We start from the raw sequence: 72,089 nt of genomic DNA, 5'->3' as shown, positions 1-72,089 counted from the left end.
TTAAATGCAGAGCATGAATTCTGAGTATGGGTCACCATACTTGGCTGAATGTCACTTTCACTTCACTTAATCACACAGACACTGGAGGTAATTATTCAGTTCAATGCATTATTCAACAACCCAACCAAACACTTGTGCAGACATAACAGTTTACACTTTAAATACATCAGATTTACTTATTCACATACTACAATTCATGCATTCATCAGCTTCCAAATAGGAGTAAATGCTGGCTCCTCTGGTTTATGCTGTCTTTGTCTACAGGCAGCATGGTCTGCTGACCTCCTTGTCATCACCCACTTCCTAACAAAACAGAATTGGGTTACATAATTCTAGTGGTGGACCCACTAACTTTATGAACATCAAAGAGGACACATTGAAAATCTTCAGCTGATTTCTCAGCGGTGAAACAATAATATTTCTAGGCTGACAATACCCTTTCACATTCAGCTGTGCTCACAGCCAGTGTATCTACTAGGGGTGGCACGGTTCAACTTTTTCACGGTTCGGTTTGTTTCACGGTTTCGGTACAGTTCGGTATGTGCTATGGTTTATGGAAAAACTATACTTTCTAATTAAAAAAAAAGAAAAATAATCTATCCAACTACAAACAACAGCACAAATAAATACAATAGAGTAAAGATACAAACATAAGCAGTGATTTTCAGGTTTTTTTTTTTTTTTTTAGGCAGGTCTAGCATAAGTTTTTAGGTACAGAAATTGAATAAAGTACAGATCTCATCTGTCCGTGTGCGCTATCAGCATCCGGTTGATGACGGAATAAATGACTGCTCTCATAATCCAGCATACAGCATTCACATTGATCAAGAGTGAATGCTTTGTCCAGTGTTTTTTTTTTTTTTTCTCCTCATCGCTGTTGTTGTAATGTCTGGGAATCCAGAATGCGCATCCATCAACAGAAACATATATTAACTGAACTCAGTTTGTTTTACATGTAGCAAACCATATTATAGATGCTTTGTCAGATTTAAGTTGAACCACGGTCCCAGAGCGTGGCGAACTGTGTGTGGTGAACCGAACGGTATGGGTTTTTTTCCAGAGAACCGTGCCACCCCTAGTATCTACTGTGTGTTTTAATTTCAGAAGACCCTCCTTAATTGCCATGTTTGGGTTTTCCTTGTGGTCCCTGAAACCTTGTTTGACACTACAGTAGTTCATTGCCTGACTATCACACAGCTGACTCAATTCTTGTTCTCCATACAGCAGTGGCACTGGAGAGGGCCAGGTGTCAGGTGACAACACATTTATTTGATCAAAAAGCTCCAGCTCATGCTCTGGGTCCATCCTGGACTGCATATGTTAGATTGGATAAATATTAGGTAGGCTACACAAGATCAAGAGTCTCAAGATAAAAAAAAAACAAAACCTAAGTATACATAAGTATCCTGCTCTGTCTTGTCTGTCGGTCTCTGTGTCCTCTTTGCTTTGTGATTTTACTGTGCATGAGAAAATTTATGTGGCATCACATGAAAGCGCGAATGCGTGAGGGTTGGCAGCTATGGCCTTAGCAGACAAATCAAATGAAAAACCAAACAGTGCGAGCGAGGCTACATTAGTCACATTAGAAAATGAAGTTGTAGGTTGTGTTTGAATAATTATGTATCTCATTTATCTGAGGTAAATTAAACCAAATACTCACGTTTGCTCGATAAAGAAATTAGCACAATGAGCCAATCAGGCTGTTGAATTTGAAAGACTGATTTTGCTACGCAGGGATTAATGTATTATGACGTCTGATAATTCCGTGTAGCCTGGGTGTCTCGGTGTAGTCTTGCTAATTATTCATTATATCATTATATCATTTCAACACTCGAGGTAAAGCTAGACCAAATTCAAACGGCCGTGACAAACCACGTCTCAAAGATTGCCATGCTCGAGACACACGTAAATGCACAGGATGAGCGCGTGCAAGCCTTGGAAACCACTTTTGCAATCCTAACAGAGAGCAATGCTAAATTGCTAAATTACCTGAATCGATTGAAGGGCCCCGGCCATCTATCTTCTTTTCAGAACTACTTGCAGAAGTTTTGGGGACAGAGTACTGTAATCTCCGCCGGAATGTGATAGAGCCCACCGGTCGCTGTCAGATAAACGGAAGCTGGGGCAGAGGCCCAGACCTGTAAACATTCAGCTACATAAATTCCAAGAAAAAAAGGAAAAGATCATCCGCGAGGAAGGGAAAGCTTCAGTACTGAGGCACACATATCTCTATTTATGAAGACTGTGCGCTGGAGGTGATGGAACAACGAGTACAGAGAGGTGCTATCTGAGCTGTACAATCTCGGACTAAAACCAGCACTTTTGTTTCTGGCCAGGCTCACTATCGTAACAAGGGATGGTGAGAGGAGAAGATTTGCATTGGTCACTGAAGCCAAGGGCTACATTGCTTCTATTCGGCCTGCTGAGTTCTAAACTCAAAGTGATTTGTGGAGTAACTCATGACTGGATTAACTGACTCAAGAATCACTATTCATTAAATGCTTGGATTTCTATACTGACTTAGAAGTGCGTATTATACATAATGTTTGGTTGTTACATATGAAAATGGTTTATCTAAAGCTGTAACGTTAGATGTCTTTTATTTGGCAGTATGGACGTTTTGTTTTTTGTACACTCTTGTGTTCACTTAGTTCAGTGATTTAGTTCTAAGTTTAGAGCATTGTACACTTATTACTTTTTCAATTTTAATTTAACTTATTTATTATAATTTTTCTCTCTTTTTTTATCTTCCGTCATTAGGCCTGGTGCTTGTGGTTATTATACACATTTTATTTTAACAATGTGTTTTTTTTTCTTTTCTCAGGACTGGGTTGGACTTTGATCCATTCATTGGTCACTTGAAATTTTACTAAATGGGGGGTTGTTATTCAAAGGTTGTGGGAATGAGACATTGGAAGTCTTGTATCGTTGTAAAGTGTTGAGCCGTGTTCTGACAATGTTCGTATTTTGGGAGAATATTTTTGGTGAGGCAGAATCAAATCAAAATGTCTTGGATGAGTCATGTTTCACGCGAAATTCTCGGCAAGAGCTAGAGGGGTTGCTACTACTATTACTAAGAATATATTGTTTGAGCAAACAGATATTATTAAGGATGTCAATGGCCGTTATGTCATAATAGCGGGCTTGTTACAGAACCTTTCAGTAATCCTAATCTCTATCTATGCTCCCAACTGGGACGATGAGCAATTCTTCATCAACCTTTTTGCTAAAAGGTATTTGCTAACCCAAATAACGACAATCACCATATACTGATGGGAGGTGACTTTAACCTAGTGCAAGACACAATTATCGACAGGTCGTCTTCCAAGCAAATTAATCTATCTAATTCTGCTAAAGTAGTTTTAAATTGCTCATCTCATCTAGGAATTTCGGACCACTGGAGGTTTAAAAACCCCCAGAGTAAAGTTTTTTCTTTTTTTTTCTCTGTCACACCAAACCTTTTCCCAGATTTACTTTTTCCTGATTGATAATAAATTGTTGCATCTGTTTACCGCTAGTGGCTATCATCCCATAGTTGTTTCGGACCATGCCCCCACCTCACTTGATATTTGTTACGTGAAGCGACACAGAAAACAAGGAGAGATCCAAATGCAGGTATGCAGTTTATTTTAGGGCAAATCCAAAGGGGTCAAAACCAGAAGATCCAAAACAAACAAGAAAACAGACAAGAATACACTACCAGGGTCAGACTACTGAAAGCAGGGAACATCGACATTAAACAAGGACTCCGTAAAAAAGACAGAAACAAACCAGGTATTTATAGACATGTACAAACGATGAAAGTGGAAACAGCTGAAAACAATGAACAGTGACGATAAGGGGAAGTGAGACCTCTAGTGGACACCCAGTGATACACAGACCAGACACACTGTGACAATATTAATCTTCTTCTTAGTGTTACCTCCCCACCACTTTGGAAATGTAGTTCTCATTTATTAGTGCATCATGAGTTTGAAAATTTTGTGGTAATAATAAACTAATAATTACATTGAATTCAGTGATACCCCTGAGGTCAACAGTGGATTCGTATGGGAAGCCCTTAAAGCCTTTGTTCGAGGTCAGATTATTTCCTTTACTTCATACATGCGTAAGGCTGAAAGGACTAAGAGACAGGATATCCTAGACAAACTACTCAAAATTGATGAAACATACCCAATCTCTCCCTCACCTGCACTTTATAAAAAACGACTTATGTTACAATCAAAATATGATTGCCTGATGACTCATATTGTAGAGAGACAACTGCAGCAATCCAAGCAACGTTTTTTTTAACACGGCGATAAGGCAGGAAGACTTCTAGCCCAACAGGCCCGCGTCGCCAGAGCCTCTAGATTACTTCCAAGAGTTATGTCACCTAGTGGTAATTTTACTTCAGACCCAGTTGAAATAAAACAGAGGTTAATGTAAAAGTCTAAAAAAAACTATTCCACTGAGCAGTCTTCAGCTTCATAAATGTTCCCCAATCCCTTAGATTCTTTAATATTTCCTAGAATTGATGAAGATTTGGCTAAGGAATTAGGCAGCCCCATTTCCCCCAAGAAGTATAAGAAGCTATTAACTCAATGCAAAATAAGAAATCCCCAGGCCCTGATGGGTTTACAGTTGAATTTTACAAAGCATATTCTACTTTACTAGTCCCAATTTTAGTGAGGATGTACAATAATTCATTTCAACAAGGCCAAATCCCACCGACGCTGTATATGGCTTCTATATCCTTGCTTTTGAAGAAAGACAAGATTCCCACTTCCTGTGGTAACTATAGACCAATTTCTTTATTAAATGTAGACTACAATATATTAGCCTTTAATAAATTACTTGACATTATTTTCTCTCCCTCGTCTAATACCCCTGAAGTCATAGTTCCATTGGACGCGGAGAAAGCTTTCGATAGGGTCGAGTGGGAATACCTGTTTTTTGTGTTAGGAAAATTCGGGTTTGAACCCCAAACTCATTTCTTGGATATGGCTTTTGTACGCTTTCCCGTCTGCACTGGTATATACCAACGGTGTGTGATCACCACCCTTTTTACTTCAGAGAGGGACGGGTCAACGCTGCCCACTTTCGCCTTTGCTATTTAATATAGCTATTGAGCCCCTGGCCATCTGGCTTCGAAGTCACAATGCATTTCAAGGCATCACACGTCATGGATTGGTTCATAAACTCCCTCTATGCAGATGATTTGTTATTGTACGTCTCCGACTCTATAGCTTCTCTTACCCCCTATACTATCTGTTCTAGAACAGTTTGGCTGCCTATCAGGGTACAAGTTAAACTTTAAAAACAGCTAGTTATTTTTTGTTAACCAATTGGCTAAATCTCCTCCTAATTCTTCATTCCCTTTTAAGTTAGCCTTGGATGGGTTTAAATATTTGGGGATATTTATCACAGGTTCGCTTAAAGACTTGTTTTTTAAGAACTTTACTCCACTTTTGGAAAATGCAAGTCAGATATTGCTAGGTGGAGTTCCCTTTCCCTTTCTGAAACAGAGCGTGCTAACCTTATTAAAATGGTTATTCTGCCATTATTATTAAGTTTTTGAATCTTTTTCAGCATCTTTCAGTCTGCATTAATAAATCCTTTTTCTCTAATTTAGATCAGCAATTGAGTGGATTCCTTTGGAATAAAAAAACAGCTCCCATCAGGAAGTCAGTTCTTCAGCTTCCCAAATCTGAAGGGGATTTAGCACTGCCAAATTTTCGTACTACCATTGGCCATGTAACATTCATAAATTACTATATTGGGTTAGCCTTAAAAAGTTCTGCCTCTAATCTGCCCTAGGTGCATGTGGAGATATCTTCCTCTCATTATTTACTTTCTTATATTTGCTCCCAGCTTCCCCCTGGGGTAGACAAAATCTAGAGCAATCCAATAGTTATTAAGACCATTAAGACTTGGCATCAATTCAGAAAACAATTTGGTCTACATAGAGCATCGATTCATATGCCAATTTCAAATAATCACTTATTTTCCCCATCCCTTTCAGATAACCTCTTTGATATTTGGGCAGCTAAGGGTCTCTCTACTCTAAACGACCTGTATGAAAACGAAGGCTTCTCCTCTTTCTCTTCTTTATCTGCTAATAATCATCTTTTTTGTTTTTTTCAAGTGAGGCACTTTATTCAAAAGCTATTTCCCCATTTTCCCAATCGTCAACCCGAATCAGAAATTGATTCAATTCTCATCTTCGACCCTGGTCAAAGACGACGGATTTGAACCATTTACGGTAAAATAATATCCTTAACCCCTTCTCCGATTGACTCTCTTAAACTAACCTAGAAGCATGATTTGGGCATTGACATTTCAAATGACCAGTGGGAAAACATTCTCAGTTTAGTTTAGGGCTGTAGCTATCAAATATTTTAGTAATCGAGTATTCTACCAAAAATTCCATCGATTAATCGGATAAAATGTGTTTTTGCTTAATTAAAGTGCAATATTAATTTTGCAAGAGAAATAAGACTCCTGGGTCTCTTAAGTCAAGTCAAGTCAAGTCACCTTTATTTATATAGCGCTTTAAACAAAATACATTGCAAAATGATAGTTAAAGGCAGTTCATCATTGAATTCAGTGATGTCATCTCTGTTCAGTTAAATAGTGTCTGTGCATTTATTTCCAATCAAGTCAACGATATGGCTGTAAATGAAGTGACCCCAACTAAGCAAGTCAGAGGCGACAGCGTCAAGGAACTGAAACTCCATCGGTGACAGAATGGAGAAAAAAACCTTGGGAGAAACCAGGCTCAGTTGGGGGGCCAGTTCTCCTTTGACCAGACGAAACCAGTAGTTCAATTCCAGGCTGCAGCAAAGTCAGATTGTGCAGAAGAATCATCTGTTTCCTGTGGTCTTGTCCTGGTGCTCCTCTGAGACAAGGTCTTTACAGGGGATCTGTATCTGGGGCTGTAGTTGTCCTGGTCTCCGCTGTCTTTCAGGGCAGTAGAGGTCCTTTCTAGGTGCTGATCCACCATCTGGTCTGGATGCGTACTGGATCCGGGTGACTGCAGTGACCCTCTGATCTGGATACAGACTGGATCTGGTGGCTACGGTGACCTCGGAATAAGAGAGAAACAGACAAATATTAGCATAGATGCCATTCTTCTAATGATGTAGCAAGTACATATGGTGTTATGGGAAGTGTTCCTGGTTCCAGTTTACCTAATTAATGCAGCCTAAAAATCCTTTAACGGATTTGTATATTAAAAGCATATTGGTATGTTATGTGTAAGCCAGGTTAAAGAGATGGGTCTTTAATCTAGATTTAAACTGCAAGAGGGTGTCTGGCTCCCGAACAATGTTAGGTAGGTTATTCCAGAGTTAAGGCACCAAATAGGAAAAGGATCTGCCGCCTGCAGTTGATTTTGATATTCAGATTAACATTTCCGCATTTGACATTGAGAGCATAGGCCATAATTTAGATATATTTTTGAGATGGAAAAATGCAGTTTTACAAATGCTAGAAACGTGGCTTTCTAAGGAAAGATTGCGATCAAATAGCACACCTAGGTTCCTAACTGATGACGAAGAATTGACAGAGCAACCTTAGACAACCTTAGGTCATTACAAGCAAGAGTTTTTAGGTCCTATAATTAACACCTCTGTTTTTTCAGAATTTAGCAGTAAGAAATTACTCGTCATACAGTTTTTTATATCGACTACGCATTCCATTAGTTTTTCAAATTGGTGTGTTTCACTGTCCCGCGAAGAAATATAGAGCTGAGTATCATCAGCATAACAGTCAAAGCTAACACCATGTTTCCTGATGAGATCTCCCAAGGGTAACATATAAAGCGTGAAGAGTAGCGGCCCTAGTACTGAGCCTTGAGGTACTCCATACTGCACTTGTGACCGATATGATACATCTTCATTCACTGCTACGAACTGATGGCAGTCATATAAGTACGATTTAAACCATGCTAATGCACTTCCATTAATGTCAACAAAGTTTTCAAGTCTATGCAAATGAATGTTGTGGTCTATTGTGTCAAACGCAGCACTAAGATCCAATAAAACGAATAGAGAGATAAGGGAGAAAAGGGAGATTCGAGATTGGTCTATAATTAACCAGTTCTTTGGGGTCAAGTTATGGTGTTTTGATGAGAGGCTTAATAACAGACAGTTTGAAGGTTTTGGGGACATATCCTAATGACAATGAGGGATTTATAATAGTCAGAAGAGGATCTATGACTTCTGGAAGCACCTCTTTTATTAGATGGTAAAGGGTCTAACATACATGTTGTTGGTTTAGATGATTTAACAAGTTTATACAATTCTTCCTCTCCTATAGTAGAGAATGAGTGGAACTGTTCCTCAGGGGGTCTATAGTGCACTGTATGATGTGATACTGTAGCTGACGGCTGAATGGTTGCAATTTTATCTCTAATAGTATCGATTTTAGAAGTAAAGTAGTTTATAAAGTCATTACTGCTGTGGTGTTGGGAAATGTCAACACTTGTTGAGGATTTCTTTTTCATTAATTTAGCCACTGTATTGAATAAATACCTGGGGTTATGTTCGTTTTCTTCTAAAAGAGAAGAAAAGTAATCGGATTTTTGCAGTTTTTAATGCTTTTCTGTAGGATAGGTTACTTTCCCGCCAAGCAATACGAAATACCTCTAGTTTTGTAGAATTTACAATTTTGGCTATATGAAGTTTGCACAAAACTAAATAATGATCTGAGATATCATCACTTGGCTGCATAATTTCAACACTATCAACATCAATTCCATGTGACAGTATTAAATCTAGAGTATGATTTCGACAATGAGTAGGTCCTGAAACATGTTGTCTAACCCCAATAGAGTTCAGAATGTCTATAAATGCTGATCCCAATGCATCTTTTTCATTATACAGTAGCCAGTACAAACATAACAGGGGATTTATCATTAACATTTGTTTCTATGGATAATGTTATATGAAGCACCATTACTTCAAACGAGTTATACTTGAAGCCTGCCCTCTGAGAAATCCTGAAAACTTTGTTATAAATTGAATCAACACCTCCCCCTTTAACTTTTGGACGCGGCTCATGTTTATAACCGTAATCTTGGGGGGTGGACTTATTTAAAATAATTTAATCATCAGGTTTTAGCCAGGTTTCTGTCAAACAGAGCACATCTATATTATGATCAGTGATCATATTATTTACAAAAAGTGTTTTCCTAGAAAGGGATCTGATATTCAATAAGCCAAGTTTTATCATTAGTTTATCCATATTGCATCTGTTTTTTATTTGTTGAACCTAAATTAAATTGTTTTTTTTTTCTCATCTCTTTATTCAATTTCTTGAAACAACACATATACAATGTCACCGGGTAGCTACTATACAAGAATAATGCAACAACAAACACTCTTAGCTGTATACTATAAATAACTTTGAAGCCAAGAAATTTAAAACTTATATTAAAACACAACAGCTATCAAACTGCATGTAAGAACAGTTTTACTGGTTTCCAGATCTTGATAAAAATGTACAATTTATCTTTTAATATAAATCTCAGTTCTTCCAGATGTAACACATTTCCTAGTTCCCTTGCCCACATCTTAAACGTAGGAACAGAATCTGATTTCCACATCTGTAAGATTAGCTCTTTAGCAAGCAACATGCAAAGCAAAATGGCCTGTGTTTGATATTTACTACAAAAGGCATTCTCTGCACCTAGAAGTCCCTAAATTAAATTGTTAATCTTAACTTGGTTTGGACGTTTTTTGTATTTTCTAGTTCGGGGAACAGACACAGTCTCTATAGTGTGATATCTAGGTGAAAGAGTCTATATGTGCTGAGAATTAACTGACCTCTGTGACGGGAGGCAGCTAGCAGATGGTCGGTTTAGCCAGTCTGTCTGCTTCCTGACCTGGGCCCCAGTTAGTCAAGTATAAACACTAAGACTATTTGCCATATTTCTAGACAGAAGAGTGGCGCCACCCCAGGAGGGATGAAGACCATCTCTTTTAAACAGGTCAGGTCTGCCCCAAAAGCTCGTCCAATTGTCTATGAAACCTATGTTATTCTGTGGGCACCACTTAGACATCCAGCCATTGAGTGATGACAATCTGCTATGCATCTCGTCACCACGGTAAGCAGGGAGGGGACCAGAGCATATTACAGTGTCTGACATCGTGCTTGCAAGTTCACACACCTCTTTAAAGTTATTTTTAGTGATCTCCGACTGGCGAAGTCGAACATCATTAGCGCCGGCATGAATAACAATCTTACTGTATTTACGTTTAGCATTTACCAGCACTTTTAAATTTGCCAAGATGTCAGGCGCTCTGGCTCCCGGTAAACATTTGACTATGGTGGCTGGTGTCTCTATATTCATGTCCGTACAATAGAATCGCCAATAACTAGAGCACTTTCATCAGGTTTCTCAGTGGGTGCATCACTGAGTGGGGAGAACCTGTTTAATGTTTTGATCGGAACAGAAGAGCGGTGTTTTGACCCACGACTACGCTGCCTCACCGTCACCCAGTTGCCCTGCTGCAGGGGCTCTGCTGGAACCGGACAATGTACAGGAGTCCCTGAGCTAGACGCATCCAAAGCCGTATCTAGAGCCCTAACATTCTTACTGTCCTCAATTAAAGTTTGGATGCGTGTCTCTGATTCTGAAATCTTCTCTGTCAGCCTAACTATTTCCCTGCATTTATCACATGTGAATCCCTCATCAGCGACAGAGATAGATAAACTGTACATGTGTCAAGATCTGCAAATAATGATAGCAGGAGAAGCCATTACTCACCGTGCTTGATGAAATATTCTTACTGCGGTTGTTTGATGAACTTGTGAAAAACTGGAGCAAGAGAGAGGAGAGGAGAAAAGAAAACAGCGATATGTTCGAATGAAAACGCTAATGACAAGCTAAGGAGTGCAAACGCTTTGCAGGTGTACTGCACTCACGGATATAAAATAAAAGTGAACGATCAAAATTAATCTGATAAGATTGATCGATAATATCAGAAATATGGTGTTTGAGAGAAAGGACCACAGGTGCTTAGGAGGTTATAGTTCTCGCCTTGGAGCGTCTGTCAGAACGCAGGACAGGAGGCGGGAATCAGTTTGAACAGTTTACTGAACTTTCTTCAGCAGCACAGACATACATTCGACAGCAACGTTGCCACACTTTACAATATAGGTACAAAGTTGGATGCAGCAGTTGGCACTCAGCTTATGTTTATGGAGATGGTAGATTTAACTCATAATCATAAGCATGTTGGTTGTGTGTGTGGCTGCAAATAAACAAAACAGTAATCAATGTTACATAAAGCATAATTATCGATGTTGATTAGCTAAGCATCATGTCTAGCACAATACAACAGCTTAACCAGGCTGAATCATAACTTAGAAGTCACAATTTCTTCACTTATTAAATTGTACATAACAAATAATAAGGTATGTGTTTCAATAATCCAAGAGCAACACTTCAATCTCTAACAAACAATGTGCATGAACATTTTACAATGACGTTCATCCTATACTAACGATATGGCATGACTCATCAATTCTATGGAGTGGATGTATTACCCAAATACTTGATTATTTCTAGATATTCACATATATAATAAATCTTAAACAAATGATGAAAAATTAGAGACTCACTTTTCTCAAATGGACGCACACAGTTATTAATAATTAACCCCAACACTTCAGGAACAGTTTTCCTGTGGCGCACAGCTGTTATTGTCATGTGCAATCACTTCCAGCACATCTACTAAAAGCCACTAGATGGCGCTTTTGCGCTACCTTTGTAACAATGGTGTGACTTAAGTTATATTTTATCACTTAAAAAAACAGAGTGATAGTAAGATGTACAGTTTATATATCTCTTAAAATGAACAACTAAGATTCCTTTTTTAGGAAAAAATATTTTTACTTTTTAAATGCATAAAATGCAATGCATACATCATAATTAAACATTTAATTCTTACCCTTTGTTTCTCAGTCTGTACTTGCACTGTGAACAATGACAATAAAGTTGACAGATGAATTAAGTGCATTTAAGTGCCATTCAGTTGGGGTTAAAAATAAAACCTTTTCTGAGATGCACATTAAACATTAAACATAAAACATTAATTTAATTTATCTTTTAATTATTAAAACTTAACTTTTTGGTAAACAAATGGGATTTACTATTAAAAATAAAACATGGAAGAAATGTTGTGTGATTAAACCTTTAAAAAAACTTTTATTTTGACGGGTTGACGTACCTTTACAGTTCTGTGTATGTGATGTGACGCTAGTTTTACTCAAATGGTCAAATCCTCATGAAGTGACTGTCAGAGCAGTTTTGGAGCAATATGCAGAGCTGCTTTAACCAAAAAAATGATGTATTTCTGCTGTTCCAAAAGCACCTACTGGCAAAGAGTGAATTTGCATCTTCATTCAGCCTGTCTGCTGATTTTTTTTTTGTGCAAGAATATCATCATTTCACAAAGCTTAAGTCATAACATTGTATCTTCTTTTAAATGAATTGTACAATCTAATAATAAAAAAGATCTCATACTAAATGTGTGTAATATCTTTGTTTGGATCCTGATTAAACTTTAATGCCAGTTTAACCACAATTATATTTAATTCAATGCAGAACAGGTAACAACAACATCTGCATCACCATTTTTCATAGTTGGTAAATACTAATTCTTAAGATACTGACATGTCATGTACTCTACTGTTTCACACTTGCAGAATCATGTACATCAGAAGTTTTTTTTTTTCTAAACAATTGTTCAATATTTTATGATGATTAATTTGTCTCAGAGCTTCATAGTCCAAATAACATTTGAGCACTTACACTAAGTAGACATCCAAAACGCCGCTTTTACCGCCACACCTAACGCTGCGGCGGCGGTGTAAAGTGCATTTGCAGCCTTTGACCGCTGAGTGGCGCTTTAACCACAAGTTATCAAAGCGCATCAAAGCACATTTTAGCAAATAGACATCAGTTTTGCCTCACTGATGTGTTACATTTGACTGCTTCAGTCACGGAAAATGAAAGAAAAACACTATAGTTTAAATATTTAATATATTTAATATTTAATACTCACAGAAGAAAGTTTGGTATTTATGAAGTTATGTGCATTTCTTAGAACGAGAAAGAGAAAGAGTCTGTGCTTATATTTTCTAAACTACATGGTATTAAACCATATTTTAGATTGGACACATTTAAAAGGTGTGCAGTATTATTTATATTATATTAATTAAGCGTTATATTATAATATATATAATATATTATGCCTATATTTTAATTTGTATTTTAAATATAAATATATTTTTTCCTTTAATAAAACAACATGCATTTTTGTTATTCGTTACCTGTCCTTTATTTTGACATAATCTATTGGGAAAAAGACATTTGTCTGTAAACTGATTAAGAAATTGTTGCATGTTTAAATGTGAAGCAGTGTATAATTTCGTTCCCATTATTTAGGCCTAATTTGCCTAAAACAAGAAACGAATAAAATTAAACCGGCACGACTAAATCTTTGAAACTCTAAAGAATTAATAAAACGTCCTCACGATTAAACGCAAGTTCTCTCATTATAATCAACAACATTCACACGATGTAAAAAAAAAAGCTTTAGTAATTGACAACTTAAGTGATTTTAAAGGGAACCTTCTTTACTTGCTTTTAAAGTAGGGTTATATCATATGGCCTAAAAAAAATCTGATTTATGATTTAAACCGATTTTTAAATAAATATTCAAATGACGAAGAAATTTTACAAAACAAGTTTTAATATAGTTCTTTATCATTCATTTAGCAGTCAAATTTATAACTGCAACAAGATGATTAATTTAATACTAGCCCATCATGCATTTAACCATCCACTCAGCTTTAAGAGCTGTTCAGATTAAAACTGCAGCTCAGCAGTGAGTCAGTGTCATGGATGGAGGACCTGTTAATATATTTTCTTATTTTCTAGATTTCCATCTCGTTATGCCGCTGGTTTAGATGTTTGTTTGTTTGTTTTTTGTTTTTTTTCTTACAGAACTTATTTGTAAATAGAGCAGTCACTGTCTGTGTCTACACCGGACGCCAGAGTTGTCATCTGTGTCCCACAGCGAAAAGTGTGTCTAAACTTGATGACATCACACTACAGTGTCAAATCATCTGAACGCAGTGTCAGAACATTTCATCATAAACAGAATGAGCATCAGTTCACTGATGGGGATCATGTCCAGTGTATCCATCACTGGGTTCTGTTGTGTTGTGTAGATCTGGCATGCGTTTTTTATTGTTTTATTTTACAGCCCTGCTTGTTTTAATGTTTTTATTAAATATCTGTATTGACTGCATGGTCATATTATCGAATTATTTACTGCCATGCGACCTACAAAAGTAAAGCTTGGCGAGTCGATGAACGAGCATTGCTGCAGGTTGATTTTTGGCGGATGTGTTGTGCTTGTGTTCCCGTGGTTATCTTCATTTCGTCAGGTGAAACATCTCTCTCACTCGCAGCAGAGTCTGTGAGAAGCAACAACTTCCCCTCCGCACACACCGATACCAGAAACATGCTTTTTTCCCTATATCACATGCGAAACTAATAACATTGTAAGCATTACATCTTTCATTGCTGCTTTCTGCAGTGAAAATTTAGTTTGTGATGAAAATAACAGTACATCTTTGTCAGTTATTTTATCTAAACAGATCGATTAACTTCTTCAAGATTTCAAAATCAGATAGCATGCTGATAATGTAGCACTGTAAGATTACATTAGTTTGAACGCATTATGAAAGCGATTGAGTGTGAATCTGTTTAAATCATGCTTTAACCCGAAAATAATCAGTAAAAGAAACAGACTAACTCTTAACATCCCGCTCGACTCTTGCAGTCAACCTTCTGATCAAGCTAAATATGTTGGCTGTTGGCATGAATTTTACTCGTGATAAGAAGCTCATATTCAAGTGTTTGTGCAAAAATTATTAATGTGCATTAATGACAGGGAGGCGCCGTCTCATCACTTTATTTTTTCATGATAATGAATGTATAATTTTTTAATTAACATAATATCGTGGTGTCTCACATAGGTACATTAAAAATATATCTACAGAAAGCTTGAAATGTTTTTAAACGAAAAGGAATTGTGTAATATGTGAATGTTGCATTTCTCTCGTCGGAGAGAGCCAGCACTGTGAATATAACCAAAACAACAGTCATATATAAACCGGTTCAGCAAGTGAAAGCCTCATAAGACACTGTCCATATGAAAGACCAATTCACACCTTTATCTCGACCCCACAAGCCATGAATAACTATCCAAAACCCAACCCCCTCCAGCTGAACACAATTCGGTCTGTGTTTTGGCTCTGAGGAACGGTGTGTTACTGGCCTGAAACATGCCTGCACTACACTTCATATTTTCTCGCAGCCCATATTATTATTTTCAAAAGACCATAATGATAATAACAAATCATCAATTAATATTTAATCATTATTTTACGAAAATCATTGTTATTTGTGATGGTGGATGTTTGCGGGAGGCTTTAAGACCAAGCGGAGTCCTCTGTTCCCGCCTCACAGCTTCACTGTCTGCGGTTTGACTTTACTGAATCAGATTGAGGCGAACTTGATCATGAGCCCAACATTTAGCAAGGCAGGAGAAGTCTAACGGAAGGAAGACGTATATCATTGAGCTAATGCTGTTAAAGAGAGAGAGAAGTGTTATGAAAATTATTTATTTTAATTATTCACATGCTGTATGGTTGAAATAATATTTTAGTTCACAACTTTAAGTTCCGTTGTTTAAAAAAATGCTTTTATTGGCTAATGTTTCATAAACCTTCAGTTGTTATGCTCTAAAACCCATGCTATTATTAATTTCACAGTATTTTTACCACCTAAATGACTAATCTTTAAAGTCACAATTCTATAATGGTCAAAATTACTCAGGCCAATGGTATTTTTTAATGACATTATTTTATTATTATTATTATTTGAATATTTGTAGCTTACATAAATAGGTAAAGCAAAACAAATATTCGGATTGTCCCTTATTTTTTCCCTTGTTTTCCTAAAGAATAAACACATATTTTTTACAAGAATAAACATAATAACATATTATCAATTAATAAAAACAATTTAAGCAATTAAAACCTTTTTTTTAAACTTGAATTTAAATACCATTAAACTAACTTTAAATTCTCAAGAAGTTTATAAGTTAAAAAAAAGTTCTAAATGAACTTGTGTTAACAATATAATTAGAACTAACAATATAATTCGATTTTTTTAAATGAACAATTCCTGTATAAAATGGGACAGCAACCTTTATATCAGTGGTTCTCAACCTTTTTTTTCCAGCGGGCCACTGTCGGGCCAGTGCGAGCCAGGGTTTAAAGCGGGCCAGGCGGGCCTCATTAGCCGCATTTCCACTGTCGGGCCAGTGCGAGCCAGGGTTTAAAGCGGGCGGGGCGGGCCTCATAGTCTCGGGCCAGTAGCACCGAGGCCAGAATAGCGCAGGGTTTCCACCGTGGAGCTTGAAGCACCGCTGCACATCACTTAAACACGCCCTTTACACGCCTATCAGAACTACATCATGCAACCTCATTATTTCACCAACAAAGAGAAGTTATCAGAAAAAGTCACTGGAACATGCGCAATCACAAAACGAAGATGATAAAAGCGTCCGTTTGTTTGCATGCTTTGTTATATATTCACATTCAAAAGCATCGATGTAGAATATGTGATACATTGATCATAGGCTATTGATTTAATTTATCAGGATTCAAAATTAATCACACATAAATACACTTATTTCTATTTTATTTATTTATTTTGAACGCTTATGAAAATAGCCTGCTTATTCAGTCGAGTCTGTTTCTGTTTATTAGCCACAGTAGCCTTCACATTTAGAATGAATGATAATATCTCTATTTTTATAAAAGCTCCCGAACAAAAACATTGGGCTATTATATTTTTTTATGACGTGAGCTAAACTCTCGAGATGAGGCTTGTGACCGATAATATACGTTACTAAATAAATACACGAGAATAAGACGCTGACGTCTGATTTCCTCAAACTGTCATATTTACCATGTTTACTATGGTAACATGTTTACCGTGCATATCTTTTTCATCGCTTATACATATTTCTGCCTTGTATGGAGATTATAATCCACATTGGATCAAGTTATTTCAAAGACTCGCTGCTGACTGAAAGTGAGTTTTGAGCTTGATTTATTTAAAAAAAAAAGTGTTTAATGCTGGTGTTAAAGCCGTTATCTTTCTGTTATGATCCGCACTGCAGACTCACTATTTTTATAAAAGCTCCCGAACAAAAATCATTATTATATTTTGATGATATGCAACGTTGAGCTAAACTCTTGAAACGAAACGACAGATAAAATGTTACTTAATAAATACACAATTGTGATAGAGAATAAGAAGCTGACGTCTGATTTCTCCAAGTGGTCATATTTACCATGTTTACCATGATAACATTAATGTTTAGCGTGCATAGTCTTTTACATCGCTTATAAATATTTCCTTGTTTAGTGATTATAATCCACATCGGATCAAGTTATTTAAAACACTTGCTGCTAAGAGTGAGTTTTGAGCTCAACTTATTTTAAAAAATCTTTAATGCTGGTGTTAAAGCTGTTATCTTTCTGAAATGATCCGCAGAGCAGACTCTAGACGCGAAGAAACTCCTCCTTTGTTCGTAACCCCTCCTCTAGCCCCAGCTGGCCCGCTTTGGCCCAAGGATTTTGTCGGGCCAAAAAACCCTGGCCATTGGCCCCGAGGAAGCCCCTGCGAGGCACGATCAAGCCCCAGAAGTGACAGTGGAAACGCGACTGGCCCTGGCACACACTAGCACGCCTGGCTTAAGCTCGCCAGTGGAAACACGGCTACTATGGTCTAAGAGCAAGTCTACGCATATAATTTACTTATTACGTCAGCAATACAAACAAACATGATTTATAATATTATAGCCTGACTATTATGATATATAATCTATTACATTCATTGAAATAAACAATTCTACTCCCCATAAATAAAACACCTGATGCTGTCGGGAGCTGAACAATTTTGTGAGATTCAGCTACACAAAAAACTTGCGATTGTAACACCTGTGTTATACTTTCCGCATGAGCAATCCGGACGCGTACACAGCCAGTGCGGATGCAGTCTTCTTCAATTTATTCTTCTGAATGCGCAGGCTGATGGCCAGCTCTGCAATTGCCCAGAATTATTGCACATCGCTGTCTTTATATTCTTTTATTGACGGATTGCACATGTTCGAGTAGCAATGAGCTTCTTCACTCTGCCTGCACATGTGCAATTGTGCTTTTGAAGCCTACTGACCACGTGCACCTGTCCGCATGGTCGTCTGCTAGAGTCTCTGCACACACTCTCCAATGACGATTTTTACAATACGCCTACCTAGTGGTCTATAGTGGACTCGCGGATGCAGAAAGTTTGACAGAGGCTTTAAGATGCAGGCTTGCATGACCTGACGCGCAACATTTCAGAAAATGTGCGTTCACAAATGTAGCCTATTTTGACCCAAATATGGAAAGCACTTTTGAATTTAATAATATGAGGTTCTCTCTTGAGATATTTTGCCACATTTCTTCAATTAAGAATTGTTACATAGTGTATGGTGTTTCCATTTATCTGAACTTCTTCAAGTGAGTTGCGGGGCAAAAAACAAAACAAAAAAAAACAAAAAACGAAAATCCAGCACTTCTCCTTCAATACTGATACTGCGACTATTGACAGTTTGTACATGTTCATTCGCTGGCATTTTTTGAATTTCTTTTTTTTCTCCCTTAAAAAACAAATGTGTCCATTCTGATGCGCAATTTTACCTTACAGGCAATTTACCTAATGGCTGTTGATGACTATTTGAATTGAATTCTGCCAAAGTGCGCGCTTATATGTGTTCGTTAAATGCTTATGCCAGTTCTCATGTCTGAAAATAATATATGAAGAGTAAAACAATCACATAAAAACATTAGGATATAGCTTATATTTCATTAGTAGCATTTTCTTTTTAAATTGATGTAACCAATAAAATTTTACAAACTGATAAAGTTTTTTTTTTTTTTTTTTTTAGCATGTGGTGCAGACCGCATTAGAATTTGTGACGGGCCGCGGGTTGAGAACCACTGCTTTATATCAAACATTTTTAAATCTTCCACAGCTGAGCTTTGCAGGAGGCTGATCTGCGCCAGATCGCATGAAGTGAATGTAATGAACAAACTCATTTTCAAATTGAAAAAAAAAAACAAAAAAAACATGGATAACCTAGATTAGTCCCAGGCTCTGTTCTGAAGTAGGCTAAAATAATTATAATTACTGTTAACCAAGAGTAACACATTTTAACGGATTAATCGCCTATTTTCATTTGCTGAATGTTTTCTTTATTTTTTTAAACACGCTAAAAAATAAATTAAGTTTGTCAGAGGAAAAAAATATATGAGTTGTGTATAGGTTTCATTTTAACGGATCTTGCTGCATGTTTATTTTTTTTTAAACACGCTAAAAAATAAATTTTAGAGAGGAAAAAAATAGGCTATTAGAAAATATTTTACAACAAATCCCTTAAATTTAACTAATTTATCAGAACAAAACAATATTTAAAAATATATAATTCTAGTGGATAAATATAACTGCAGTATATAATAATATAGGCTTAGTAATAAATAATAATAATAATAATAACTAGAATTAAAAGTTAGTGAACTAACTTTGATGTTGGCTTGGCCATCTTGGCCATGGGGCAAAAGAGCCACAGTACTTGTGTGCCCAACATTCTTGAGTTGCCCCGCTGCAAAAAAAAAAAAAATAATAATACCATAAAAAATACACCTGCAACAGTCTTTTTCCATGGTCCCTTGCTGTTTTCTTTTTTAATAAAAAGCCTAGGCTATGATAACAGCTACGACAGGGTTGTCTAGCTGAATGCGAAATAAGTCATGCAAAAACCATAATCTCCTAAATACCATTCAATTTAATGTTATTTTAATAGTACTGACAACATATTTTAAGTTATCACACTACTGAAAAATTAAAGAAGGGACAGTATATATAGTATACTTCGGTGAGTCAAGAGCTAAACAAAAAGTCCTGTTTCATTACAAAATACTGTAACTTTTATAAACGTTATGCTATCACCACAAAATTTTAATTAATATTTATTAAAAAATAAATATTTCATAAAACTGAAACTTAAATATATTATTTCTATAGGCTATACAAAACAGAAAAGAAAAAAGACTAAATAATAAGGCTGAATAAGCTGATCTATAGCATGTTAAATGGTGGTTGCCTGTCTATGAATGGTACACCCCTCTAAGCACACAGAAGTGGTTTGACCCAAGTCCTCAGCAGCCAATGACACTGACCTGTTCAAACTGATTTTTAAGGCATACTTCGCGTGTATTTCACGTGTATTTAACATGTATTTAAAACGTGAAATATAGCTGATTTTTCATGAGTAAACAACGCGTATTTAACGTGTATTTGACCCTCTTGGCCTTCCATACACATTAGAAGGGAGACGTGAAAAAAGGACATCGCGTACTTTATCACAGAATATTTGTTCGGCAGCACTTGTTTAGTTTAAAAGTAGACATGTCAAACTTTCTATAGATATATCTCTCATGTCTCTTCGTTGAGTATTCATGGAGTTACAGTTCATTTTAATGACGTGTTTGTAAATGAAGATCAGCGCAGACCAAGGCTGGAGACAGCACACCTTGTTTGTTATCTTTATTTTATAAGTGCACAAAGTTTTGTTGTTATTGTGTTTGTATCCAAAAAAAAAGTAGACCCTTTACAGATTCGATTGATGTATTGCTCTTATCTGTACGATTAAAACTGAAAATGTAATTTAAGTAATTGTCAGGGTTATCAGCAGAAAATGACTCAAAACGCGTATATGCGTTAATCGACTCCAGAGTTAAAAGGCTGTCGTGACTTTTTTCCTTCCAGTATTCATAAGCTGTATTGCGCTGTCAAATTATATGTCATTTTGCACACATAAACATCTCAAAAACACCTGAATTCTGCTCTTGTTGTGTTCTAATGGGTGGATTAGTGCTGTGATATTATTTTTGGAATCTCTTAAAAAATGCTGATGAAGTGCTCATTTCTCTCTCGTCTTTCTCTCTGTTCTTTGGTCAGAGACATAATTTATTAATGAGATATCTGACCTGGTAATAATAACATATGTTGATTTGGCTTGTCAGAGTGAATGAAATGTGTAGCCTATTTATTTGTCTGATCTCGCCCTAAACGCGGCTGTCATGTGACTTTTTTTTCCCTTCGCGATGTCAAATATTGCATTTTGCACACATACACGGCTCAAAAACCCCTGGATTTTTCTCTAAGTGTGTTCTAATGGGTGGATTGTGTGCATTCGCAGGAATATTTATTTTAAGAAGCTCTTAAAAATATATATATAAATGACTTTACCATGTTGTGACGATGGATAACAATTGATGTGAGGTTCAGCCTGACAGATAAAATCTCACAATCACATATAAACACTCATTTTCATGTGTATAATATATTGTTCTAATTGTTTTGTGCCGTTTCGCTGCAGTGTTTTAATGTGACAGGCTGTAAATTCTCCTCAAGTGTTCAGAGAAATACATCGCGAGCTAGCGGGCAGTTGCGCTGCCGCGAATATATCATGTTATTACTTTAAACAGCTCAGAAACATCTGAATTTAGCTCTTGGTGTGTTCTAACGTGTGGATTGCGTGCAATCGCCGATATAATTTAATTATAAAAGGTCTTAAATAAGAATAAATTCGCTCGTTGTGAGCTCCGTGGAGACAGCATGAGCTGAGCAGCCGTGATTCTTCTCTCGTCTGTCTGACTGCTCTCTGCCCAGACATCAAGTATTCATAAGCTGTATCACGTTGTCAAATTATATTTCATTTTGCACACATAAACAGTTCAAAAACACCTGAATTCTGCTCTTGTTGTGTTCTAATGGGTGGATTAGTGCAATTCGCTGTGATATTATTTTTGGAAGCGCTTAAAAATGCGGATGAAGCGCTCATTTCTCTCTCGTCTTTCTCGCTGTTCTTTGGCCAAAGACATAATTTATAAATGAGACCTGACCCGGTAATAATAACATATGTTGGTTTAGCTTGTCAGTTTATATAGCTAGCCTATTTATTTGTCCGATCTCGCCCCGAAACGCGGCTGTCATGTGGACTTCAAGTGTTCAGAGAAATACATCGCGGGCTCGCGGACATTTGGCTGCCGCGAATATATCATGTTATTACTTTAAACAGTTCAGAAACATCTGAATTTAGCTCTTGGTGTGTTCTAACGTGTGGATTGCGTGCAGTCGCCGTTTTAAAAGGTCTTAAATAAGAATGAATTCGCTCGTTGTGAGCTCCGTGGAGACAGACTGAGCTGAGCAGCAGTGATTCTTCTCTCGTCTTTCTGACTGCTCTCTGCCCAGAAATAAATTATTAATGAGCCCTGACCCCTGTAATAATCAGATATGTTGGTTTAGCTTGTCAGTTTGAGGGAAATTGTATTATTTACTTGGTATTTTTAACCGGTTTAAAAGTGAAACGAAACCTGACTCCTCCCTTTAATCTCGGTTATTGCAACTAGGGGCGCAATTTTTCTCAGATAATGTAAGTCTATGGGTAATGTAATTTGACATTTAAAAATTAATTAAAAAAAAACTTTAAGTCTGATCAGTCTGAAAAGATAAAGCAACCAGCACCGCTCTATCCCGCAGGTGTCTGCCAAGTTTGGGGCTTGTGGCTTTAATGCCCTAGGAGGAGTAGCGTTCAGAATTTCTGTCAGAAAAATAATAATAAGAAAAAAAAGAAGAAGTTTAAATAGCATAACAGTATGTTGGCTTGTTGCCAAGCCAACATAATAATTTAAAACTAAGCATAAGGTAAGCTTGGGCTTTCTCAATTGGGAGAAATCAAACGTTTCCATATTTGTGATGTTGCCCATTTGAAGCTTAACTATTATTCATGAGGTAAATAGGCTGTGTGCGTTTCAGTATTGATGAAAAAAAAATCATAATTAACAATATGTCAAAGTGCTCAGACTGAATGTCTGATGAACGACTGCTGTTTCCAGTGAATATGTGCGTGAGGCACCAGCGATCAAACAGCTGAAACAAATAATAGTTAATTTTTGGTCACACATAAGGCATAATTTAAAAATGCTGGTAGTTTGAAAAATCAATAATAATAACAGAGTTAATACTAATTATTGCTAAATGCTGGACCGTTCCCATTTTGCTCTACATAAGGAACAAAGATTTTTTTAAACCAAGAATGAATCGAAATGAAAATGAAATTAAAACATTTAGCTTATATATATATATATATATATATATATATATATATATATATATATATATATATATATATATATAGGCCTTATATTTATTTACTGTTTAATAAAAATAGCATGCATATGATCCTTTGTGTTAAAGTCTTCTTTTAATTTTTGTTTAGTAGACTGTAGTCTAAGACTATCCTACATTTAAAAAAATAACAAATTGTAAAAAATTTTTTTTTAAATGTTACAATGTTATATCATAATATTATTGTTGTTTTACTTCCTTCTTTTATCTCATTTTACAATTACATTCATTTCGCAATCCGTCCCTTTGCGCCACCTGGCGGTAGTTTCGCGAATGATTTTAACACGCGACCGGTGACACACTGGCTGCGTGGCGTGAGCGCCGCATCTCTGAAGCGTCCCAGAAGCGTGGCGGATTCTGTGTCTTTACACACCAGTAGCGTGCCTGACGTGGCGCTGGCGCGCTGCTGCTGTAGAGGGAGACCGTTGACAGACCAGGCTCTTGTCTTCATGACAATAATATCAACTTTTTTTTACACACCTACACCTACGCTTACTGATAAAGGACACTGTCAAAAGTATTGACGGCGAAATAGATTATGTTTGACAGGTGCAATATTTGAAAATCGATAATTATTTATTTATTTTTTAAATTACATTTATATCTGAATTTATGTCAACCTATGGGCTTTCAAATATCAAAATATCATGAATTCATATGTATTTGTGTACAAAATTACATAAAAACAAATTTTTCTATTATATTTTGCCTGGAAATGCTTCCAACACGCGTGCGTGTTGCGGTAAAAATAGGCGTCAGTTCTATTTCTAGCATGCATGTGTTTTCCGCGCGTCTCATGCAGGCGGTCTGTAAACATGGGAGCCGAATTAAAAACCGACACGCCACGCGGCTGAGACGCTTGCGCCACGCATCCAGTGTGTCACCGGCCTTACAGTTACCAGCGCGGCGGTAAGCCCCCCATGTTAAAATTACTTCAGATCTTCTTCTTGTCCTGCAGTTGTGAATCGGTGAAGGACGATGGTGTCTGTTAAAGATCTGCTTGTGAACTCACTGAAGGAACTGGAAGAAGCCGAACTGAAGGAGTTGCAGTGGCGCTTATGGAATGATCATGATTGTATATCAAAGTCTGAAATGGAGAATGCAGATCGGTTAAAAACTGTGGATAAGATGGTGGCTTGTTTTGGACAAGAAGAAGCTGTGAAGATCACTGTGGACATCCTGAGGAAAATGAAGAAGAAACAACTGTCTAAAGATCTGGAGAAAAAACACAAGAAAGGTTTATTTTACTGTGACTATAAAATGACGTACTGTTTACCAGCATGACATTTGACATAATATTTCCTCTATGCTGATGTGATTGTGTGATATATGTTTCTCAGTGAGTATTTCTCTCTCTTTCTCACAGCTCAGACCGAGGGCGATACAAACACATCTGTCCCTGTTGGAGCTGATTCAGATCAGATCAGGAGTAAATAACAATCACTGTCTTTAATGGAAACAAGAAAAAATATATTACAGGACAAGTCATATCAGCAGCAGATTTTATACAAATATATAGAATAAATCAGTGTGTCCCCAATGATAAGCAGTTTACATTTTTATACAAATGTAATGTTTAGTAAAGTTAACCAATAGGTGATATTGTCACCAAATTGATTCAGGTTACATCTACATTAATTCAGATACATTTTCTAATGGCATTTTCATTTTAAAACACTCTGTCCACATTAGCGTTTTTCATACGTTTCTTATCAGCACTGAAATGTAAGAAAACATAAAATTCACCTTACTGCACATATGTAATACCTCAGAAAAGCTCACTGAAATAATACAAATGGGACAGCCATATTAAGTTTTCATGCAATTCTTCTGGGAGGATAATTTTATTGACAGAAGTATCTCATCATTCACTGAAATGTCAAAGTATCACTCATTCACTATTATTTATTTGATCTAAAACTCAGCTGCCCCCATGTTTTGCCACAAGACAGAAACTGTGAGTAAACTTTGTCATCTTGCAGGACTGTAATATTAAGAATGTACAGAGTAACATCTTTAGCAACAGTGTGACAGTGAATAGAACATAACAGACACAATACGAGCATGAACATAGATATGTATTTGTACAATATGCATCCCACGACTAAACATGTCATTTTCAAAAGCATCCATTTTCACAGTCCACACTACAAATCAAAAACAGTTTTCAAATTTATCCACTTTGGTTTTCAAAAAGCTCTATTTTCCTTGATGGAAAGGCCAAAACAGAGAGAAAAACGTGTTTTCAAATGAAAACGTGTGGACGAGGACTTCATATCATCAAGACATGATTACGATCACACATGCAAAAGTTCATTTAAGCAGATCAAAACAGCCTTGCATCCTGTTTAATGTGCTAGATGATGTGGAAACCGTGATGTTAAGATAATCTGAATATATAAGAACATATAAGAATATATAAAAAAAACATTCAGGAACTGTAAATTGGAACCAGGTTGTTGGGGACGTACAGTCCTGTTTCCAACCGTATTTAATTTGTCTGAACTAGTTAGCTTACAATGATGATATGAAAAATATATATTTATATTATATACCTTTATACCTTTTTTATTTTTTATAGAGCTGCAAAACTTCTTGAATACTCAAAAAATCAACATGAAGAAGAAAGCACAATATATATTTGAGGGCAACAAAGAAAATGACACAGATCTCAAAGATATATTCACAGAACTGTTCATCACAGAGGGAGACATGCAAGATGTCAATCAGGAACATGAGATTCTGAAGATTGATGATGCTCTAAAGACCCACAAATTGCTGGGTGAACCAATCAAATGCACAGATATATTTAATGAATTGAGGAAAAAGAATGAGAAGAAAATTGTGCTGACTAAAGGAGTTGCTGGCATTGGAAAAACTGTCACTGTGCACAAATTCATCCTGGACTGGGCAGAAGGAGAAACCAGTCAGGATATAGACTGTGTGTTTTTGCTTCCATTCAGAGAAATCAACATGATTAAAGACCGAGAGGTCAACTTCCATGAGTTTCTGCTGAAATTATATCCTGAACTGAAGGACCTGGAGAAATCAAAGTTATATACAGAATCTAAACTTGCGTTTATATTTGACGGACTTGATGAGAGTCGCCTGCGTTTGAATTTTAACAGTAGGTCACTGAACACTGTTGAGGAAAGATCATCTGTAGATGTGCTTTTTACAAATCTGGTCAAAGGGAATCTGCTTCCATCAGCTCTGGTCTGGGTGACATCACGACCAGCAGCAGCCAATCAGATCCCTCCTCAGTATGTGGGTTTGTTCACAGAGGTGCGAGGATTCACTGAACAACAAAAGGAGGAGTACTTCAGAAAGACAATCAAAGATGAGAGTCTGGCCGGAAAAATTGTCTCACATATTAAGACGTCTCGCAGTCTCTACATCATGTGCCACATTCCTATGTTCTGCTGGATCACAGCCACGGTACTTCAGCATACTCTCATTGAAACCAATGCAGAGAGCATCAGCACAACACTCACTGAAATGTACATCCACTTCTTGCTGATACAGATGAACATGAAGAGCAAGAAGTATGATGGAAAAGATCAAGGACAACGTACAAAGCTCTTACATTCAAATAGAAAAACGATTCTGAAATTAGCCAAGCTGGCATTTGAACAGCTGAAACAAGAAAACATAGTGTTTTATGAGAAAGATCTGAAAGCATGTGGTATTAAAGTGGGTAAAGACACTGAGTTCACAGGAATGATCGCTGAGATTTTTAAGAAGGAAGATGGACTTTATCAGACAAAGGTCTTCAGCTTTGTGCATCTAAGTGTTCAAGAGTTCCTTGCTGCAGTACATGTGTTCATCTGTTACCTGAACAAGAACGAGCAAGAGCTTCAGTTTTTCTTTGAAGATTCACAAAATATAGACAGACAAAAGTCTTGTTTCCCTTTTAGAAGTCAAAATGTCAAATTTCATGACTTAACAAAGAGTGCCATTGATAGAGCAATGCAAAGTAAGAGAGGACATCTGGACCTGTTTCTGCGGTTTCTGATGGGAATTTCACTGGAATCTAGTCAAAACTTGCTCCAAGGCCTGCTCAAACACACTGAAGACACCACAGAGAGCATCAGACAAACAACTGCATACATTAAACAAGTACAAAGCAAGAATATCTCAGATGAAGCTTCAGTCAACCTATTCTACTGCTTACTAGAGCTCAAAGATCATTCATTATATGAGGAAATCATGAGACACCTCCACTCAGATGAACATCCAGGAAGAGACCTCTCATCTTCAATGTGCACATTGCTGACCACAGTACTTCTGATGTCCAAGAAAGTGCTGGATGAGTTCAACCCAAAGAAGTTCACATCATCACAACAAAATTTCAAGAGACTCATTCCAGCTGTGAGATGCTGCAGAAAAGCCATGTGAGTAATTTCACAGACTCCTGTTCAATTAAACATTTAGTTCTACATCACTAAACAATTAAATGTCAAAATACAATGTGAATACTTTTCCTGCCCCCATTATGAAGGGTAACGTTGCAGAAACAGAATATCATAAAATAATCTGACAAACATTTTGTTTTGGCAGATTTGATGGCTGTGGTCTTGATGAAACATGCTGTGAAACTATGTCTTCTGCTCTCCAATCATCAAACTGTCATCTGACAGAGCTGAACCTGAGTAGTAATCACTTGCAGGATTTAGGAGTGAAGCTGCTTTGTGATGGACTGAAAAAGAGTCCACACTGTCAACTGAACATACTGAGGTTTGACATTCACTGAATCACTATGTTAAAATATGTGGATGTGGACAAGTTCCTTCTTGTAACTCTTCCTCTCAGACACAAACCTGAAAGGCTCATTATGCAGCTTATTATGCAGGCCTTTGTTTTCTCAGGTGTAAATCATAACATAATGCACAATAGTTCATACACTCTTTCTACACAAACAGTGTTTTAGAACATTTAAATCAATATATTGTTTTCTGTGAGTGAGTAAACAAGATGATTTTCACATAATTTAGAAAGAAAAATTATAGGTCTCTAAGGTCAGGTCTAAAAGTATTTTTGAGGCCTGGAGAAGTTTTGTCATGCCCTGACATTTGTGCTTTTTTCAGTTACTTATAAACATCGAAATGGCTAAAGTCTAATCTCACTGTAATCAGCAAAAACTGGGCTATAATAATATGTGAGCAGTATGTATGTACATGATTGTGTTTTTGAGAAAAAAAAAGTTATGCTGGTTAGTGAAAAAATACAAATTGACTTGAATAAGGCAATAAAACACATACAGAGCATTGGTTCCCGGGACTTTTGAGAACTGGAGCTTGTAGCCTAGATTTTTTGTCTAAATTATGTGAAAATCATCTTATTTACTCACTCACAGAAATCAATATATTGATTTAAAATTTCTAAGACACTTTTTTGTTTGTAAAAGCTATATGCGGGTAGGCATCAACTATAATGAATATCATTGTGATTTAAACCTGAGAAGACAAAGATCTGCATAATGAGCTGCATAATGAGCCGCATAATGAGCCTTTCAGTCAGCTTGTGTCACTGAGAGGGAGGAGTTACAAGAAAGAATGTAAGGACAAAATAAATGTATAGAATTTTATGTTTGTAATTTATTTAGAATATATATTTAATTATCCCACAACATAATTTAATATTCACCTGAGAGTGCAGCTAAACAGTTTATTAGGAACAACCAAAGCTGACTTTCAAAGCTAAATTTTTTGCATCATTACTCCAGTCACACAATCCTTCAGAAATCCTTTTAACACTCTTATTTTCTAAAAAAAACAAAAAAAAAAACATGTATTGTTATTATTATCATTATTATTATTATTAATGTTGAAAAGAGCTGATAAATTGAGGGGATAAATTGAAAGAACAAAATTGTGTTACATTTGTAACATTTACATTTATTTGTTACATTTATATTATTTACATCAAGCTTTTGAATGGTATAGTAGTGTATATTGTTATTGAAACTTCATAATGTTTGACTTGATTATACATTTAGTCAGGAATTATGGCTTGGAAAAAGTCTAACTAGTAAAATGTTTAAATGTTATGTGAAAACTAGAATAATTATATAAATATATAAAAAGAGACTTACTCATGTTTATGATCTCTGCTGAATAAAGCGCTTCACTCTTTTTTTACTGAGGAAATCCAAATCTCAAATCCTGAGGTAAAGGTTTTGTTGTTATTATGTCTATGTACAAAAAAGTAGACCCTTTACAGAATCTATTGATGTATTGCTCTTATCTGTACGATCAAAACTGAAAGTGTAATTGAAGTTCTTTTCGGGGTTATCAGGAGAAAATGACTCATAACGCGTATATGCGTTAATCGACACAGAGGGTTTAAGTGCTTTGTTGTTGTATACTTATTATAAAGTGTTAGCAATACAGTCTGCAACAAACATGCACTGCAAATGATAAACTATATGAACTAATAAATTAACTTTGAAATGGCTGTTTGTTTTATTCTTTTATACAGGCTGTGTGGGTGTAATCTCACTGCTCAGTCCTGTGAAAGCTTGTCCTCAGCACTACAATCCTTAAATCTCAATATGCTGGACCTGAGTAACAATGACCTGAAGGATTCTGGAGTGAACCTATTTTCTAATGGACTGAAGACTCCAAACTCTAAACTGAGGATTCTGAGGTTTGAAATTGAAATGCCTAATTTATTATTTTAAAAGTTAATTACTAAAAAAATAACACAGTGTTAAGATTTATTCTGTGTGTAATTACTGTTATCTTGTTCAGATTGCCTTTATGTAATCTCACCACTCAGTCTTGTGGAAGTTTGTCATCAGTTTTACAATCCTTAAACTCTGTCCTGAAAGAGCTGGACCTGAGTAACAATGACTTGCAGGATTCAGGAGTAAAGCTTCTTTTAGATGGAGTGAAGAGTCCAGCTTTTCAACTGGAGATACTGAGGTAAATGGTTTTCCATCAAATAATTAACAAAATGCTACCATAATAAATGGCTGTTGAATCTTGTCAACAATGTTGCATCTGTTCTTTTGCTAGAATGCCAGAACAACAGACAATAACAACCTTATTGTTGTTAAATATATATATATATATATATACAGGGCTTGACATTAACTTTTTTGCTCACTAGCCAATGTGGCTAGTGGTTTTCCAAAGTTACTAGCTACACAGCATTTTTACTAGCCACACTTATGTTGTTGTGAAATTACCTGATAAACGTTGACTATGGCATGCTAATATTTACTTTAACTAGATTTACAAACCTTTTAAATGTAAAACCACTGTACACACCCAAATGAAGACAACATAAATGTATAACAATACAGGTCATTATCATTATCTCTGATAAGGTTGTGCGTAAAGCTTTTTTAAATAAAACCATGTATTAAACACAGGAAATTGATTGATAAAACATTGATCAAAATTAAGATACAATTATACAAAACAAAAATCTTTTAAAAAGAGTTTTCTATAAAACAAAACTTAATGAAGTCGTCAAAATCATGCTTTACCAAAGAAGCGCAGTTGCTCCCCAGTCTTCAACTTTTCTTTTGCCGCCTCCATCACTACCTGCAGACTGATCTCGTGCATCATCTTCAAGAGCCAGTTATTCAGCCAATAAAGTGTAGGCCTTTGTATTTCAAAATTGTGTCTAGTACTATATAAATTACAAAGGTTTAATTAGAATCTTTATTTCAAACAATCTGACTGACCACGACCCGAATATCATAAAAAATATTTTTTCTAATTGCAAACACTGACTGAGCGCTATAGAGTCAAGCGATCTGTGATATTTCTCAGTTCATCTCGATGGATGCGCAGTGCACCATGTACACTAAGTAGACATTCAAAAGGCCCTTTTTACAGCGGTATAAAGTGCATTTGCAGTCTTTGACCGCTGAGTGGCGCTTTAACCACAAGTTATCAAGTAACAAGTAACAAGCGCATCAAAGCACATTTTTGCTAATAGACGTCAGTTTTGCCTCACTGATGTGTTAGATTTGATGGCTTCAGTCAGGGAAAATGAAAGAAAAACACTGTAGTTAAAATATTTAATATTTAATATCCACAGATGAAAGTTTGGCACTTATGAAGTTATGTGCATTTCTTAGAACGAATTCAAGCAGGATAAATGTCAAGCCTGTGCCTGAGCCTGTGCTTATATTTTCTCTAAGCTACATGGTATTAAACCATATTTTAGATTTGACACATTTAAAAGGTGTGCAGTATTATTTATATTAATTATGCATTATATTATTCAAAAGAAATTGTGGTTTACTTTGCATCAGAGCATTAAAAGTGGTAGCCTATTTTAGGGGGTTGGCTTCATGGATTATATTATTTTCAATTGACAAAGAAATTTTTCAAAACAAGTTTTAATATAGTTATAAACTTATAACTGAGACAAAATGATTAAAAAAACTGTGATGTTATTACCTTAATGCTTATTTTATTATATATAATTTTTTATTATTATTTATTTTTTGTTAATACTAGCCCATCAGCTGTGCAAATTTAGTTTGTGAGGAAAATAACAGTAAATTTTTGTCAGTTATTTTATCTAAACAGATCGAATAATTTCTTCAAGATTTCAGAATAAAATATCCTACTGATAATGTAGTAACACTGTAAGATTACATTTGTTTGATTGCATTATTGCTAAAGTGATTGCGTGTGAATGTGCTTTATCTGTTTAAATCATGCTTTAACCCGAAAATAATCAGTAAAAGAAACAGACAAACTCATATAGCCTTTAACATCCCGCTCGACTAGTGCAGTCATTATAACCTGATCAAGCCATAGCTAAATATGTTTAACATGAATTCTTGCTGAATATGCAGTTATATTAAGGGTTGTTGGCATGAATTGTACTCGTGGTGGAGGCTCCAGTCAGAATCACACCGCTCCACTCATCCTTTTTCTCGGCGGCATGTCTCTGTCAGACTCCAGGGGAGGGTTGAGCCACTCTGAACTACGGGAGAACTGAGTGGTGCTTCGGTGGATGTTAAAAAGAAATCCAATTTTCATTCAAACAAACCGATGTAAATTACAAATTCGAGTTAATTGATAAAATCGATTTATCACCCAGCCCTACTTGCTTTCATATTATTTAATAAAAAAAAAATGCAGCTGCATTTAAATGAAGGTGTGTAAAATGTGCAAGATTTGCACTGCATGTGTGATGGTAGATGTGCAGCTTTTATTCTTATTTATTTTATCTTCATTACAAATCTTGTTTGGTTTCATTTTGGATAATTACATGTAAAAAAAAATTTTTCGTTGTAATGCAAAATGTAAATTAATATTCATATGCAAGTGTTTGTGCAAAAATTATTAATTCACATTAATGACAGGGCACATTAATATTAAACAATCTGTGAATGTCGCATTTCTCTGTCGGAGAGACTCAGCACTGTGAATTTCATCTTGCAGCAGACAAGAAAACATTTGTTTATTAATAAATAATTAAAATGTCTCATTTTTCACAATTATTAGGCTACTTCTGCATGTACTTTGTGGCAAACTTAATGCATGTGCCTGAGCGTGGAATATATTAAGATTTGATTATGTAAATTTAATATAAACCTCTGATTAGTTGAATATAACAAATGAATGACCAGAACTAGAAAAATCTTACGTGGGGACAGACCATTTTTTAGTCTATAACCAAAACAAACAGTCATATATAAACTGGTTCAGCAACTTTGAAAGCCTCATAAGACACTGTCCATATGAAAGAGCAATTCACACCTTTATCTCGACCCCCACAAGCCACACATAACTAACCCCAAAAACCCAACCCCCTCCAGCTGAACAGAATTCAGTCCGTGTTTTGACTCTGAGGAACGGTGTGTTACTGAAACATGCCTGCACTCAGCAGCACTACTCTGTGTATTCATTATATTCTCGCAGCCCATATTATTATTTTCACAAGACCATAATGATAATAACAAATCATCAATTAATAATTAATCATTATTTTATGAAAATCATTTTTATTTGTGATTGTGGCTGTTTGGGGAAAGGCTTTAGGACCAAGCGGAATCCTCTGTTCCCGCCTCACAGCGAGTGGGACTCGCGCTCAGTGATGCAGCTTCACTGTCTGCAGTTTGACTTTACTGAATCTGATTGAGGCAAATACAACCTATTGATCATGAGCCCAACATTTAGCAGGCAAGAAAACATTAATTCTAGCTGAAGGAAGACGTCTTTTATTGAGCTAATGCTGTTAACCCCTTACTCAGGCACGTGCACAGGTAGGGCTCAACCTGTGCAGAACACATGCCCTTTTTGCCCTTACACTCCGAAGTGCCCTTTTTTTGGTGGTGTTTTTTTATTATTATTATTTTTTATCAATGCTATTGGTCACCCTTTACGTCTGTCTGCCTTTTTTTTTTTTTTTTTTTTTTTTTTACAAATATTTAGCAAATGAAAGTTCTTAAAACGAGCTTGTGTAAATCTTATTCGATCCTCAAGCTGTCAGTAAGCTGATAACTCCGCCCCCTCTATATTCATCGAATCAACTGAAGTTCCACAGCAACCGCAGTAGACAACAGCTGAGCTGAACAAAGTTTTGCGAAGGGTAAATAAATATTGTTGTTTGAATAAGCACTACTAAACACTATGTCTATAAAGGCTCATATTTTATTTATTTGATGTCTGACTGACTCACTGAGACATGTGGGACGTCGCCTGAGAGAGAGGGCTAGCATTTGCCAACACTTACTGAAACTGCTTGTGCATACTGTAGCATTTCATCTTTTATAAAATGCGATTTTGGCCAAATGCATTTTACCACAGGAAAAACTGAGCGCTCCGTCTATAGCTACAAAAACTAGTTTGTAACCTGTAACGTTAGATGAAAATATAATGTGATGCCGTTTTAATGACGGACAAAAAAAAAAAAAATCAAATTTGCACACATTAGCTAGTCAAAAACTATATATTGATAAGTAATACAACAACATATAATTTGTTTTTACCATCGGAAAATCATAACAGGTGCGCCCCCGCGCTGTTTCGTACTGGAACTTATACAAAGCTACGAGTGATCCTCGTCAACATATATTCTAAGAAATTTCTTCTTTGATTTATGATTGCTGATACACTTAATTTATTAACATTTAGGCCAATCATGTTAAGGTATACTCTCAGGTCGTTCTCACATGTATAAAATGTAAAACATGGTTTTACTACAGTAATGTAGTGAATTCTTTATACAGTATTTTATCATGCAGAATGTAATTCATGATTCATTCCAAGGCTTCATTTATTTGACGCAAAATACTGTATAAACAGTAATATTGTGTAATATTTTTACAATTTTAAATAACTGTTTTCTATTTGAATATATTTTAAAATGTAGGCCTAATTTATTTTTGTGATCAAAGCTGAATTTTTAGCATCATTACTCCAGTTCAGTACTCTTCAGTGTCACGTGATCCTTCAGAAATGCTTTTCACTGCAACTGTACTTTTCACACTATTTTTATTTATTTTTTCATTGCTGGCTTATTTTATGGAAAGTGTAGTGAATAAGAGACCTTCAAGAGGCCAACATCCCTGGTCCACCACAGTGTCAAATTTTCGCTAGGTATGCGGATACATGTTGGATATGTTATAGTAACGGTATGGCTATAGTTTCTTATAATCTGGAATTGAGTTGGACATAATTACTTAAATTATATTTCAAAAAAGTTTGTCAAAAATACTTGACTCATTGCTCACCTTCCCCTCTTCTCAATGTCTTTCATAACCATGTTAACCAAATAATACAAATTAGCTTATAAAACCAAACAGAATAGCTAAAAAATTAAATATATATATATATATATATATATATATATATATATATAATAATAATATTAGATAATTAGATAATATAGATAAACAGGGTTTTAAGGGCTTCTTTAAACCTAATTACAACAGCTCTTGTGTACTCCAAATGTTATTTGGTTAACATGTTTATGTATGAGTGAAGTATTTTTTTCTCTATAAATGCAATAAAAAAGAGGGAGTACACAAGAGCTGTTGTAATTAGGTTTAAAGAAGCCCTTAAAACCCTGTTTATCTATATTATCTAATTATCTAATATTATTATTATGGTTGTTATTAATCATGAATAAATCTAAAGCTTTTGAGACTATTATGTTGTGTTAATTGAATTTGTCAAGAAGATGTGACCATTTCTTCCTTTTATGCAGGCTTACTAAATAATCTTGATATAAAAAAAGGGGGGGGGGGTGCCCTTTTTCAGTTTCAGCACATGCCCCTCAAAAGGTCTGTGCACGGCCCTGCCCTTACTAGTAACCCCCCTTTTTTGGCATGGAGACCGAAATTACATACCCAAAATAAAAAGGTTTCTGCTCATGATTCTTTCTCACTAGATACATAATCAACCTTTGTTCACAAAGCTGACACTTTAAAGTTTACTGTTCAGGAATCAGAATCACTCAGACTGTTATGATAATAGAGATATATAAGCTCAAACATAAAAACAAAAATAAAAATATTAAAAACATATGTTTTAAATGTATTTAAAAAAATGTTGATGTAGGAAATGAGTTTGAAAACACAGTGTAGCTAAGGCCACAAGTCTTCCAAGACTTCATAAAAAATTTCATAATCGAATCTGTAAAACTGTGAATTTTATGAAATATTTTCTAAGGCCATGTCATGTGTGTTTTTAGAGAAGGCTAATCAGATTGATTTATGGCCCTTGTCATCTCTGTAAGATCTCACATGTAAACTTTCCTGTTCTCTTTGTGTATGTTTCACTGTTGAAAACTGCCCGAATCATGATTGTATTGTTCTCACCAAACGGTTCTTTCACACCTCCGCCAAGTATGACACATTATCCGCATTATTCTTTTATCATTATTCTTTTGTTTTTATTCCACCTTTATTAGCCTTGATTGTGGTTTTTCAGGCTTTACAAAGCAACAAAGCAGCAATCTCACTTCAGTCTCTCTTTGCATTTAGCCCTTATTTATCAAAAGTCTTACTATAAAAATACAACAAAACATTTTCTTACGACCTTACGTGAATTATTGAGACAAAAATGCATTATGAAGAAGAAAAGCACCTGCTATTAGAAGCATTGGTGCTAACGTTAGCATCAAGCTACATCTGACAATTTATGAAATTATTAATACACTTTTACTCAAAACTCACTTTAAACCCCGATCGAGTGTTTATAATAACTTCCTTTAGTGATCAGGGGTGGAATTTGGTCGTTTACTGTTGTAAAAATATGTTATTTGTAGCCTTTTTCATCGCTGCACAAGTTAGCATTTCCGATGTACATTTTCGATTTTTTTTATAAAAACGCCCCAGATCTCAAGAAATTCTCATACCAAGCTTTACTATCGTAATCGCGGGTTTATTATTCGGATATTTTGTGTGTACAGAGGTGTTTCAGTGTTGTTTTGGCCAGATAACTACCAGGAAGTGTGCAGGAAGCATGTGACACGATGGGGCGGTGTCCAGATATGAAACTCTAAGATTGACGTTTGAAAGACCCAATCAGAGTCTGAGTCAGACACCGCACGAGCTGTGACTACTGCACGCACACACAGATCGCTGGGAGAGGCTGTTTATCATCTGATCGCGTAAATCCGTGGAAAATGAATAGAAATGACGATTCTGTCTGAAGAAATATGAAGTAAACATCAGTAAATATATCCATATATCTCCGCAGATATGCATCTTTGGTCTGTAAATCCTTATTGACGCTGTTCAGTGAGTCTATGTGAACACAAATAAACCGCTCTTGACGTGACTGAATATGAGTGAGTTGTGAATTTCTATTCAAAATGTGGCATAATACGGATTTATTATTTTGCACTCCTGACATAAATCACTAAATATCTGTCACTGCAACAATGTTTTATCAAAATATTGGTCAAATATCGAAGCTTGAGTCTTTAAACTTTCCATTGATGCACAGTTTGTCCAGATGAAGTAAGACAGTGATGTTTAATGTGCTGTGAAAGTGAAACAATAATAAACTGGGGCCGTCAGCGATGTTTGCACGCAAAGGGGTTAAAGGGAGAGAGAGAGAGAGAGAGAGAACCAGTCTAGGGCTATTCTTCAACTTGGAGCTCATTATATTGAAGTACAAATCCAAACACCAGAAATGTTATGCATTTTATGAATAATGAAATGTTATCAAAAATTATGCATTTTATTTATTCACATGCAGTATGGTTGTTGCAGTTTTAGCAGTTAAAAGCAATTTTTTAAACTTGCATTTAAATACTTTCAAACTAACTTTAAAATATCAAGGAGTTTATAAATTAAAAATGGTAAAATGTCACAGTGTTAACAATGTTAAATAGCCTAAATGAACTTATGTTAATAATATAATTCGATTTTTTTACATGAAAAACTCCTGTATAAAATGGGACAGCAACCTTTATATCAAACAGTTTTAAATAGTCCACAGCTGAGCAACGCGAGAGGGGGATCTGCGCCACAGCGCGTGAAGTGAATGTGATGAACAAAGTCATTTTCAGATGAAAAAAAATAAAAAATAGCCTAGAATAGGCCCATGCATGCTCTGCTCTGAAGTATATAATACTTATAATTACTGTTAACCCAGAGTAACAAATTTTAACGGATTAATCGCCTTTTTTCATTTGCTGCATGTTTGCTTTATTTATTTATTTTTAAACACGCTAAAAAATAAAGTAAGTTTGTGAGAGAGAAAAAAATATTAATCGTGTATAGGTTTAATTTTAATGTATTAATCTACTATTTTCGTTTGCTGCATGTTTTTTTATATAGATTATATAATTCATGTATAAATTGCATTTTATTACATTTAGAAATAATAACCGCTGGCCTAATAATGTTATCATGTACAAACAGGATATATTTAATTTCCTTCACTTTACAACAAATCCTTTAAATTTAACAAATATATCAGAACAAAACAAGAATTACAATATAGAATTCTAATGGATAAATATAATTGCAGTATATAATAATATAGGCTTAGCTATAAACAAACAAAAAATAATAATAATTTAAAGCTAAGCATAAGGGAAGGTTGGGCTTTCTCATTCTCTCACTCGGGAGAAATCCGTTTCCATATTCGTGATGTTGCCCATTTGAAGCTTAAGTATTATTTGTGAGGTAAAAAAGGCTTTGTTCTACACGCGTGTTTCAGTATCCATGGAAAAAAAAATCATAATGAGCAATATGTGGAGTAAGTGGATCACTGCTAATGCTGAATGTCTGGTGAACGACTGCTGTTTGCACTAGACACCAGAGCGATCAAACAGCTGAAATACTACATTTTGGTCACACGTAAGGCATAATTCAAAAATGCAAAGTGTTAGTATTTTGAAAAAAATCAAGAATAAAAACAGAGTTAATAATAATTATTGCTAAATGCTGGACCGTTCCCATTTCGCTCTGCATATGGAACCGGATTTTTTGTTAAACCAAGAATGAACCGAAATGAAAATGAAATGAAAACATTTAGCTTTTTATCAGTATATATATATATATATATATATATATATATATATATATATATATATATATATATATATATATATATATATATATGCATATGATCCTTTTCATTTTTGATGAGTAGACTGTAGCCTAAGACTATCTTACGTTTTAAAATTAACTCAATGTAAATGTTCTGAATATTTTTTAAAGATGTTACAATGTTATATCATAATGTTATTGTTGTTTTACTTATTCCTTTTATCTCATTTTACAATTACATTCATTTCGCAATCCGTCCCTTTGCATCACCTGGCGGTAGTTTTGCGAATGATTTTAACATGCGACTGAATTACAGTTACGGTACACGCGGCGGTAAAGCCCTATTAGGCTGTCTACCTACTGTACCACAAACTCTTGTGTGAAGGCGCACAAATCGCCATCGCTTTCTCTCACGCACACGCAGAGACCGAGAGAGAGTGAATTGAGGTACTACATTTAAACAATAATAAACTTTTTTGTATTTTCCTGTCAAAATAACAGAGTTCTTATGGAAGTCTTCAGCTTTTAAGAACAGCCGGGTTTTCAGTTAGTGAGTGATCTTAATGCACAAACGGCGATCTCATTGGATGGCGCTCATCTATTATCATCCCTGTTTTGATTTCATCAAATCAGTTCAAGCGAACGCACGAAACCAGATTAATATTCATGAATCCAGGAGCTCATTAATCCTAAGTAATGCTAAGTGTGTTTTATAGTTCTTAGTATTATAATTCGTATCATTATTATCCTAGAATCTCCCAGTGTGGTTCAATAAAGTAATCCTGAGTCTGATTCTGATATTTAAACAGACATTGTTTCTAATGCTAAAGTTTTTTTTTTTTTTTTTTTAGTTTTTAATCCCTTTTATTAATCTTCTACATCCATGCACCACTTTTATTATGCAATAAGAAGCTACTTTTTTCCATCTTAATAAATAAGAAGCAAATATATAGCAGACAATGAGGCACCAGCATGATCACTTGCATTTCATGTGAACTGGAGGGCGCCGAAACTCAGCTTGTGCCTCACAGAAAATCACTTGTGCCTTTGAGAAATATAGGCTATATATTACAGAAAGCTTGAAATATCTAATTTTAAATGAAAATATTCAAACCAAAATAAATGGTCTACTCTCTGATTATGTAATCCATATGAAATGTGCATTTCTGTCTGGCGTTCATGGTGAGTCCACATCGTCAACTTCATCTTAGCAGTGACACAGAAAACACCAGTTTATTCCTAAACAATTAAATGTCTCCTTGCTAATTTAGACACATTCATAATCATTACTTTAACCGGTTCTTTGTGGCAAGTTTTATGCGTGCAATCATAACGCTTATTATCCTGTAGCCTATAGCCTATTTAAGTAATTAAATTAATATAAAGGGGCGATTTGTCCATGAATGGCTTAAAAGAACAACTACTAGTCGACTAGAAAAAAAAAAAATCGGAGGCAGCCCTTATTCCACATTTTTTCGAACCAGCAGGCCATTCTGAGTTGAATGAGTGACCCCACGGAATCAGTGAGTGGAGCAAAATGTTCACAAATGGGCTCTCCGTTCACGAGCTCTGATCAAGCTCTGGCCTATAATTTTACTACTTTTAAAAAATGTGGGGTCAGGAAGCGGGTTGGGTACAATATATTATTTGTCATTTTTTATGAAATATATATATATATATATATATATATATATATATATATATATATATATATATATATATGACAAAAATTATTAGGCCCTGGCACATGTTGCCTAATCCCAATAGATTTCAGAATGTCTATAAATGCTGATCCTAATGCATCTTTTTTATTATCAACATGGAATACTTTATCCGCAGCGAGCATTAACTCTGATAGAAAATAATGTCATACCAAATATTGGCTCATTTTGGAATTCATGAGAGCTAGGTATATCCGGTATATAAGAGCTAGGTATATAAGTTCTAGAACAACATATTCTCCCATCCAGATGTCGTCTCTTTCAGGAAAGATCTTGCATTATCCAACATCACAATGCCAGACCACACACTGCATCAATTACAACATCATGGCTGCATAGAAGAAGGATCCGGGTCCTGAAATGGCCAGCCTGCAGTCCAGATCTTTCACCCATAGAAAACATTTGGTGCATCATAAAGAGGAACATGCGATAAAGAAGACATAAGACAGTTGAGCAACTAGAAGCCTTTATTAGATAAGAATGTGACAACATTCCTATTCCTAAACTTGAGCAACTTTTCTCCCCAGACATTTGAAGACTGTTATAAAAAGAAGAGGGGATGCCACACAGTGGTAAACATGGCCTCGTCCCAACTTTTGTTGATGGGACAAGGCCATGTGTTTTTTGTTCATGGCATCATTTAAAATCTTATTTTTCCCTTAAAATTATACATTTTCTCAGTTTAAACATTTGATATATCATCTATGCTGTATTCTGAATACCGTATTTTCCGCACTATAAGGCGCACTTTCAATGAATGGCCTATTTTAGAACTGTTTTCATATATAGGGCGCACCGTATTATAAGGCGCATAGAATAGAAGATACTGCAGTCAAACATTTGACTGGGTTTGCGTTATGCATCCACTAGATGGAGCTGTGCTTAAGGGGATGTCAACATTTTGACAGAGCACCTTGATCCATTTATAAGGCGCTCCGGATTATAGGCGCACTGTCATTTTTTGAGAAAATTAAAGGCTTTTAAGTGCACCTTATAGTGCGGAATATACTGTAAAATATTGAAATCTGAAATTTCCACATCATTGCATTCTGTTTTTATTCACAATTTGTACAGTGTCCCAACCTTTTTGGAATCAGATTTGTACTTGAAAAAAGACTTTTGAAAAATACTTAAAATATTACTATAAATTATTGCAACACTTCCCGGCAATGTTGTTTTCGTCAACGATGACGATAACAAAATTTTGTTGCACTTTTTTTTATGACAATAATGCGATGATGACTAGCTAAAAATGGCTCTAATGTGACTAAAACATGACGAGACGTTTTCGAGTTTTCGATGACGAGACGAGACGGAACGAAAATGATTATAAGTCTGATGTTCACAATGCATATTATATCTGCCTATTTTGGAGAAGCACCCGGCTGCAGCCTGCAGATCGAGGCGGGGCTGGACCTGGGACGGGGTTGCAAGTACTTTTAAATGCGCACTTCAGCAGCGCAGCACACTGTGACTACATGTTGCTTTGAGCACATCATTCTGCACCCGCGATGTGCATACGCGCTTTGTGCGCTCTGTTTTGAAGTGTTTCATATTATCCTGGGTTTGCGCACTGAAAGATTATTAAAAGCCTATATTTTTATACCTAGCCTACACAATACATTTAAAATGAGCATAATTTAATTGAATATTACTTGTGTGTAGTGTAGGCTATATAAATACATACACTTCTTAGCTCTTGACATTCATATATAAATATAAAATTGTGATATTTGCTGCGGGGTGAGGGCTTTGATAACTCTCTCTTTTTTGACCATACATGTGTTGCTTTGCATCCCTGAATGTTTGTGTCACTTTTATTAGACAGGGTTGTATGATGTTTGTGTTTACAAATAATATGCATCTTGTTGTTGCACTGGCAGACAAGTTGAAGCACAAGTTGCAGACCAAAAGTATGTGTTCCTCAATAGCTTATATTTTGGGTTTTAAGGGTGTACTCACACTGCCAGTATGAACCGTGCCTGAGTGCGTTTGACCACCAAAGCGCGGTTCGTTTGACTAGTGTGAGTGCTCCGAATCGTGTCCGGGCGCGGCTCGATTGGCCGGCCCTGGCCCGCTTGGAAGAGGTGGGCCAGGGCACGGTTCAGTTGGACTCGGGCGCGGTTCGCATGCAGTGTGAGCGCTAACGGCGCTAGCGGAAAAGGACGCTTTGCATCACGGTTTTGCGACGCTCCAAAACCAACATGGCAGGGAAAGGGTCGCTTTGGTCTACGGCAGAGGTGCAAAACGCATAAAAAAACTAAAAACTGCAAAGTCCTTGCTGCACTTCAGCTGGTATCTTGCAAACATCCTCATACGAGCAGCACGATTATGTGAAAATGTTCGCGCCACTAAGGCGACACATCTGTTTAACAACAGGCTGTGGACCAAACAACACAAAATTATCCACAAAGAAAACAGAGCGATGCACTGTGTTCTTCCTGTTTATCCCGAAACCGTCGCACCATAATGACGTAAGCGTGCTCCGGCACGAATGCTGAAACCCTATATGTGAGTGCAGGCCAGAGGGGGAGTAGGGAGGGGGGACAATCGTACTCGGGCCCGGTTCATGGCAACCGTGCCTAGTGTGAGTACACCCTAAGACTAAAACTAAAAGGGCTGCCAAAAACAACACTGCTTCCCGGTCATGTTTTTAACAGTAATCTTGGGGGTAGACTCATTTAAAATAATGTAATAATCTGGTTTTAGCCAGGCTTCTGTCAAACACAGGAGATGCAAGTTATAATCTTTGGTCATATCATTTACACAAAAGTGCTTTTGTAGAAAGAGATTTAATATTAATGTAAAGTTTTAACATTTGTTGATCTGCATTATATCTGTTTTTTATTTGTTGAACCAATTAAATTGTTACCATTAAATTGTTTTGGAGTTTTATGTATTTGCTTTTTTGACAGACACAGGGCTCTATAATACACCCGGTGCAATGCGACGCAAGGTGCAGCGCAAGGGTGTTTGCTAGTTTCAGTCCGGCGCGGTTCGCATTTTCCCGTCCAGCGTCACATCGTTTAACCTGTTAGCCAGAGGCAGAATGCGGGCATCCTAAACGCGTCTAAACTCTCACGTGTCAGTGTTTACAAATAGATTAAATGAAACAGGACAAATTTAATCTTGACAAACTATGTATCATTATAAAGATCTAAGCTTCAAGCAAAGCATCAGATCGCTGTTTTTCAATGGAAAGCTTATAATGACTGTATTTGCTACATTTGTGTATGCAGTACACTTAAAAACATGAACAATGTTAAGGCTGTACATACCAGATCCGTCATAATAACGAGTCATAAACACATCCACAGCTGTAAATCCCGGTTTAGTTAGAAAGGTAAGGGTCCACTGAACGACATCTCATGAAGGATGTTTAGTCAAACGAAGCAATAACGTTGTAATATGGATCATAATTCCTTTGTTTACGTTTCAGTTCTTCAGCGACAGAACTGTTTGTGTCCGTTATGGAATAACTCACGCTCAGAAACTGTGTCTTAGTAGTAAAAAAACGGCATGGTTTTGCAGCGTACAGTGTCACAAACAGAATGAAGCGATCCACCGGAAAAAAGAATGAATGAAAGATAGGCAAAAGATAGTATATTTGAATTTTGGCGCTCTCTCGTGACGTGCTCTGACGCACCTTTCAGCTGATGGAGGCGGAACTTATAGCGATCACTTTTTTCTTTGTTTTATTTTTCAACAGTTTTTATATATGTGAGAGTGTGTTTTATGTTGAATGTGAATGTAGTGCAAATCAGCCCAAATCAGCTTGCTATTACTGTATGATCACGGCTATCAAAGTGAACGCGTCTATATGAATAGAGAGAGTGGATTATTTACTTTATGGCGCATTTGTGTTATTCCCATCTGTATAATTGGCCATCAGCACTTATTTGTATTGTAATTTGTTGTAAATACTGCATTTCTAGCAATCTCAGAATTTCCTGTAAACAAAGTTAAATCTTTTTTATGTTCCTTATTATTCTTATTTAAGGGGAAGTTGTGGCCTAATGGTTAGAGGGTTGGACTCCCAATCGAAGGGTTGTGGGTTCTAGTCTTGGGCCGGACGGAATTGTGGGTGGGGGTAGTGCATGAACTGCTCTCTCTCCACCTTCAATACCACGACTTAGGTGCCCTTGAGCAAGGCATCGAACCCCCAACTGCTCCCCGGGCGCCGCAGCATAAATGGCTGCCCACTGCTCCGGGTGTGTGTTCACAGTGTGTGTGTGTGTGTTCACTGCTCTGTGTGTGTGCATTTCGGATGGGTTAAATGCAGAGCACGAATTCTGAGTATGGGTCACCATACTTGGCTGAATGTCACTTCACTTTTTTTCACTTTATTTATCTTACTCAAATTATTCTTATTGTATTTTTCTAGTGCTCAAATAAATCACTAAATGATGTCTAAGTTTCTGTCTATTGTTTTATAATATAAAACTGTAGTGCAAATCAGCCCAAATCAGCTTGCTATTACTGTATGATCACGGCTATCAAAGTGAATGCGTCTATATGAATAGAGAGAGTGGATTATTTACTTTATAGCGCATTTGTGTTATTACTATCTGTATAATTGGCCATCAGCACTTATTTGTATTGTAATTTGTTGTAAATACTGCATTTCTAGCAATCTCAGAATTTCCTGTAAACAAAGTTAAACCTTTTTTATGTTCCTTATTATTCTTATTTATCTTACTCAAATTATTCTTATTGTATTTTTCTAGTGCTCAAATAAATCACTAAATGATGTCTAAGTTTCTGTCTATTGTTTTATAATATAAAACTATGGAGTGCTATGTTTAATGACTAAATAGTTTGTAGAACCCTTCAATACAGTTGATAAAAATATATATATATTTGGTGGGGGTGGGGGGTGTAGACATAGTCTCATAAAAATATTTGCAGGAGTCTCATTTTTCATGATATCTTATTCAGATTTGAAAATGAAACTCATGAGACATGTGACTTTCAACCCATTACTTTTCTAGATTGCTCCAGTACTGAATTCATGTATTTTTATATCAAATAAAAAATATTTAAGTGTGGTAAAAAAAAAAAAAACTCAAAGCACTTCAGTGTCTATAACTTTTCATATTTTTGAGCATTATCAAATCTGGTTCCAAAGACACCAAAATTATGTTTGTAACACACTGAAGTAGGAAACGGTTACAATTATAAGTTAGGTAGAGCACTTTCAGCTGTGAGTCCCATAATGGAGGGTCAGGTTAACAGGTTAATTAGTAAATGCATTTGCCCTCATTTTTGTGCTCATTGGCATGCTGGTCTAAAAAAGAGGTGTGTTCAGGAGCATTGCTGGCGCAATGCCATTTCAAGGAGCTGAAAACAGCCAGTGCCATAGACCAGCTCAAACCTGGTCTAAAGTCTTGGTGCAATGTTTTTTCTTTGTTATTTAAAGAGTTTGTTAGCACATAATGTTATATTAAAATTACTTGAATACCCTAGATTTAACAAACCTATATTCCATACAAATGTACACCACCAGTGAAAAGTTTCCACTTTGCCACAGTCCATTTTAAATGAGCCTTGGCCCAGAGAAAATGCCTGCGCTTCTGGATCATGTTTAGATATGGCTTCTTTTTGACCTATAGAGTTTTAGCCGGCAACGGCGAATGGTACGGTGGATTGTGTTCACCAACTTCTGGAAGTATTCCTGAGCCCATGTTGTGATTTCCATCATAGTAGCATTCCTGTATGTGATGCAGTGCCATCTAAGGGCCCGAAGTATGGTGTTCCGGCCTTAACCCTTACGCACAGAGATTGTTACAGATTCTCGGAATCTTTGGATGATATTATGCACTGTAGTTGATGATAACTGCAAATTTTCTCTGAGAAACTCCTTTTTGATATTGCTCCACTATTTTTCGCCGCAGCATTGGGGGAATTGGTGATCCTCTGCCCATCTTGACTTCTAAGAATCACTGCCACTCTAAAGGGGGTCTCTTTTAATACCCAGTTATGTTGCCAATTGACCTAATAAGTTGTAAATTGGTCCTCCAACTGTTCCTTATATACATTTAACTTTTCCGGCCTCTTATTGCTACCTGTCCCAACTTTTTTGGAATATGTAGCTCTCATAAAATCCAAAATTAGCCAATATTTGGCATGACATTTCAAAATGTCTCAATTTCAATATTTGATATGTTATCTATATTCTTTGAGGAATGAAATATAATTTTATGAAATTTGTAAATTATTCCATTCCCATTTTACTTATAATTTATACCATTTTTTTTTTTGGAATCGGTTTTGTATTTTGGAACAAATAAATACATGCTTCTTGAGCTGAAGAGAATTAAAAAAAAAAATCTTACTGAAAAAAAACCTTAGACTTGTAGCGTATTAAAGCACATTTTCTAAAGTGCCTAAATGTAAAAATTAATGAAAAGTTCTAATACTGAACACACTATTGATTTATTAGGATGTGACTCATATTATTTTTGTGTTGCTGTCTGCTCTAGCTCCCGCCCTCCCTGTACAATAAATCTATGTGATATTTGTCACTGCTAAATTTTTTTATGTGACTTTACATTCGATATTGATGTCCTTTAGCACAGTATTCTGAATGATGATAATAATGGGGTGCTACTGATAGCCTAACAGATACAGTTTAATACTCAACTATGGTAATAAAGACAAAACTATCTAGTTACAAAGGAAAATCTGAACTTGAAGCCCTGAACAGGTCAGTGATGTTTCAAAATTTGACTGCTTCTTCTGGCCACCTCTTTTATCGAGTCCCACGCATCGGTTCTGTTTGGAACCGTTTGACGGAAGTGTGGAACACATGAGCTGATTCATATAGCATAGCACTGCCAGTCAAGACTAACCGATTTATGATATTTTTATTGGTGCTGCCATAGGACAGTCCGGGCCTGCTTCCATCCTCTATCCATTGTACTTTCATCCTATTCTTTGTCATTGCTAGTCTGCTTTATCAAATCTACTTTTCACTGTGTACATTTGTGCTGAAAGTTTTAACCACAACTGTTCTATAAACTAAGAAAAATATAAATTCATCATTAATAAAAAAAATGTTTTGAAAAAAACTGTGTCATTTTGGTGCAAATCTCTCACGTGGGCAGGGCTAGCAGCACATTCTCATTGGATAGTGAGTTTTTTATTGACAACTGCAACTGGAAGTGTGGATTTCTGAAAGTGTTGTATTTAAAAGTGTGACTGAGAATCTGCAAGCAGCTTCTTGTTTCATTTTGTAGCACAAAGTTATACATTTCGTTTTTAAATCCTATCATTATATAATTTATTTCACTACTCTGTCAACATAAGATATCAGGAGCAGTATTATGCCACTATCGTCTGTGATAATAGTGTTATTTTTAGTCTTATTTTATTTAAAAATTAAATACAAGATGTACTGTATTACATCCAATGATTTGGGAAAATATTTTTTTCTTCCTGCTAATGCTAAATGAGTGTAAACGTATATTTTACGTAAACAGTTGTTTTTACTGAATAATCATTTAAAAAACAGATACAGCATTATGTGCACAACAAATAAACTAATGTAATGTGCACTTGTGTTTATAGGTTATCTGGCTGTATGGTGACAAAAGAAGGCTGCAGGTATTTGTCTTCAGCTCTAAGTTCAAACCTCTCACACCTGAGAGAGCTGGATCTGAGCTACAATCACCCAGGAGATTCCGGAGTCAAGCTACTCTCTGAAAAACGGGAGGATCCAAATTGTTCACTGGAGACACTCAAGTATGTTAAGCAGGTTTTATTATTTAAACTTTTCAGTGTCTCTTTGTATATCAATATAATCTTAAGGATTTCTAGGGGATGTAACAATATAAAGGATTTAAAAATCTTAACTAAATTGCTCAGAAAAGACAAATTAAACAAAACAGAACTTTAAAGGGGGGGGGGGGGGTGAAATGCTCGTTTTCACTCAATATCCTGTTAATCTTGAGTACCTATAGGGTAGTACTGCATCCTTCATAACTCCAAAAAGTCTTTAGTTTTATTATATTCATAAGAGAAAGATAGTCTGTACTGATTTTTCCCGGAAAAAGACGACTGGCTGGAGGCGTGACGTGTGGGCGGAGCAAAAGAATCATGAGCGCCAGTAGGCTTCTGCTTTGAGAGCGTTTGGAAGCTGTGACATTACCATGAGGACAAAACCAACCAAAACAAACCATGGCTAACAGTCAGATTCAGCCGTATATTTATGATCCAGAATCAGATCCAGAGGCTGAAATTTAACAAGAGCAGCATCAGCAACGAAGTCTCTATGTGGTATGTACTGAAACTGTATATATTTGCTTAGCAAATATATTCGGTTTTGGAAAATGACTAAGTTCCACTTTGTCGTCTTTTTTTTTTTTTTAAGCTGTACATGTGGAAAGTGCAGTTTGATGACAACATCGCATGTTGTTTACTTGATGTGCTTACGCGCCGATAGCTAAGTTAACAACACAGAGATATCTGAAGCAGTTTTACTCACCGCATGTGGTTCCAACACACGATCAGGACCCTTTTTCGTTGGGACTGCATTATACTTAAGAAATAAACGATGCAGAAGTGCCCTTAGGACCCATATTAGGAAATTCCGCTCCATCTAACATCACACAGAGCCATACTCGAAAAAATTTTTTCGAAACTTGTGACAAACCGGAAGGAGTATTTTTGGAACAGAAATACTCCTTCCAACATACAACTTAATTTTTGAAACCTTATCCATGTTTAGCATGGGAATCCAACTCTTTAACAGTGTAAAAAACTCAGTATGCATGAAATAGCATTTCACCCCTCCTTTAACTCCCTGGCTACAAAACAGGAGTAAACTGTTAGAATACAACAAAAATAGCATCCACCACTACGGAAGAATATAATTCTATATTTCTTTGAAACAAAGAGAATGCTGAATAGCAATAACTGAAAAAAAATATGCATTGCATTAACAGTGCTTGTATTTTACTGCCTTGTATTTCCAGGGCTTGCATTTTTAAGTCCTGAATTTTAAACATAGCCATTTATTAAGCTATGCATATATAAATTCAAAATATGTCACACAAATTTTCATAATTAAAAATTCAGTAATTCATATTCACCTTCCAGGATTCACTTTGAAAAATATTCAATCTGTTCAAACATACAATATATAATATTTGAAAGGCAAGTTTTATTCCATTTTATTTAACTTTCCAAATTTGCTTCGACAAATTCAGTGGCTAAAATTTGGCAGACAATTTGCCATTGCACATCCGGGAGCTGCTGGAATAGCAGTAGAAGACCAATGCATGATCTCCATCTCCTTTCATTTGCTCACCAGTAGGTGGCGCATGTGGCTGTAGAAGTTAGTAGAGGTTTTGATTATCGGGGCCAGTATAAACTTGTGAAAAGGCTGATTGTGTTTGATTCAACTTTTTCACTGTTTCCCATAGCCTGCATGTAAGCAGCTTTCTCTATCACAAAGGAGATTATAATGCTATTTTACCCAATGCTGAAGTACAGAACTAACATTACATCTGAGGAAGACATATATTGGTTTGCGTTGCTTAGTTTCTGAAACTTTACCTCATGGCCTGTGACACTGTGCTGAATACTGGGGTACCCCTCATAGATTTAACCATTTTTAACATTTAATCATTTAGCAGACGCTTTTATCCAAAACTACTTACAAATGATTTAATGTATTTATGCTCTATCACACCCAAGGAACCGTCTGACAATTATGTGTTTTAACTAAAATGACTTTTAACATTTAAAATAAAAAATGTTCATAGTGATTTACTACAGGAGAGATTTTGCCAATAACTCCCTTCATGTATGTACAGTACAGAATCATTTATATATATAGACTCTGGAAAAATTTTTTTCATATTCCACAAGTTGTACTGCATTGCTAATTACAAGACTGACTGACTTCATGTGAACTTTTACCAATTTCTCCATTACTGTATGATTCATTCACAACTAATTAAAACAAATTTGCTGAATTTAATATTTTTTATCACTGTTTTCAGGCAATAAACCATGTTTAGTGCTTTCTATATGGGAAATGTTTAATGTGCAGTTTAGCGCGTTCTGTAACTTCCTGTATATAGTTTGCATCATCAGTAAGACCTGAGTTTGGTCTTTTAATAGCTGTCATTGTACTGAGCTTCATAATGCAATTTTTCAACAGATTTCTGACACAGTGTGAAACCTTGCAAGTTCGTTCATATTCTACATCTGCTTAACTTTCAATATAGTCCGCATCATCAATAAAGCATTTTCTGAGATCTTATATCACTATTAGTTAACTGAGGTGCATTATAGTAGGTGGCCAACCAGAGTGTGCTTTCTAGCACCACGAGCGCCGCTGCATCTGCAAAGTGCAATTGCAGCTTTTGACCGCTGAGTGACGCTTTAACCACAGGTAATCAAACAAAGGCATCAAAGTACATTTTTGCAAATTGCCGTCAGCCTTGTCTTACATTTGATAGCTGCTTTCGGGGAAATGAAAGAAAAACACTGTAGTTAAAATATTTCATATTCACAGATTAAAATTTTGTAGCCTAGTTATGTGCATTTCTTAGAAAGAATTCAAGCAGGTTAATTGTCAAGTCAAATGAGCCTGTGCTTATATGTTCTCTAAGCTGCACAGTATTACACCATATTTTAGATTTGAAACATTGAACTTTTAACATTGTTATATTATCCTAAAGAAAGTGTGGTTTAATTTTCATCTGAGCATTAAAAGTGGGTAGCCTATTTTAGTGAGCTAGGCTACATACATGGATCTATATGCAAAATGTCAATATTCTCATGAATTAGACCTATATTTACAAATTAACAAATTAATATTTTAAAATTCCTTGAATAAAACAGCATGCATCTTTGACACGTACATACTTTGTTTTATTCGTTACCTGTCCTTTATTTTGACTAGAGCTGGGTATTGTTCAAAATCTTTCGATCCGGTGCCAATTTCGATACCTCAGTTTCGATACCGGTTCCTAACAATACTTTTTTCGATACCATATGTTTTAAAATCCATTTCAACATCAACACAAATACATGAAACACAAAACTTTTATTTTTCACCTTAATTAAAACAAATTCTGGTAACACTTCACACTCAGGAAACCATTATTAATACAACTGGTTGTGCTTTTTGGATAGGGGTGCGCCATTCAGGGGCGGACTGGGACCAAAAAGTGGCCCTGGACTTTCTGGCCCACACCAGCCCACCACATCATAACGCAAATCAGGGGCGATTCTAAGATTTTGATTTTAGGGGGGCTCAGCCCCCAATAAGGGTATGATTAAAAAATATTATTTTACTATTAGGGTAGGGTTGTATACTACTAACCTTATTGCAATCCACTATTCCATTGTATTCCCTGTATTTCATATATGGGAGTAGGAGTACTGACTGAGCCATATATAACACTGTAAAAAAAACTAATACAGTTTTTTACATGTGACCAGTCACTGGAAAATTTTGAATTGGGAATGTAGATTTTTTTATTTTTTTTTACAATAAAGACTTCCTGATTCAGTATTAGGACATTCATGTTTATCCTTTGATGATACCACTGCTTTTTCTTATGAAATGTACGTGGAAATTGGCAGAAAATTAAAACAACATAAGGGTTCAATGACTTCAATGAATCTTGGGAACACAGTGGTATTGTCTGTGTGTGTGTGTGTGTGTGAGGCTGTCTGTTCTATTCTCACCTGACTGTTGCTCATTTGCAGACCTACTCCCGCACGACAAAAAAAATGTTGTATATCCATCTACAATGAAATATAAATTATTATATTTTATTTTTATTATTATTATTATTATTATTAATTTTTAGCTTTTTAGCCTTTATAATCAACAATACGGTTGGTTATACATCAAGTCAGCCCCTGAACATTTATTTCATTTCAAATCATTTAACTAACCAGCTAATATTCATTAAGAATATAGACAAAACATGTATTAATGTAATTGTCTATTGGCAATATGTTTAATCTGTTCTATATTTATTTATATTTATTAAAAATAACATCATTATCAATTTGCCACTTCTATAAATCAATTACTTAAAAAAAAAAAAAATCACAGATCCCTTTAGCCTACTCTTACTCTAATATATGTATCATGATACACTAATGATTAATTATTACTTAATACAAAATTATGTTTAATAATAGAAAACAAAATAACTCCACATGATGTTTCTCTCTGTGCCATTTAGCACTTTCAGACAATGATGTGTGTCATTAATAATTTATTTTGCATGGCTGCATAATGTAATGCCGAAATACACAATAATATGTTTTCAATTTCAAAAAGTAAATTAAAATAAATCATGATCGTTTTCTAAAGTATGTTTTCATGGGTGTTAATCGCTTCATTTTTGTTGGAAGAAAAAATCTGTCACACTGTGATAAAGGCTGAAAGTGAACGCAGCGAAGACGTACTGGTATTGGATGCGAGAACACACACACCACACGCTCGCGCACACGCACACACACACACCTTGTACTCTCTGATGTTCGCTCTGCTCGGCGCCCCTGTGGATTGAAAAACGCGCTGAATCCGTGCAGACTCAGATCAGGGGAGGAGCCGGAACTTGATGCAGCTTGCCACCGTCTCAAATTAGATTTTAAAGGGGACTGAAGCGATCACAAATTAATTAATCAAATCATTTTTAGGGGGGCTGGGGATAAGTTTAGAGGGGCTGAAGCCCCCCTAAAAAGGGCCTAGCGACGCCCCTGACGCAAATGCTCCTGTTTTGATGTCATTTATTAATTTAATATTTAAGTAAACAGTTTGGGGATTTTAACCAATATGGCAACTGATCCTCCGTAAAAAAAAAGAAAGAAAAAAAAGAAAAGCATCTGTTCATTTAGCGACTCCTAGTGAGCAATACATGCTCATCAAGACACAAACATTATTCTAGAACTCAAACTTTTCATTCAGTTATCAGATCCATACAAATCATGCATGAAATTGAAGTTTCCCTTATGAAACAAAAATATATTGCAGTATATTGGAAAATATCATGTAATATATTAGGCATATATTCTTATATATATATTTTTTTTCCAATATATTGCAATATATTGAAAGTGGCAATCATTTGTAAATTTTGCAATATATTATATAATATATGTATCATTAATATAATATTAAATGTATTCAATTATATAATATATTAGAAAATAAAAAGGGAAAATAATATATTACAATATATTACATGATATTTTAAGAAATATATTGGTAAATATATTTTCCTTCCGTATAGGTTATAAACTCAAACGATAGCTTTATGTGCTTTACAGATGAACTTGAAGTCTTTATTCATTCGAGATGTTCAATAATAGATCATCTTTGGCTCGGTAATACAAGTTCATGATCCGATTAGTGAACCGATTATTCTTTTGAGTCAATCTTTTAAAATAATTATTTATTTTGTTTAACGAAACCAGTGTGGAAAACAGTATTTCAAACTGGATAGATCTGAGGTGCAGGGCTCGCAAAATCGCTAGCCCAACATTCGGCTATTGTGTTTTCCAGTCGTTGCACTCGTTTATAAATATTGCTGATTCAAGCGTTTTAAACAATTTGCGTGCGTTCTGAGCTTGCACTCACTCATTCAAAGCATGCACTACGAGCAGCATTTCAGACAATGCGCGTACAGATAATGAATTCATCTTTCGCGTATCGTAACTTCTGAATGAACACATACACACAATTATATCAAAATAATTGTCTCTGCAAGTATTCTCGTAAACACAGTCGGTTATGTTTTAAGTGAACGTATACAGTGGCCTGCTGCTTAGAGAAATTCGCTGTACCGGATAAATCTGTCTCTCTCTCTGTTTTTTAGACAACATGATAGGGGCGTGTTTCAAGATACGCAATGGAGTAGACCAAACTTAACATGGAGGGAGGGCAAGCCGGCTTTGGTTGCAATACTCTTATCGCATATGTTGCACTTTGCTGACTCGGCATCCACTTTTATAAACACTTTAGACCTTTCTGACATTGTAAAACGGAAATGTTTTGATAAAAAACAAATACACTTGTGTTGTGTGACTACGAGTGTCTTCAAAAATCCTCCACGTTAAGTCGCGTGGTGGTCGACAGCCATTCACGGCGAATTTGGGTCCTTACATGCACGTATGCTACAAGCTCACACAGACACAGCCTCTTGTCAAAAAAAAAAAAAAAAAAAAAAAAAAAAAAAAAACCACGGCCGCTTGGCTTTTGGAACTGAAATTTGGCAATGAAAGATTAATAATTTTTCGATACTCATAGTATCGAAGTTTTCCGTTCGATACCATAAAGGCATCGAAGTTCGGTACCCAGCCCTAATTTTGACAGATAACTACTTGGGAAACACATATCTGTTTGTACATTGATTCAAAAATTGTTGTGTGTTTTATAAATTATTTACTTTATTTTAGTAAAATGTGAGGAACTGTATAATTTCATTACCATTATTTAGGCCTAACTAAAACAAGAAACAAATAAATTAAACCTGGCCATGATTTAGCTTAATCACTTAAACTGAAAAGAATGGACGGATTAATAAAACATCCTCACGTTTAAACTCAAGTTCTCTCATTATAATCAACAAAGTGCATATGATGTAAAAAGAGCTTCATTAATTGACAACTTGATTGATTTTAAAGGGAGCCGCCTTTACTTGCTTTAGTACATTTATATATTATTTAAAACAAATATATATATATATATATATATATATATATATATATATATATATATATATATATATAATAACGCAGCCACATTTAAATGCAGGAGTGTCTACTATTCCTTAAAAAATCATTAACTTTCTAGTGCATATGCAAAATGTGAAACTGCAATCTTATTCACAGTCTATAGCATTTTATTATTATTTGTACAATAATATTTAACTTAACCTGCTTTGTATCTTTATTATTTACTGCAAAAGAGATTCATTAAAACAAGTTTATGAGAGTCATGCATCCATTTAATCATGATAAAAAACAACTAATGATCAACAATTTGAAAAGAAAAAAAAGTGAAAGTGACGTATACTCATACTCATACTCAGAATTCGTGCTCTGCATTTAACCCATCCAAAGTTCACATACCCAGCAGTGAACACACACCCAGTGCAGTGGGCAGCCATTTATGCTACGGCGCCCTGGGAGCAGTTGGGGGTTCGGTTCCTTGCTCAAGGGCACCTAAATCGTGGTATTGCCGGCACAAGACTCGAACCCACAACCCTAGGGTTAGGAGTCAAACTCTCTAACCACTAGACAACAACTTCCCCTTAAAGGTAAGCTATGCATATATTCCCTTTGGAGGAACATCTGTTGTTAGATAATTTTAAAACGTCAAATAGCCTTCAATTTACAGGTTATAACTGCATCTGTCTTGGATGTAGACTTCTGAAGATTTATTTTTAATGCAGATCCCATAATGTAACCTAAAAGAAATGTGCTCTATTACTATTCATTTCAAGTCTTTGTGCAGAAAATTAGCCTAATACACATGCATTACAGGGAGGCGCCTTCGTGATCAATTAAATGTTTTCCTGATAATGGAATAACTTAAATTTGGGGTGCCTCACATACATGAGAAATACATATCAACAGAATGCTTGAAATGTGTACTTTTAAACCAATCAATAAAAAGAAAAAAATAATACCTGATTATGTCATCTGTGAAGGTTGCATTTCTCTTGAAAGACACGTCCATGTGGAAAGTCAATTTCATCTTGCAGCCGACAAGAAAACATTAGTTTATTAATAAATAATTTAAATGTCTTCTTTTTCACAATTATTAGACTACTTCTGTGCTTTGTAGCAAACCTAATGCCTGTGCTTGAGCGCGGAATATATTAAAGCTCATTATGGATTAGTAGACTGTTAATTTAATATAAATGTGCATTTAGTTGAATAATGACCTAAACAAACAACAAAACCTAAACAAAAAATCAAACCTATTAAAACCTATTAAATTCCATCTAGACATCTATGTTAACGTTTTTAAAGCAATTATACATTTGCATTAATTCTGCTTTCAGAACATTCCGTAATGGAGAGATGACATAAATTTTTCCTCTGAAACAAAAAGACGAAATATTTTTATTTTTTTATTTATTTTAAAAGCCTATTTAATTTTTTTGAATGGTCAACCTTTGTAAATCACAGAAAGTCTACAAAATGTTGTCCCCCAAAAACTCAGGTCTTTTTTGTCAAGTCTGTAATGCATGAGTATTTCCCAAATCTAAAATAGCCTATAAAACACTTTCATAGATGGATACTTTTCTGATGTCTGGACTCTTTTTGGGATTTAGAAAAATAAGAAGAGATGTTTCAATATTTTGGTAATGAATACATTCTGTTAGAATTTATATTTCTGACATTTTGATTGAATGTCATGCAGTAATGCTGGAATTGCCCAATAATGAAACTAAAAATTATTAGCCTTAATGTCTCGGGACATTTCTTATTACTGCACACTTTCAGAAATCCACACTGAGGTAAGTTTGCACGCTAGTATTCTGCGTTCTTTCTAAAATCCTATATGGTAAGGGCTTCGCACGGATGCTTCATGTCCTTTCTTGAATTGGTAAAAGCCCTGTTCATCTTGGGCGCCACTCCACCAATATATCCTCAGATACCTATCTAAACAGGGTGTTGCTACAGGAGATCTGTTGAGACAGCTCCTTCAGCAAGCTTATGCGATAGCTAGCGGTAGCCCCAGTGTGACAGGCAAGACTTAGTATAAAATGCTAGGTTTTTAGCTGTATCCCTTTAAGGGAATCTTTCCTGATTCCAAGCCTTCAGCTTTACCCTGAGCCAAGGAACTAACAATTAAGTTGGATATGTAGCTTAGGCATTTGGCCGTCCCAGGGGCAACTCCCATGGAAATGTTAGATTTGGTACTTAGTGTTCGCCATGATTCTGGCCTCCACTCCCCTCAGCATGGCGGTGTGGGTATACTGTTCACCATAACGACCCCTAGAGGATGCAGTTCAAAGTTCCCTTGAAAGGGAACGTCTCAGGTTACGAATGTAACCATGGTTCCCTGAGTAGGAACTAGACACTGCATCCTCAAGCTCCCTGCCATGATTCAGACGCAAGCTTCAGACGAAGAAGTGAATGACGTGGTCTCCCGGTACCTGTTTATAGTCATGCTGGTAGTGACGTCAGAGGCTGTTGCCAGCCAACAAGTTGGTGTTTTTTCAATGTTTGCTTCAGACACGGGTCACAACAAGGGTTCCCCCCCATAGTGACCAATAGAGGATGCAGTGTCAGTAGGGAACGTCTTGGTTATGTATGTAAGCCAGGTTCCCTGAGGGAGGGAACAGAGATGTTATGATAGAAAGAGACTGACAAATGGGATCTCGCCCTGCAGTGCGGGTATATAAGGAGCAGCGAACAACTCGCACTCAAGTCTTCGCTGAGGAGCCGAGCCAGTGACCTGGCCATCCAGCGGAACAGCGATGTGGCAAGGGGACATAATGTGTCCGTTCCCTCCTTCAGGGAACAAGGGTTACATACGTAACTGAGACGTTCCCTTTCAGTCGGTCACGTTCTATGTTACGTCAGAAAGAGACTGACGAATGGGGTCCCTTGCAAAATGCCACATGGCTTCCAGTTACCCCTGTGAGTGATCGCACCCTGTCATTAGGCTAGCACGAGTGAGGGCCTATAGCTTACACAGAATACACTGGGTAGCATATTCCAGCTGGACGTATGCTAGCAGGCTGCCTGCTCATAGAAGGACTTACAAAGGCAGGTATCAACCAAAGGTGGTGATACACATGAACTCTGAGGTAACCAGCCCGCAGGGTGGAAGTTTCAACAACAGACCTGGCAAGGGGCTTGCCAAGGGAAAGACACATGCTACGAAGGGACATACACATGTGGGATTGCTCAAAAAGTGGAATCACAAAACATTGTCCCAGACAGGGCTGACTGAAAGTCCATGTACGCAAAGTGAAGTGACATTCAGCCAAGTATGGTGACCCATACTCAGAATTTGTGCTCTGCATTTAACCCATCCGAAATGCACACACACAGAGCAGTGAACACACACACACACACTGTGAGCACACACCCGGAGCAGTGGGCAGCCATTTTTGCTGCGGCGCCCGGGGAGCAGTTGGGGGTTCGATGCCTTGCTCAAGGGCACCTAAGTCGTGGTATTGAAGGTGGAGAGAGAACTGTACATGCACTCCCCCCACCCACAATTCCGTCCGGCCCGAAACCCACAACCCTTTGATTGGGAGTCCAACCCTCTAACCATTAGGCCACGACTTCCCCAAGTGCTGGACATCAAAAGTGCTGGAGGAACCGAGGGTTCTGAACCGAGGAACTCACCTGAGGTCAATAGTGCACGCATCCAGTCTGTGAAGTGGAATGTCACAGCAAGTGGATTGACACCGAGCAGGTCCTTACTGGCCCGAAGGGTTGAGTACCCGGGAGGACACGGGCTCTACACAGAGATTATAAAATCTCACAAATGTGTTAGGTGTCGCACAGCCTCCACCCAGCTCTACAGATGTTTGTTAGCAGGGCACCATGCGCAAGCGCCCAGGAGGAAGCTACACTCCTAATTGAGTGAGCTCTCACCCCTAGAGTACATGGCAGGTCTTGAGCCTGATAAGCCAGGACAAAAGCATCCACTATTCAGTGGGATAACCTCTGCTTGGAGACAGCATTTCCCTTCTGCTGGCCTACGTAACAAACAAAGATCTGGTCTGAGGTCCTAAGGCACTGAGTTCTGTCCACATAAATGCGGAGCACATGCACTTGCACATGCAGATCAGCCTCCCGCGATGCTCAGCTGTGGACGATTTAAAAATGTTTGATATAAAGCAGTGGTTCTCAACCCGCGGCCCGTCACGAATTCAAATGCGGCCCGCACCACATGCTGAATAAAAAAAAAAAAAAAAAAAAAATACTTTATCAGTTTGTAAATTTTTTTTTACAGGAATTAAAAAAAAAATTATGCTACTAACGAAATATAAGCTATATCCTAATGTTTTTATGTGAATTTTTTTATTCATGTATTATTTTCAGACATGAGCAGACCTACTGGTATAAGCATTTAACGAACACATACAAGCGCGCACTTTGGCAGAATTCAATTCAAGTAGTCATCAACAGCCATTAGGTAAATTGCCTTTAAGGTAAAATTGCGCATCAGAATGGACAAATTTGTTTTTAAGAGAGAAAAAATAAGAAATTCAAAAAATGCCAGCGAATGAACATTTACAAACTGTGAATAGTCGAAGTATCAGTATTGAAGGAGAAGTGCTGGATTTTCGTTTTTTTTTGCACGCAACTCACTTGAAGAAGTTCAGGCAAATAGAAACACCATACACTAGCAATCCTTAATTGAAGAAATGTTTTAAAACATCTCTGGAGAGAACCTCATATTATTAAATTCAAAACTGCTTTCCATATTTGGATCAAAATAGGCTACATTTGTGAGCGCACATTTTCTGAAATGTTGCGTGTCAGGTCATGCAAGCCTGCATCTTAAAGCCTCTCTCAAACTTTCTGCATCCGCGAGTCCGCTATGGATCGCTAGGTATAAGCATGACGTAAAAAACGTCATTGGAGAGTGTGTGCCGAGGCTCTGAGCAGACGACCATGCGGGCACGTGGTCAGTAGGCTTCAAAAGCACAATTGCACATGTGCAGGCAGAGTGAAGAAGCTCATTGCTACTCGAACATGTGCAATCCGTCAATAAAAGAATATAAAGACAGCGACGTGCAATAATTCTGGGCAATTGCAGAGCTGGCCATCAGCCTGCGCATTCAGAAGAATAAATTGAAGAAGACTGCATCCGCACTGGCTGTGTACGCGTCCGGATTGCTCATGCGGAAAGTATAACACAGGTGTTACAATCGCAACTTCTTTGTGTTACTCCTTTCAAGCTGAATCTCACAAAATTGTTCAGCTCCCGACAGCATCAGGTGTTTTATTTATGGGGAGTAGAATTGTTTATTTCAATGAATGTAATAGATTATATATCATAGAAGTTAGGCTATAATATTATAAATCAGGTTGGTTTGCATTGCTGACGTAATTTGTAAATTATATGCGACTTGCACTTCGACCATAGTGCGGCCCGCTGGAAAAAAAGGTTGAGAACCACTAGGTTGCTGTTCCATTGTATAGGCTACAGGAATTGTTCATTTAAAAAAAATTTAATTATATTGTTAGTTCTAATTATATTGTTAACACAAGTTCATTTAGAATTTTTTTTTTACTTATAAACTCCTTGAGAATTTAAAGTTAGTTTAATAGTATTTAAATTCAAGTTTAAAAAAAGGTTTTAATTGCTTAAATTATTTTTTATTAATTAATAATATGTTATCATGTTTATTATTGTAAAAAAATACTTGTTTATTCTTTAAGAAAACAAGAGAAAAAATAAGGGACAATCCGAATATTTGTTTTGCTTTACCTATTTATGTAGGCTACAATTATTCAAAAAATAAAATAAAAAATAATAAAATAATGTCATTTAAAAAATACCATTGGCCTGAGTAATTTTGACCATTATAGAATTGTGACTTTAAAGATTAGTCATTTAGGTGGTAAAAATACTGTGAAATTAATAATGGCATATGAAACATTAGCCAATAAAGCATATTTTTAAACAACGGAACTTAAATATTATTTCAACCATACAGCATGTGAATAAATAAAATGCATACTTTTCATAACATTTCATTATTAATAAAATGCATAACGTTTCTGGTGTTTGGATTTGTACTTAAATATAATGAGCTCCAAGTTTAAGAATAGCCCTAAACTAGTTTCTCTCTCTCTCTCTCTCTCTCTCCCTTTAACAGCATTAGCTCAATAAAAGACGTCTTCCTTCAGCTAGAATTAATGTTCCCTTTCGAGGGAACTTCGAACTGCGTCCTCTAGGGGGCGCTTTGGGGAACACCTCGTCGTGACCCGTGTCTGAAGCATACAATGAAAAAAACACCAACTTGTTGGCCGTCGACAGCCTCCGACGTCACTACCGGCGCGACTATAAATCAGCACCGGGAGAGCACGTCATTATCTTCTTCATCTTCAACTGACTGTTTTGTTTGAAGCGTGCATCTGAAAGAACCGGTAAGGGCGATCTTTCTCTGTTTATCATGGCGACAACTAGCAAGCGTTTAGACGATGTGTGCATCCGTGTTGGCGTTATTTGACACCCGATGACACACGCGATCTTTGCGTCATTTGTTTGGGTAAAGAGCACGCACGCGATGTCTTTGAGGAGGCAATCTGCGTGCACTGTGAGCGTTTTTTCAATGGAAAAAGCTCCGCTCTCGTTCGTCTCTCTTCTAAAAAAAAAAAAAAAAAGGCAAGCCATCTGCTTCCCGCGGTTCAGGATCTGTCCACGCTGAGGCAGGAAAGAAAATGAGCTCGTGAGAATACAGATGGATCTGTCTGAATGGTTTAAAGAGGGACTTTCCCTTTCGAGATCGTAAAAAAAAAAAAAGGGGGCGGCGGACGAGAGAGAGCCTTGGGAGGATGATGTTATAACACTTTCTCATACTGAGGTTAGTGCTCTGCTGGGTTTTTTACCCAGGAAAAGCAGGAGATATTTGAGGATGGTGAAGAAGCTGAGGCTGAGCCTTCTCAATTCTCCTGCCCTGCGTATGTAGAGCTGTTGGAGGTTATTGAGCAAAAATTACCTTTTGACCATAACCCTCCAGCTCAGGTGAGCCTTTCATTTGTGCATGATCTCCATACAGAGATTAAAAAGAAATGAAAGATGCCGTTTTCTTTTTGCATCCATTGGTTTCGGCATTAAAGTAATCTGCCGACATCGAGGTGATGCGTGAAAGCGGCTAGGAGGGAATGCCCCTGTAGAAAGAGCTAAAAATTTTATAAATAATTTATAAATTTTTATGTGAAAAATGTTTTCTTTCTGCAGGGGAAACCTCCTCTCTTAATCTCCCTCCTTGCCATCTAAGCCCCTTCAGAAAATCATCTCGCTTAAATGGCAAGGCATACGCAGTAGCAGGTCAGGCTGTGGCTTTATTACACACAATGCTGGTGCTTCAAGCATATCAGACTGATCTGCTAAGAGACCTGGATAGAGGCTGGGGCCTTTTTCCGATCTGGTAGCTGAGCTGCGCCACACCACGGATCTCTCTCCATGCTACCAAGCAGGCCGCCTCCGCCATGGGGCAGGACTATGGCGGCCATGGTGGCAGCGGAGAGACATCTGTGGATGAACAGACATGCAGAAAATGCTTTCTGCTCGATGCTCAGGTTTCGCCTTCTGAACTTTTCGGTATTTCCGTTGAGGCGGCGATTTGAAAAGTTCAGGGAGACGAAGGCGCGCTCTGCTGCTTTCAGATCCTTCGTCCCACGAAGGTCCAGGTCTGAGCCCAAACAACATAGGGGTCCTGGCCTGTCTCGATCTGAGGATCAAAGATGGGCACAGAAGGCTAGTGTCGCAACTCGCGCTCCTCCCCCACCTGCGGGCAGGGGTTAGAGGAATCGTGGGTCACGAGGAGGTAAGCAGAACCTAAGAGGTATGATCTAGACGAGGCAGCGTTCTCGTCTGAATCAGAATGATACCGAGGTATCTACTAAAAGAAAAGAACATAACGCGTATATGCGTTAATCGACTTCGAAAGGTTAACTTCTGCTTTTATCCTCCCCTTCCTAATTCCCCTGTAACCACCAGCTCTCCACCTGATCGAGGTTAGGTGGAAACCTCTCGCATAACAGTCTCCTATGCTGGACCTATAATATTTTTTATGGTTCTATGTCCATAGCAACCAACCTGAAACTGATGGTCCAGGTTAAAAGGAGGTACCCCTTGAGCGGGGCTCCGGCGTAGGAGGGTGAGTGAGTAAATGTAACCCTCTCTGTATATACTTATGTGTATTTAATTGCTGGTGGTTACTTGTCTACTAATAAACTCTGTCTGAGTTTCCTTTGCAGTGCTCAGTTACAGTGTTTACTAAACATTCGTCAGCAGCAGCCATCCGGCTTCATGTTCCGGTATTAGGCGGCTGAGATCACAGGTTTCTGAGGGAGCCTCCTTGATCATCAGGCCTGGCACAGCACTGCAGGGAATTTCATGGATGTCTGGCCAGGTCACCCCGAGGGGTCTCCTGGCCGCTTAGGGGTGCTGTCGTATCTACCGGGAAGTGGAGGTGGCAGTTACAGAAGTCTTCTTGTATATGCTGCCTCAGGTGATGCTCCCCTCACCCGAGGTTTGTAAAATTGAGCTTGCCTCTCCCGAGATTCAGCTCCTCTACGATGCTTAGGAACCTTTAAGTACACACGCTAAGCTTTGTGTACTTTCTCAAAACCACATGGTGGTCAGTGTGTATGTGAACGCTTTGCGCACTTTCTAAAAATCCACAAGTGGTAAGTTTGCATGCAAGACTCTGCAAACTTTCTGAAATCTTGTACGATGAGGGGTAACGCTTCGTTCCCTTTCTTGAGATGATTAGACCTTGGTTCCTTGGGCTCCATTCAGCCAGTGTGTATTTGTTTATACACCTCAAGCATCGCTTTTCTCAACATGAGGGGCTATTGATTCTCGTGGTAATTTAGCAGCGCTCCCCTTTTTCCAAAAAATGGGTCACCTATGAGTGCGCTACTCTGAGCTCGGAGTTCTCCTCTCGTACGAGACGGAGTTCTCTGTTTTTTTCCCAGAGCGCTCCAGTATTGTTTCCAGAGATCGAATTGATGACTCTCAATCATACTGTTTTAAGATGCAACATTCCATCTATGAGCTGCTCTATCAGAGTGCCACGAGAGCCCCTTCTTAGAACAGTATTTAAAAATCCATGCTATGGTAAGTGTGCACGTGTAGTCTTTGCACATTTTCTGAAATCCACACTGTGGTAAGTTTGCACGCTAGTATTCTGCATTCTTTCTAAAATCCTATATGGTGAGGGCTTCGCGCGGTTGCTTCGTGCCCTTTCTTGAGTTGGTAAAAGCCCCGTTCATCTTGGGCGCCACTCCATCTATGTATCCTCTGATACCTATCTAAACAGGGTGTTGCTACTAGAGAACTGTTGAGACAGCTCTTTCAGCAAGCTTATGCGTAAGCTAGCGGTAGCCCCTGTGTGACAGGCAGGACTTGGTACAAATGCTAGGTTCTTAGCCGTATCCCTTTAAAGGAATCTTTCCTGATTCCAAGCCTTCAGCTCTACCCAGGGCCGAGGCCCTAACAATTAAGTTGGGTATGTAGCTTAGGCCTTTTTGGCCATAAGGGGTACTGTCACAGACAGCCGTCTAAACGTCCCAGGGGCAACTCCCATAGTAATGGTAGAGTTGGTACTTAGTGCTCGCCATGATTCTGGCCTGCATTCCCCTCAGCATGGCGGCGTGGGTATACTGTTCCCCAAAGCGCCCCCTAGAGGACGCAGTTCGAAGTTCCCTCGAAAGGGAACGGTCTCAGGTTACGTATGTAACCATGGTTCCCTGAGTAGGGAACGAGACACTGCGTCCTCTAGCTCTCTGCCATGCTTCGGACGCAAGCTTCAGACGAAGAAGATAATGACGTGCTCTCCCGGTGCTGATTTATAGTCGCGCCGGTAGTGACGTCGGAGGCTGTCGACGGCCAACAAGTTGGTGTTTTTTTCATTGTATGCTTCAGACACGGGTCACGACGAGGTGTTCCCCAAAGCGCCCCCTAGAGGACGCAGTGTCTCGTTCCCTACTCAGGGAACCATGGTTACATACGTAACCTGAGACCGTTTTCTTGCCTGCTAAATGTTGGGCTCATGATCAATAGGTTGTATTTGCCTCAATCAGATTCAGTAAAGTCAAACTGCAGACAGTGAAGCTGCATCACTGAGCGCGAGTCCCACTCGCTGTGAGGCGGGAACAGAGGATTCCGCTTGGTCCTAAAGCCTTTCCCCAAACAGCCACAATCACAAATAAAAATGATTTTCGTAAAATAATGATTAATTATTAATTGATGATTTGTTATTATCATTATGGTCTTGTGAAAATAATATTATGGGCTGCGAGAAAATAATGAATACAAAGAGTAGTGTTGCTGAGTGCAGACATGTTTCAGCCCAAGTATCACAGCGTTCCTCAGAGTCAAAACACGGACCGAATTCTGTTCAGCTGGAGGGGGTTGGGTTTTGGATAGTTATTCATGGCTTGTGGGGTCGAGATAAAGGTGTGAATTGGTCTTTCATATGGACAGTGTCTTATGAGGCTTTCACTTGCTGAACCGGTTTATATATGACTGTTGTTTTGGTTATATTCACAGTGCTGGCTCTCTCTGACGAGAGAAATGCAACATTCACATATTACACAATTCCTTTTCGTTTAAAAAACATTTCAAGCTTTCTGTAGATATATATTTTAATGCATGTGAGACACCACGATATTAAGTTAATTAAAAAATTATACATTCATTATCATGAAAAAAATTAAGTGATGAGACGGCGCCTCCCTGTCATTCATTAATGCACATTAATAATTTTTGCACATTAATAATCTTTGTGGTTTTCACCCGCTCCAAGAGCGCTCCATCACAAGTACAATTCATGGCATATAACTGCATATTCAGAAAGAATTCATGTTAAACATATTTAGCTTGATCAGAAGGTTACAATGACTGCAAGAGTCGAGCGGGATGTTAAGAGTTAGTCTGTTTCATTTACTAATTGTTTTCGGGTTAAAGCATGATTTAAACAGATTCACACTCAATCGCTTTCGCAATAATGCGTTCAAACTAGGGCCGGGACTTTAACGCGTTAATTGAGATTAATTAATTACACAAAAAATAACGCGTTAACTAAGATTAATTAGTTACAGAAAAAAAATTATCGCGTTTTTAATAACTTATTTTTGCACCACGGAACGTTTCTCACTGGATGAGTTTCGGCGGACCGTTTATACTGGAGCACCAACTAGTGTTCACATATCACTGCAGCACATCGAGCCTCAAGTATCACCTCAACGCAAAACATATAGCACCTAGCGTGGACTTTACACTTTATGTTGAACTATGTATTATTTTGTTGGTGCAACAGTTTATGTTGAACTCTTTATCGTTTTGGCCAAGGTTATTGAGAGTTGGACTTAGTATGTTATGGCCTCTGAAGCAACAGAGAGATGTTTTCTAATAGTCAGTGTTTCCAATGTTCTGAATGTAATTGACAGTATTGTGTTTTACTTAAAAAACACTTTACAGAAGGTTCCAGCACCTATAAGCTTCCTGAATTTCTGAAATGTACTATTTCTAAATTGTTTCTAAATATGCTATTGCTACACTTCATGGCAAAAATTGCACTGGTCTGCTAGACTTGGTTGAACAAAAATAAACAATATTTTGTTGCTTAAGCTTATGTATTCAGTCATTATTCAATGGTATACTATAAATCCATGTGAAAAAAATTACTTCTCACTGTTCTCAGGTCAAATATTTATATGCGATTAAAATGCGATTAATTTCGATTAATTAATTACAAAGCCTCTAATTAATTAGATAAATTTTTTTTAATCGAGTCCCGGCCCTAGTTCAAACAAATGTAATCTTACAGTGCTACTACATTATCAGAATGCTATCTGATTTTGAAATCTTGAAGAAGTTAATCGATCTGTTTAGATAAAATAACTGACAAAGATGTACTGTTATTTTCATCACAAACAAAATGTTCACAGCAGAAAGCAGCAATGAAAGATGTAATGCTTACAATGTTATTAGTTTGGCATGTTATATAGGGAAAAAAGTTTACACATAGCCACTTTGAAACTCTTTTGTTTTTTTTAATTATTATTATTTTATATGCTTTGTTATGAACATAACATTTCAAACTTACTGAAATACTTAATCCACGGAGTGAAGGCGGAGCGTGTTTCTGGTATCAGTTCGCGTGGAGGGGAAGTTGTTGCTTCTCACAGACTCTGCTGCGAGTGAGAGAGATGTTTCACCTGACGAAATGAAGATAACCACGGGAACACAAGCACAACACATCCGCCAAAAATCAACCTGCAGCAATGCTCGTTCATCGACTCGCCAAGCTTTACTTTTGTAGGTCGCATGGCAGTAAATAATACGATAATATGACCATGCAGTCAATACAGATATTTAATAAAAACATTAAAACAAGCAGGGCTGTAAAATAAAACAATAAAAAACGCATGCCAGATCTACACAACACAACAGAACCCAGTGATGGATACACTGGACATGATCCCCATCAGTGAACTGATGCTCGTTCTGTTTATGATGAAATGTTCTGACACTGCGTTCAGATGATTTGACACTGTAGTGTGATGTCATCAAGTTTAGACACACTTTTCGCTGTGGGACACAGATGACAACTCTGGCGTCCGGTGTAGACACAGACAGTGACTGCTCTATTTACAAATAAGTTCTGTAAGAAAAAAAACAAAAAACAAACAAACAAACATCTAAACCAGCGGCATAACGAGATGGAAATCTAGAAAATAAGAAAATATATTAACAGGTCCTCCATCCATGACACTGACTCACTGCTGAGCTGCCAGTTTTAATCTGAACAGCTCTTAAAGCTGAGTGGATGGTTAAATGCATGATGGGCTAGTATTAAATTAATCATCTTGTTGCAGTTATAAATTTGACTGCTAAATGAATGATAAAGAACTATATTAAAACTTGTTTTGTAAAATTTCTTCGTCATTTGAATATTGATTTAAAAATCGGTTTAAATCATAAATCAGATTTTTTTTAGGCCATATGATATAACCCTACTTTAAAAGCAAGTAAAGAAGGTTCCCTTTAAAATCACTTAAGTTGTCAATTACTAAAGCTTTTTTTTTTTACATCGTGTGAATGTTGTTGATTATAATGAGAGAACTTGAGTTTAATCGTGAGGACGTTTTATTAATTCTTTAGAGTTTCAAAGATTTAATCGTGCCGGTTTAATTTTATTTGTTTCTTGTTTTAGGCAAATTAGGCCTAAATAATGGGAACGAAATTATACACTGCTTCACATTTAAACATGCAACAATTTCTTAATCAGTTTACAGACAAATGTCTTTTTCCCAATAAGTTATGTCAAAATAAAGGACAGGTAACGAATAACAAAAATGCATGTTGTTTTTATTAAAGGAAAAAATATATTTATATTTAAAATATAAATTAAAATTTAGGCATAATATATTAAAATATTGACATTTTGCATATTAATCCATGTAGCCTACCCCCCTAAAATAGGCTACCACTTTTAATGCTCCGATGCAAAGTTAATCACAATTTCTTTTGAATAATATAATGCATAATTAATATAATATAAATAATACTGCACACCTTTTAAATGTGTCAAATCTAAAATATGGTTTAATACCATATAGCTTAGAAAATATAAGCACAGACTCAGGCACAGGCTTGACATTCATCCTGCTTGAATTCGTTCTAAGAAATGCACATAATATCATAAATACCAAACTTTCATCTGTGAATATGAAATATTAAATATATTTAAACTATAGTGTTTTTCTTTCATGTTCCGTGACTGAAGCAGTCAAATGTAACACATCAATGAGGCAAAACTGACGTCTATTTGCGAAAATGTGCTTTGATGCGCTTGTTTGATAACTTTAACTGTGGTTAAAGCGCCACTCAGCGGTCAAAAGCTGCAAATGCACTTTACAAACGCTGCGGTGGCGGTACCTGTGGCTGTAAAAGAGGCATTTTCGATGTCTACTTAGTGTAACCTTCTGATCGCAGGGATTATGTGTATCAAACTATAGCTAAATATGTTTATCATGTGAATTCTTGCTAAATATGCATTTATAATTTATAACATGAGCTGTTGGCATGAACTGTATTCTTGATGGTGTGAGTGAAAACCATGACGCTCCGGCTTTTAAAAAATCTTTAAAAAAACATAAGCACAGACTCATAGGCTTGACATTTATCCTGCTTGAATTTATTCTAAGAAACACACGTCTTCATAAGGACTAAACTTTCATATGTCAATATTAATTATTTTAACTAGCCCACATTGTTTTTCTTTCATTTTCCCCGACTGCAGCCCTCAAATGTAACACATCGGTGAGGCAAAGCTGACGGCTATTTGTGAAAATGTGCTGTGATACGCTTGTTTGATAATTTGTGATTAAAGCGCCACTCAGTGGTCAGAAGCTGCAAATGCACTTTACAGATGCAGCGGCGGTACATGCAGCGGTAGAACCACCGTTTTGGATGGCAACCTACTGTAGGTGCAGTTCCACACATTGTGGAATCATGCAGGACAATGATGGAAAGCTTGTCCACTGTTAACGAAACTATTAACACTGGTGTTCCACCCTGTTAGACAAGTCATTTTAAATAATAATTTCACAGCAATGTTAAATGTTTGGCATAAACATAAAAACATTGTAACTTTTTTTTCCTAACACTTGCCAAAATGTTACCGCATACCAGGAATGACCCAGTATTTAAAAGCATATGTCTATGTTGAACTTTATTCTTGTCGCTGTATTAAGCAGTATGTAAAAACTGTTTCTGTTGCTAATGAAAATGTTTCTAAAGCATCTGTGTTTTTGACAAATGTAATTTAATTCACTTCATTTGTGATAAAGTATGCGTGCCTGTCACTAACGAGAGCAGAAAGTATCCGGCTTGACGTGTCTGTTTTTGTGGAAGATTTTTATTAATAAGATTTTTATTAATCAAGTATAATCAAGGTCAATCTTGCCATATATATATTATTCCCTTATAATCATATAGCCTGTGTGTGAAAAGAATGTGCCTGCCAGCAAATAAATATACAGACCCTCAGATGAGAAACATCTGGAAAAACATAAATGGGCCTTTCTCTTTACCATAACAAGTCTAGGGGCCCCTTCACTCTAGGAAGGAATCGAATGTTAAGCATAAGGAAAACTATATGAAAAATATGGAACACGCCCTGTATACACTGCATGTAATGAGATACCACCTAACATTCGGGAGATTTTCCAAGAAACTCTTGGCTTTATTCTCCTTGAAAGAAAGTATTTTCTTCTGGAAACAAAACCCCAGACTGCGTGTGATTCTTATGAGCAGCAGCAGACGACACTACATATTCTCCTGCTATGTATGTTTTCCTGGTTCCTTGGTTATAATTGAAATCTCCTGATTAATGTACTCTTTGTCTCCTCATTCCAACATAGTAGCACCGTGACAGTAAGTTCATGGAGGACCCAGATTTTACATTTCTTCAGCACCAAATAAAAATGCCTTCAATACAACTTATGGTTTATAAAATATGACGCTTTATGTTTTATAGTGTGAATCATGGAGGAGAATCCTGGATTACAGCAGGACTACAGAAATGTACGTCTACAAATTCTCACACACACACACACACACACACAGCTTTAGTGATTGTTGTTGTGCTATAAATGTCCCTGTTTGGATCCAGTGAGAGAAAACAGACCACTGAACACAAGAACACAGCAAACACTCAACTCATTCTGTCTGGGGAGAACAGAAAAGTGACAGAGTCTCATTCCTATCCTGATCATCCAGACAGATTTGATATGTATTATCAGGTTTTGTGTAGAGAGTCTGTGTGGACCACTGATCTATAATAGAGAACCGTATTGCTCATGACGTCATGAAAGTGAAGCCATATTGCTATTTCCCACTATTCCTAAACATTCCATTGAATTAATAGGAAACCGTCCAAATTGAATGAGAAAACCACCTAAAAAGGTCATCGTTTTTAAATCTGAAGTATTCGTGTACATTCTTACAATGCAAAGACTCTAGGCATGTAAATTATTATTTGTTTAATGTCAGGAATTTCCCCTGGTTTTTAAAAAGATATGTTCATATACATTACAGTAGCAAACATTAGATAAACATTGGATGAACAAGATACTCAACATATATCAAATCTGAATAAAGATATCCTTTGTACACATAGGCCTTCATTCGCCTTGTACAGTTATTCAGTGTTTATGTAATCTTGTATTTTATTCATGTATTAGGTTAACTGCAAATGAAGCAGGTAATTATGTAAATGTTGGTTAAATTAATTATTAATACAAAATAAAAAATTAAAATTAAAATTAGAATTAGATTACTAAAGTAGTAAAACCTGTTCATTAGATGGGGGTGTCCCAATACTGTTGGGAATCCAGTGTATATTAATATGCTATTAATTACAGAAACATATGGCGTTAATTGTTTAGATTGACAGACAGCACTAATGTTAACCTGTTATAGAAGCTATTTGTGGTTAATTTTACTTCTGGATATGCATTTATATTTAATTTTATAGCCCCCCCGGAAAGAGATTGGAACGGCCCCCGATCCCTTGGCCCCCTTTAAATTTTCAATTTGATATATAAAATCAATTAAAATAAAACTCATTTAAAAGTTTAATAGCCAATTGACATGTCCACTGATACATTTCAAATCGTGTAATTAAGCCCCTGTTTACACCTTTTTGAGCTTGTCTAGTTCAACCACTTCCACAGGTTGTCGAAAATGCATTACAACAGACTGGTTTCATAGTGTAGATGCTCATGTGGTTGAATGTGTTCTAAC

General features: G+C 36.6%; 1 protein-coding gene and 1 long non-coding RNA gene across 2 annotated transcripts; one reads left to right on the top strand and one right to left on the bottom strand.

The window, feature by feature from the left end:
* Positions 1–11,065: 11,065 nt before the first annotated feature.
* On the bottom strand, positions 11,066–11,660 carry LOC127956178 (uncharacterized). The gene is made up of 2 exons (XR_008153506.1): positions 11,611–11,660; positions 11,066–11,240 (listed from the first exon to the last, which is right to left on the bottom strand). It is a non-coding gene; the product is annotated as an uncharacterized LOC127956178 (long non-coding RNA).
* A 12,435-nt stretch (positions 11,661–24,095) lies between these two features.
* LOC127956310 (NACHT, LRR and PYD domains-containing protein 3-like) lies at positions 24,096–50,080 on the top strand. The gene is made up of 7 exons (XM_052554151.1): positions 24,096–24,608; positions 24,738–24,800; positions 25,953–27,765; positions 27,932–28,108; positions 30,124–30,297; positions 48,149–48,322; positions 50,005–50,080. Exons 1-7 carry the CDS (start codon positions 24,350–24,352, stop codon positions 50,078–50,080), a joined length of 2,736 nt encoding a protein of 911 aa, XP_052410111.1. The 5' UTR covers positions 24,096–24,349.
* The last annotated feature ends 22,009 nt before the right edge of the window (positions 50,081–72,089 follow it).

This window comes from Carassius gibelio, chromosome B4, assembly GCF_023724105.1.
Source record: "Carassius gibelio isolate Cgi1373 ecotype wild population from Czech Republic chromosome B4, carGib1.2-hapl.c, whole genome shotgun sequence".
In the NCBI taxonomy this organism is placed as follows: Eukaryota; Metazoa; Chordata; class Actinopteri; order Cypriniformes; family Cyprinidae; genus Carassius; species Carassius gibelio.
Note: the sequence above shows the minus strand (reverse complement) of the source record. Positions and strands in the feature narration are given on the sequence as shown.

What these genes read in the sequence shown, in the direction of transcription:
- LOC127956310 (XM_052554151.1), top strand. Translation starts at nt 24,350, where the DNA reads ATGGTGTCTGTTAAAGATCTGCTTGTGAACTCACTGAAGGAACTGGAA. An exon ending in TGATTCAGATCAGATCAGGA is followed by an intron (nt 24,801 to 25,952) that starts GTAAATAACAAT and finishes TATTTTTTATAG; the next exon opens with AGCTGCAAAACTTCTTGAAT. An exon ending in TTTCAACTGGAGATACTGAG is followed by an intron (nt 30,298 to 48,148) that starts GTAAATGGTTTT and finishes TTGTGTTTATAG; the next exon opens with GTTATCTGGCTGTATGGTGA.